The 72,089-nt window shown below is 40.0% G+C and overlaps 1 protein-coding gene across 3 annotated transcripts; it reads left to right on the top strand.

Moving 5' to 3' along the window:
- Window positions 1-12,130: 12,130 nt before the first annotated feature.
- Window positions 12,131-69,887, top strand: glra4a (glycine receptor, alpha 4a). 3 transcript variants are annotated; one of them, XM_014333832.2, is made up of 10 exons: window positions 26,686-27,552; window positions 50,566-50,690; window positions 51,578-51,645; window positions 52,805-53,028; window positions 55,956-56,038; window positions 60,116-60,253; window positions 60,505-60,719; window positions 62,037-62,186; window positions 65,097-65,207; window positions 68,928-69,887. In XM_014333832.2, exons 1-10 carry the CDS (start codon window positions 27,485-27,487, stop codon window positions 69,219-69,221), a joined length of 1,476 nt encoding a protein of 491 aa, XP_014189318.1. In that variant the 5' UTR covers window positions 26,686-27,484; the 3' UTR covers window positions 69,222-69,887. The 3 variants fall into 3 exon arrangements, with proteins under 3 accessions (XP_014189316.1, XP_014189318.1, XP_005913182.1); XM_014333830.2 differs by lacking the exons at window positions 26,686-27,552; window positions 65,097-65,207 and adding an exon at window positions 12,131-12,254; XM_005913120.3 differs by lacking the exon at window positions 65,097-65,207 and having other exon boundaries at window positions 26,689-27,552.
- Window positions 69,888-72,089: the final 2,202 nt, after the last annotated feature.

Raw genomic sequence — 72,089 nt, 5'->3', positions numbered from 1 at the left:
TTGTTGTTTTTCTCAAGTTTAGGATGGAAACAGAATCAAATGAGATGGATTTGTACCCCTCTCAAATTTATGCTTGCCTAATGCCGAGCAGCAGCTGGAGAAACAAGTTTTTTTTTTCTTTCAGCCCAGCGGCTTTCACTGGCATAAGCGTGAGTGCAAAAAAAGAAAAAATACACCACCTTTTCCTTCCCTTTCCGATGTGTCATGAGTCTTCTCTGAGCATATTCTAAAAACTTTGCAGGACTGTGTAACAACATTATTACTGTGCCATTGCCTTTAACTTTAGCTTGATATTTTAACTTCTGCACGAACTCCCTTCCCCGTTCACACCATTTAATTTGCCTGCCTTACCCTGAATATGACATGCCATTACCGCATTAACAAATTCAGATGACGACATTGTTCATACAACTGGTGACAGCACAAGGGTAATTTTTCATTTAAACATATGTCACCCACTTGATTGCATAAGTAGGGGTCTCAGTGACGGAGAGATTCTCTGCTAGTGCTTGTGTTGTTTTTCTCCATATGACAGAGAAACGCGAAGGGATCTGTTTACTGCAGACAAGTCACTGTGATTGCAGAAGCCATTAAATGTTGCTACCCTGACAGCTGTTCAGGGTCATTCGTCAAATGATGGAGTGAGAGAAAGTTGGAAAGATGAGGCGAACAGGAGGGGATGCAAATCTGCTGAGGCAGGGAGCGTACAAGTTGATGAAACATTCCTTGGACGATTACCCCCAGGTTCAGCTGGTCCCCGTCGGCCAGTCAGACACTCTCATTTTTTCACTTTACTGCTCTGCGCTAAACTTCAAAGAGTGCGCTTAGTGATATTATGGCATTACAGAAAGTTTCAAATTTACATTATTTCCGTCTTCGAACCTCCTTCTTGCACCTTTTACTTACGGGGCAGAAAAGGAAAAATCCTAACCAAGTGTTTGCCAAAATCCCCAGTTTCTTCACACAGCCCAAAGACATGCATATTAAACTGATCTGTGATTCAATAATGCCCAGTGGTGTGAGTGTGGTTAGTTGGATGTCTCTACAGGGAGTGCAGAATTATTAGGCAAATGAGTATTTTGTCCACATCATCCTCTTCATGCATGCTGTCTTACTCCAAGCTGTATAGGCTGGAAAGCCTACTACCAATTAAGCATATTAGGTGATGTGCATCTCTGTAATGAGAAGGGGTGTGGTCTAATGACATCAACACCCTATATCAGGTGTGCATAATTATTAGGCAACGTCCTTTCCTTTGGCAAAATGGGTCAAAAGAAGGACTTGACAGGCTCAGAAAAGTCAAAAATAGTGAGATATCTTGCAGAGGGATGCAGCAGTCTCAAAATTGCAAAGCTTCTGAAGCGTGATCATCGAACAATCAAGCGTTTCATTCAAAATAGTCAACAGGGTCGCAAGAAGCGTGTGGAAAAACCAAGGCGCAAAATAACTGCCCATGAACTGAGAAAAGTCAAGCGTGCAGCTGCCAAGATGCCACTTGCCACCAGTTTGGCCATATTTCAGAGCTGCAACATCACTGGAGTGCCCAAAAGCACAAGGTGTGCAATACTCAGAGACATGGCCAAGGTAAGAAAGGCTGAAAGACGACCACCACTGAACAAGACACACAAGCTGAAACGTCAAGACTGGGCCAAGAAATATCTCAAGACTGGTTTTTCTAAGGTTTTATGGACTGATGAAATGAGAGTGAGTCTTGATGGGCCAGATGGATGGGCCCGTGGCTGGATTGGTAAAGGGCAGAGAGCTCCAGTCCGACTCAGACGCCAGCAAGGTGGAGGTGGAGTACTGGTTTGGGCTGGTATCATCAAAGATGAGCTTGTGGGGCCTTTTCGGGTTGAGGATGGAGTCAAGCTCAACTCCCAGTCCTACTGCCAGTTTCTGGAAGACACCTTCTTCAAGCAGTGGTACAGGAAGAAGTCTGCATCCTTCAAGAAAAACATGATTTTCATGCAGGACAATGCTCCATCACACACGTCCAAGTACTCCACAGCGTGGCTGGCAAGAAAGGGTATAAAAGAAGAAAAACTAATGACATGGCCTCCTTGTTCACCTGATCTGAACCCCATTGAGAACCTGTGGTCCATCATCAAATGTGAGATTTACAAGGAGGGAAAACAGTACACCTCTCTGAACAGTGTCTGGGAGGCTGTGGTTGCTGCTGCACGCAATGTTGATGGTGAACAGATCAAAACACTGACAGAATCCATGGATGGCAGGCTTTTGAGTGTCCTTGCAAAGAAAGGTGGCTATATTGGTCGCTGATTTGTTTTTGTTTTGTTTTTGAATGTCAGAAATGTATATTTGTGAATGTGGAGATGTTATATTGGTTTCACTGGTAAAAATAAATCATTGAAATGGGTATATATTTGTTTTTTGTTAAGTTGCCTAATAATTATGCACAGTAATAGTCACCTGCACACACAGATATCCCCCTAAAATAGCTAAAACTAAAAACAAACTAAAAACTACTTCCAAAAACATTCAGCTTTGATATTAATGAGTTTTTTGGGTTCATTGAGAACATGGTTGTTGTTCAATAATAAAATTATTCCTCAAAAATACAACTTGCCTAATAATTCTGCACTCCCTGTATGTGCTAGCCTGGGACAGCTGGGATAGGGTCCAGGCCCGCTTTGAAATTGAACTGGGAAAGCAGTTCAGAAAATGAATGAATGGATGAAAAAAAAAGGGCAGAGAAAGCCAATCCAGTTTCTTTACATGCTAATCATTTTATTAACGTAAGAACACAGGTCAAACTGAGCTTAAGGAGCCACAATATGTAAAAGAGCTAGTCTATTAATGCTAGGAAGCAAGTACAACCACAGCACTTTTCTAGAAATCCTAGTGGCCAAGAACACTTGGTCCGGCGCACAGGACCAGATAAGCAGCCTTGCTAATGATCAGATGACATCCAGAGGTATGGCAGACCTGAAGACATGGAAAAAGGTGTCCATTGAAGTTACACTCCTGAAAATTGCATCCTTGTTAAATAAAAAAATAAATAAGATTAAGAACAATGCAGCAGCTGTGGTTAGTGAAGAAGGAGAGGGGGTCATACACTAATTGGAAGGTCAGGGGTTCAATCCCTGGTTTCCCTAATCTCTATGGGGATTGTGTCTGAATGGATGAATGAGGTTTATATTAAAAAAGCACTGTAAATGCTCAAATTGAGTAGAAAAGCGTTATTAATAGTAATAATGAATTACATTTACAATCTGCAGCAAAGCCTGTGGTTTGCATTGTTTATGGGTAGATTTAGCAATTTGGCTTAAGTAAAAAAAAAAGAAGAAGTTTGAATTAAAATATAATTGTCTCAATAAATGCTTTGGGCTTTCTGTCACGGCAGCCTTGTTCTGCAATAAACCACAGCAAAGCTGATCTCAAAAAGAATATTTGAATTAGTAAACACGACCAGAAAGAAACAGAACGATGCTGTAGTTACTTCAGGCTGTTACTTCATGTTGGGCTGATAAAGATTTTTAGGACACCTTGATCAGACCTACCTGGACTACCCTGAAACGCAACCTCACTACCCCCGATTCTAACTGTCACTCTACAAACACACAGCCAGACACACACCTATATGCACAAATATTCCCATGTCCACATGACAAAGACAGGGATTATCTCATGCTGTTTACTCTTTGGTCACCTCTCAAGGACACAGACCTTTATCAGGGCTGACCAGTGCTGTTTGTCCCACCTTCCTCTCCTCCAATATACCACTGAGTTATGGAGCGCCTGCTGATGCTCCTTAAAGGGCAGCGGGACGAGTGAGAGAAATGCAGCGTATGCTTAACACTAAGCCGATGGCTCCAGACACTCCCCATCCATCACTGTCTGCCCTGAGCAACCTCTTTTTGCCTGCCATTCCAACATTGAATTGCAGGCCCTCCAGGCCATAGTTACATTTAGCAAAATTATGCTAATCATTTCTCTCTCTTTGAGAGGACTTCTGGTAAATATTACATAAAATACATATATTTCATATTTGCAAACAGCAGGTTTTAGGTATGCATAACAAACCAAAATTTACAAATGAACAAAAACATCTCTTTTGCCTTAGGCATGAGCGCCTAATGCCTGAGGGTCTGGGGGAAATTATTAATTTATTATAGTTTAGAGTGATATTGACTTCTTTCGGTGATGCAACAAAGCTTTGTTGTTACTTGCTGTGTGGGCCTTATTTAATAAACACCTTTCTTCTGTTTCATGGTTGTTTGTGGTGGAAATTGGGCTGCTAGTGTAGCCATGAAGCTATGCAATTATACAACATCCTTCAAGTTTCAAAAGGTCTTTTTTGTTTGTTTGTTTGTTTTTTAAAGAAGAATGGTAGTGTATCAATCAAAACAAAGCTACTTATTAACCATTCAAGGTCACAACGCACTTCCAGATAAGGCAAATTTATATTCACTTTGTGAACACAAGGAAGACTTAGCATATCCCAATCTCAATAATGTATGTATCCTGGTGATAGTGTAGGCTTACAAGATTATGATCAGGTTTAATTGGAAGCCTGTGTCATTCTCACTCTGACGGTTTGCCTTTCTTGGTCAAATATAATTTTCCCATCAACACTGCTGGACTTCCAGAAGAGATGGAATTTAAAAATGACTCATTTATTCACAGCTGCACTCTTCCCTGGGAGGCACTTAACCCGTTTAATCCCAGAGCACGATTCATGGGTGCTTGAAACATCTCAGTGTGTTCAGAAAGTTAATAACAAATCACCTGCTAAATGCCAATAAAGATTCAACGAGTTTTTGAGATGATGATACTAAACAATGACTTTAATAATTAGTATTTGAGATCATCCTAATAGGTGGAAAACACATGGTAAGAGGAGTCATATCTTCAGGTCAAAGACTCCCAGCTGTATGGACTTGGACAATGTCACCACCCTTCTCCAAATCCCAGCCTGCACAGTAAGGCTCCTTAAAAAGCCGGAGGAGCTATTTGCATGGGCACGTATGAAAATCAAGCCCACCATCAAGTCTTGCAGCCTTTCAATTCAGAGAGTGACCAGGAATGATAGCGTCGTCTTTACTCTTGGTGGTGAAACAATCTGATTCTTAGGGGGACCCGTGAGAGGCCTTGGTAGACTGGCATGTGGTCTCAAGCATAACAACTCAACTTCTGCACAAGATTGACTGTTGTATCCGGCCAGGACGGTCAATCAGTCTGGAAAGGGTGAGGCTCTTCTAGATCTAAGAGGCTTACAAGACCTGGCTATACAAGCTGCCAATCTCCAAGCACAAACATGATGCAAGTGGAGTGCAACTCAACCAGTAAATCAGGGCTCACACAATCTCAAACAAAGCCACTCGACGATGGGGTGGAGTGCCAAACATATGATCCAAAGCCACCAAAACGGAGAAGAAAGACCTTGTCATCTCTGAAATGGCCAAAATGGATGCGAAAAATACACAATTTTGGCTGTGAGCCAACAACAGGAAGGTAAATGGTCCACCTGGCAGGCCATCATCAACAGTAGTGGAAGAGGTTCTCATCTTATGACACTCTTGGAACCTCCATGTCTGGTACAGTTCACATGAATCCCGCCAGCTGTGTCACTCTTCTAATCCCAACCTGAGACGTATTCTTACTGGCTGCACGACAGCAGTGTCACAAGGGGCTGGTTGCCATGGAGATTGCAGAGGATAACCTTAAAGACAGCGATACTGATGGTGATAATGACAGCTAACAAATATATGAGACCACCACCCAATGAAAGGTTCATGCTACAGCTGACCTAAATTAACAGTGCTTGTAATTTTCTGTAAGGGTTGATCAACAAGTATGCCCACGCTCTTTAATCAACATGATATGTTCAGGGTAACCCATATCTTAAGACTGAAAATAAGAGACGCAATAATAGAACTTAACTGTAGACAAATCTGTCACAGTTTTGACCAGTTTATATTTACTGTTCATAGCAGCAAAGCTGTCTATGTGTTCTACCAGGTGATAATTAATGTGGAGAGCTTGTTGCTCATTCATCTGTGCAAGTAAATACTGAATAAAAAAGACAGAAGAAAATAGGAGCTTTTTTGCCACAGTGTTGTGTCTTATTTGCTGTAGGTCCGTGTTAATTTGGATGTGACTGGGTTCACATTTAATCTGTTTTGTCACCGGTGTCACTTTCAGTTGTGTTTGTTGTTGAAACTTGGTTCACAGTCATGCTAGTGGGCTGAAAATAAACAGGAAAAGTAATGTTAGTTCTTATGGTGTACTGCTGCATCTTTGTGCTGTGTTTTCAGTAATGTCATTTCTCATCCTATCTTGGGCTCTTTACTCACTTACTGGTAACCTACAGCAGCAGTGTTTTGGGGGGGGATTTTCTCTAATCGACACACAGCCAAAAGTATACTTACTGATCCAAACATACATGTACACCTGCACTAATATTTGGTTAAATGTCCCTTAATAAGTTAAAACTCAGCCACACCCTTTAGTAGCCGACAAGTGTCTGATAGTAAATGACCCCTCTCTCAGCACAATTAGTTTGTTTCAATTTGTTCACTTCACTCTGGGCAGTGATGCTGGTAGTCCACTAGTTTCCATTTCATGGCAGACTAGTGGACTACCAGTCAGTGGTTCCTGTGCTGTTCTTGAAATTTTGGGCCTTCTTCTGGACACATCTAAATAACTTGTACTTACATTGTTTTAAAAGTGGCTCGAGGAGATCTTACCAACGTGTAAATCTACAGTTCTCCTTAGATTTTCACCAAGTTCCTTGGATTTTCCCATTTTTCTGAGTATTGGTTACTCCAAAAGTGCTATCAAACAAATCATTTTATTATGGCAAAGAGAAACTACCGGTTAATGATCATGATCACTAAGGAGAAGTTAATAGTTCTTAGATTTGTCAAGTTAAAAGACATTCTGGAAGTTGTAGAACTACTTATTAAAAATTAAAATCAGTTAGTAGATGAGTTTAAGGGATTGTATATATATATATATAAAAACCTGTATTTATACTTTTGACAGAGAGTGGATTAGAGAAAATGCAAAATAAATTTTAAACTTTGAGCTTGCAGCTGATTCTTGTTTTTTAAACTCATTAAAGAACCATGGTGTACAGTCATTTCACTTTGGAAAAAGAACACTTCAGACAAGTCAATAAAAGCCCCAAATTACCATTACCTGCATGCCAATAATAAGTGTATGTAAAGTTCTGACCACAACTACATATTAAATAAATAACATTTTAGCTGTTAAGGTCACTGTAATCGCTGTAATGTTTGAAAGTCCTATCCCAAATTACATTTTACTGTATAAAAACATGACATTAAAAGATAAACAAAAGATTTGCATCAGGAAGCGAGCCTCATCAAACATCCCTGAGGATGTGCAACATGTCACATAACTACATTTACGTCTACCAATGGGTCTCTACGGGTCTTATGGAAGGCAAGAGCTTTATTGCATATCCCTCTTCAGGATGTTTCCTTTATAACTGGAGTAGAACACGAATGAACAAAACTGAATTATTAGAAGATTACATCTCGCCCCTGCTCCTTTCAGTTCCCCCATGTGGCTCTTGATGACATTGGGAACTGCATGATGCTCATATTCCCCTCCATATAAACCCAAATACAAGGTTTTCATTTGAGCTTAACAAACCAAACTTAATCAACAACGCAGTCTTAGCGAGCTCTTGTCAAAGCAGTTATAGGTATGCATCTTACTTTTAGTTTTAGTTCAATATGAATGAAACACATTTTTTAAATAATTGGAGATATTTGTATTTGCTATGAAATATAGACCTGCCACAAAAAGCCAAGGACATTGCTGGACAGTGTAGGATACATCATAAGTTTGCAGGACATTAAATGTGTGTCTGTGTGCGCGTGCGTGTGTGGAGGCTTCAAAAGCCCGTGGTTGCTATAGAGACCAGCAGAGAGAATTATGAGTGGAAAAGGCACAAAGGGAAACATCATCAGTGTTTGTGTGGTTATTGTTTTAATATATTCCCTTACATCTTTAGTCGTCTTCCTGCTACAGCACAGTTGCAGTCAGGTGTCTCTGCAACACCTTCCAGATTAATTTCATTGATCTTTTGTTTTATAGCTTTACACATAGCTTAGTGTTTGGTTGGCGTGCAACCCCTCCATGTGCTCCAGGTTGTGTTCCCATTAACCATATTTATTGGTGTAATTCCTCACTTGTAAGACAGGAGGTGCAATATTGCGTCCCCCAGTGTCATTTGCTATCATTCCATTATTGTCTACTGGTTTTATTGCATTGTAGTAGCAGCAAGAAAACATTAAACCCATTATGTGACCTTCCCCGGCTCCACAACCCCACTCTGTTCCTCAGTGACTTTAAAGTCCTGAGGAAAGCGTGATTTAAGATGAAATATTCTGAGCTTCAGACAGAGTTTGTGGCAGCAGCTTACATTTGTAAAGCCGGAGGGATGCAAAATGAGGTCTAAATTTTTTTTTGCCCTCAAAGTGACAAAAAGAGACAAAGAATAAGCTGTGCTTGTCTTTCTAGGAGTGGTAGCACCATCTAAACAAATCAGACCAGCAAACACTAACACGCCAATTTTATTAATCATTAAAAGAAAACAGCAGGAGTGTCAAAAGACAGCTTCTAAGTAGTTTTCCACAGAGTGGTTTCTCATTTCACAAAAAGGCCTCTTTCTACTATCACTTCAAGCACCAATGTCAGTGCTACTTTATTTTTCTACTTTAATGATTTATTTCACAGGCTCCCACTCTCTCTCTCTTTCTTTTCTACATCTATGCGGCCATCACGAAGGAAAAGAAAAGTGGTCAGTGGGCCTAATTGAGGCATTAGATACACTTTCCTGATTTTGTAGAAAAGCCCCATTTATTTCTTCTTATTGAATTTTTGTTTGTGTTGTTTCTGTGTTATTCAATTTTACGCAGCAGTTTGTATTCATTACGGAGCAACAGAGAGTCAGTGAGCATCCAAAGACAATGCCATGTTAAACTTAAGTGTCTCCATTTGTGCATTGATCTGAAAGTATACGTGCATTACCATCTAAAGGCTCCTGACTCTTCCTCCATCACATAAGGAATCGAAACCTCCTAAAAATATTTGTAGGGTTAATTTTGAAATTTAAATTGGCTGCTGTCTCACAGAGCATCTGAATATTTGTCAATTACATGATAAATCCTGAATATACTATAATTCGCTAATGCTCTTTCAAACACCTGTGTTTCCCTTCGAGAATTTTTTTCCAACTTCATCTTCTGTGTCACGACATCCATTTACGTTCTGCTGACTGTAAAATTAAGATTTGCAGTAATTTTCTTTCCAACATCTGTAAAAAGCAGCTTCTTTCACAACTAGAGATTAGTGAGGAACACCGCAAATTTCACAGCAAGAGAGAGCCAGGATGCCAACTAAGGGGGGACATCAACCTCATACTCCAAGATTGAGTACCATGCCCCAAAAACAACTGGTAGGTTCAATGCCAAAGCAGCTGGCCTGAAAGAGATGATCATAGCTAAGCTGGAAACCTGGACCATCCGTGGCTGAGTCTACTAAATGTAAATGCAGCATTATCGATAATCCCTACTTTGACTATCACTGAAACTGATCAGCTAATCTATACCAAGGTGATCCTCGAGGTGCTTGGCAATAGAATGAACGACAAAGAGGCGTGCCAAGGCAAGATCAAGACAACATGGAGGAAAGTTAGCAAACTATCAGAGCTGCTGAAAGGTGTGATGAAGAATGGGATGCCCAAGAAATACAACAAGCTGCCCATCTCTGAGACCAAGCAAAGACTCACAGCCTTGGCTAACTGCATGAAGACACGAAAACAATAGAAGCCAGGAGCATAAATCGGATGTTCTCCACTGAACTATCCAAGGTGTACTCAAACAATATAACGAGGCTGGAGACTGAGAGCCAAATCCAGCACTAGGGAGAGTGAGAACCACCATCCAGGATGAAACAACAAAGATCATTGAAATGAAATTCATTGTGGTGGTTTTAGTGGCAATTTTTTTTTCTGAGTATCTTACGATGCCCTTCATCTCGTCAGACTATATAGACCTTTTAAAGCGTACTTCTTTATATTCCTGCCACATAGATAAAGGAAAACAGGAAATGCCACACTTTCCTGGTAAGAAAGAGGATACTGTCAGTTAGCTCCCTGGCCTTATTAGTGTATCTCAGCAGGGCATCCAGAACCAATCTACTGGTTGTGTCAGGTTTCATGCGATATTGGGCTTTTGTGTCTTGTGCTTCCCCAGAGAGTTACCCATGTGTCTGAGAGACAGTGAATGTCGGCTTCTCTGAAAAGAATATCCCGCAGGTGTCTCAGCAGGACACTGTTTATAGAAGGCCTCCAAGAGAGTCGAGCACTAACTCCCAAAACCCTGCCTGCAAGTGAGATTGAGGTAGAGCGTCATGCAATTCTATGGCCTGAAAGGAGAGGTTTCTGAGCCATAAAATGAAAATAATACGAGAGCCCATAAAAGTAAAAAGAAGTGAAAATTTTAAAGTAGTTGGGTATTTTTACACCAAATGAGTCTTCACTCACCTTACACGCATTTGAAGTAGAGAAAGACTAAAGATGCAATTTCTTGCAAGCTAGAAAGTGGTAAGTGTTTTGCAAATTTGGAAAAGGCTGGAGTGAGACAAGTCCCTGAGGGTCTGTCATTTATGCAATATAAAAAAAACACGACAGGTACTTTTGAGGCTTGAAAACCACTGTTCTGGGGTTTCAAAGGAGAACAGCAATGGTTGTGACGAGCATGGTCCAAGCATACAGTCTGACAAGAGGCTGTGACTATCATTTACAAAGGCAAGAGGACAAGTTTGGGTACTTTTAAATTTTAACAAACCATAAACAAAATATGAAAAACAGGAGTGACGTGCAAATGCTGGTACAATAGAGACACTTGCTGCAGGGCACAAAAGCTGAGGGTTGACCCAAATGTTCATGTACAGACTTGGTGATTAGAGGAATTCATACATAAGAGTGAGGATCTTAATTTGTCTGCAGAAACCAAACCAAGGGGATTTTTTTTTCATACCAATATAGCACATCTTAGACAACAGGGTGAATAATGAATTGAGAGTGCAACTGAAGTATTTCAAAAAGAGAATTCAAAATGCGAAAGTGAGATAATTTTGAGATCTACAATCAGTTCTCATTAGCAGGCATCGCTCTGCATAGATCACCTCCAGATTCATTTTCAAAATAAGACGTTGTGCCTTTGCATGTCATAAACCTAATTAGCCATGATGGATGCTAGACAAGTTTTTGACAAGAACTAATAAGTTTGTTGATCATTCCCTAAGAGTTTACTGCTTCCTCTTCTTCCACCTCCTCCTCCCACACTGTAACCCTGCCCTTCATCATGTCTGGGGATGCTTTGACAAAATAAACCCACAACATGCTGATGAATTATTCAAATTTGACTCAGTGATGTATGAAGAGTTGCGAGAGAGATGCGGTTATCACTACCGGCAAACCCCCTTCCTCCAGCTGACTGAACCTCCAGTCAAACCAATTACCATCCACACCCCTCCAGCTTTTAAGCACCGTTTGAGAAGGAAAAGAAATAGGAGCAGCTGACTACATTATTCTCAAGTTGCTGCAGTCAAAACTGCTGCAGTGCAAAGATGGAGGTGATGGAATTTATCAATTCATAGTGCAGGAGAAAGTGAATTACTGTTGTTTGTCACTGGCAATCTATTCTGCTGAGAGGAGCAGGGCTACGAATGTGATGCTTTATAAAAAAAAACTTGCAATATCTTGTCATAACAGACAATTTTGATCCCTATCGACCTTTTATTTCAAGACACCGTGTTTTGTCTCCCCCAATGTGTATGTGCAGCGCTCTAAGTATTACAGCATCTGCCACTTTTAGTTTAAAGCTCTTTGGCTCAATCTAAAAGGAGATTTTACACCATTTGTCCCTGATTTTCTCAGGGTTTGGGGCTTTTAGTTGTCATTTCCTGTCTCGTTTTTAATCACTAACCTTATTTTGCATCTCATCAGCATTCTGCCTCACCTGTGTCGAATCAACTAATTACTCATCTGGGTATACTCCACTTTCTTTGTTCTCTGCTTGTCAAGTATTCCACTTAGCCTAGGTTGTTTCCAGTTTAGCGTTTTATTTCCTCATGTTTGTGTCTTATTTTTTGCTGTCTGCCCCTCGCATGCATTGTGCGGTCTGTTGGCTGACCTTGTGTATACGACTGGACCTGGCATAAAATCCCCAACTAGCAACGAGGGTGAAGAGGTGAGTAAACAAGGAAGCAAAATAATAGCATTACAGGCAGCAGTTGGTCAGCAGTACTTAGAGAATCTACATTAGTCTGACCTACTGCACCAGTTTATCCTCTCTTGAGAACATGTCATGTTTCCCTCCCACTGCCAGATCAAAAATATGACCGTCGACCCAAATTGTTCAGCCTTCCGTCTCTTCTTCCTCCCAAATTTGTCCCAGATTTTAAATGCATGTTTCTCTCTGCTTCACTCTCTACTGTGAGCCCTTGGCTGCTGGTCTGAAGCTATCTTAAATATTCACAACCAGCGAGAGGGAGTAACTGAAAGAATAACACAGTCACCAGGACTTTACCTTGTGCAGCACAAGTCTAGAAAATTACAGAACTTTCTTGTGACCTTAAAGAGGTTAAACAAAAACAAATTAAAAATATGCACTATGTGGCATTTTACTTTATATACACATAAATATTGAATAGAAATAATAATTTAGAAAACTATATGGAAGCTACAACTGACCATTTAAATCATGGTAGATGACGGTGTTAAAGCAACCAAACACTGGGGAAATTTCGGGGGTCATACAAATAAGCCCATGTAAAACCGTGAACCTTTCAGAATTGGTGTTGACTTTTCAGTAAACCACCTGATATTAGATAAGGTGGGACTCTCCCCAATAAATAAGAAAATAGTGGAGAAGCTTCTCGTGACCTTTGCTTAAACACCACCAAGTGTTGGTGCTTAAACTTAACCAAACGGGTTTGTAAACAAAAGCATTCAGGAAAATCTAAAAAGTAAATCTGGTTGCACAAGGAAGTAGACCCTTTTTGCTTGGGTGAAAGCATGTCTGCCTCTGCCACTTCCACCTTTTCCTCCAAAAGCAAAGGTTGTCAATCTTTATATTACTCTGGAGACCATTTTCCCATTGAGGCATTCGACCAGCAAATCTACAAACACATTTTTATTTTTGGAGAGTTATTGGCAATTGACCTGTTATGACATTTAGGTAGGAGTTGCTAGAGTCATAAAACACAGATGAAAAGCCTAAAGTACTAATATACAGAGATTTGTACACTTTCAGAGTACCAATCTGCACTCCTGCTGAATCATGACGTTAAAGTGTGCAGAAGTAATTGCCCAGCTCAAGTGCTGTAGAGTGTACTTTCCTCTGCTTTTTCTTTACTTCTGTTGAAATACCAAAGGTCATGACTATAAACGAACACCTGTGTTGTGTACAGTGCTGTTGAATCTCCTGCTGTATTCCAGCTGTGGGCTTATTCTATTGTCAGTGTGAGGACACACGCAGGTAACACAGATGAAGGTCAGGGTGCCAAGTAATTTGAGAATATTTAGCACAGACTTTAGAGAAATTTGTTTCTTATTAGCTCATCGTTGTTTCTTTAGTATGGAAATATTATAATTTCCACTGAATGGATTTTACTATTTCTGTGACAGTCCCTCGAAAACCTTAAGCCAGCATATACTGAAAATATGTTGAGCTTCTTGAATTCACTATCCAATTTAATTTTATTTACTCAGCGCCAAATCACAACAACAGTCACCTCAAGGCACTTTATATCGTAAGGTAGACCCTCAAACAGGGGTAGGGAACTCAAGGTCTCAAGAGCTGGTGTCCTTGATCCAACACAGCTGATTTAAATGGCTAAATTAGCTCCTCAACATGTCTTGAAGTTCTCCAGAGGCCTGATAATGAACTAATGATTTGATTCAGGTGTAGGGACCCAGGGTGAGATCTAAAACCCGCAGGACACCGGCTCTCGAGGACTAACGTTCCCTACCCCCGCCCTACAATAATACACACAGAACAAAAACCAACAATCATATGACCCCTACGAGCAGCACTTTGGTGACAGTGGGAAGGAAAAACTCCCTTTTAACAGGAAGAAACCTTGTTATTGCAAAAAGATGAATTTCTAAAAGATTCTTGTAGAGTGGATACATTTTGTTCTTAGTCAGTCCTAATCATTCTGAAATGTATGTTGAATGTTGCCATGTTAACCTTCTTCAGCAAAGTATTTGGTATTGCCTATGACAAATAATTATTATTTATAAAAGCTAAAATGTACAAAAAAATGTTAAATTTAGTTTTTGTACTTCAGACATGCATATTTGCTTTTGTAAGGCAAATAATGGTATCGAGGTTTATATATTATAATACACGAACATAGAAATGATCAAGTGCTCTTTTTACTGAGCTGCGTTTGTGTTAATGCATCTTGTTTTGTGTTTTTATATTTCTTGTACAGTATTTGAGTGAAGCACCCACAAATTTGTTGTATTTTTTTGTACAATAAAGGGCTTTTCTATTCTATTCTATTCTACTTTGAAAGCAATAAAATGCAGATGGTGACTTGGTAGTTTGACCTCTGGATGTCCAACGTCTGAAGTAGAAAATGAAATAATCCCTTGTGAAATCTCTTCTGTAATAAACTGATCTGGAGTGACCTCACAAATTATCAAATGAAACATACTTGGTCATCTGAAGTGTAAAACCTTTTTTTTTTTTTTTAGCACAGTTACAACCTTTAGTGATGAGCCAGTACATACAGTGCCATTTCACATGAGCACATTCCTGATGCAGCACAGTGAATCACCAGCTCTTTCTTCAGACTGTTCTGAAATCAGTAGCATTAGTTAATGGCATTTTCCCCATGAAACTCTCCTTTAAGCTTGAGCAGCAGCTATATAACATGCAACCCAGGAGATGTCTGTGTATGGTGGCCTTTAAGGTCTGTTACCTGCAAAAGTGGAAGAGTACAATACCAAACTTTTCCATTATAAAAAGATAAGATGCAGTTGCTCCTGGTTTCATCATACATCATGTTGAACTCTGCAGTTTCTACCCTTTTCGTCTGGGTACCTCTGGCAGCTCAGAAAAGCTTCTGCATTGTTTATTTCATGAAACGTGACTCAAATCCCCCTTAGACTCATTACGTTGGTGAAACATTTCCTCATCCTGTTGCATCAATAACAATTGAGAGCAGACAAATGAACCTGCTAAGATTCAAGGATCCTGACCAGAAAGGGGTCAATCAACTGTGTGCTAATTGGCTCTATTTTCACCCTGAGTAATTCTGCAACTAATTTGTATTGCAGCTCAGAGTCACTGATCAATTATGAAAATGTTTTCATAGCGCTTGCACTCAAATGTACCTTCATTTGTAACAGAATCTGAAATAATAAGAGGTTACCCACATGTTAATTTCACATACCCATGTTGGTGTTTTGTACTCTGGGCAGTGTAAAGCTGGCCCCATGAAACACTGCAAAGGTAGATGTTGGTACTTCAACTGGAAACACTGGCATTAAACCGATTTCAGGTGCAATTGCTTTGGTAGTGCTCTCTGTATCTATGACATAGTAGAGCCATTATTCACTCCCCACTTCCTAATAAAGCTACTCAATCAGACTATGTTACGTACAAATGCAACAACTGAGTTTAAAGGAATGTGCCCATTTTTCTCAGTCAGTCATGCAACAATGCTCGCATGCAATATGGACATTGAGTAGTTGCCCTAAAAAGAGATTCTATTGTTAGTAAAGAGGAGAAATCGATACAGTGATTTTATCTTCTTCAAAGTAAATAGGGCTTTTTTATTCCAATAGAGACTTAGTTTTCCTGGCTCATCTTTATTAAAAAGTGAAATAAAAGGACTTTATTTAAAAAAAAAAAAACACACACACACACACACACCTTTTTATGGATTAAGTGATACAGAGAGTTAAAACAGAGTTTATCTATGTGTGATTTTGTTAATAGTAAATCATCTTTAATTCTAATCCAAAATCCTAAAATTAATATGTTCAATGAGAAGATGTTATGTGTGCTGGTATGATTCAGCTTCGATCTTGGCAGATTAGTGTCTGTGACTCTGACCCATCATTATGATTTTGAACAAGACAAATGATGTATAAAGTATGTTGCAACTGATAAACACAGAGTCATAACTTCCAATAATCGTTTAAGCCTACTGAATGAAATAAAGATAAAGACACAAGTCACTAAAGGATGACTGCAGAAAATGAAGCTGTGATTTCTGTCCGTGAGGGAAAAATGACAACTTAATTCACTTCTTCTGTTGGCTAATTATAATTTAACACATTACCATATTGCTTTGGATTCTATTCATTTCCATCACAAACTCACAAGAGCAACATAAAAAGAAGCTGCGGGGCACAGCATTGTTGTTTCTCACCATTTCTACCCCTGCGAGTGTCACAGGCATTACGTGGAAAATAGGACAGCCATTGAACACTCCTTCAAACTCCACTCTAACAGAAATGAGTCACACAAAGGCCGTTTAAAAGTGTTATCTTCAAAAGCGTCCTTTATAAGCCTTCTCGTCTTAAAATATAAGGAAATCTAAATGTTTTCTTCAAGAATTTATTTCGCAGCCGATGAAGTACATTTTGCCTCGGTGAAGTCAAAGAACAAAGACAGCATAAAGCACCTTATTTATAGCTGCTGCGCCTTAAAGCTGCGCTCAGCTGCATGTTCACGTCAGCAAAGGCTGAGCTGCATTTCATGGTCACAACTCATTGACATAGTGACTTGAGTCATAAAAAGACACAGCAGCTAAAACGTACTGCATCACAGTTGTAACACGACTCAGAGCAAACCGATTCCAGTCTGCTCAGTATAAAAATCATTACCATTGATCGGTGGAGAATGGGGCCTGACTTGAGTGTTTGTGTTTGTACAATAAAAATAAGAGTGGGTATCTGATAAAGAACACAAACATATTGTTTATTATTGGCTTCAGCAAACACTGAGTGCACCTGTGTTTAATTTATAGGCAGAATCAGTCTTTTTTTCATGTACATTCAGGATATATTTACATGCTATAGAAAATTTAAGAGATATGAATACAAAACCAGTAAACTTGGATTTTTTTTTTAGGACTTTGATAATTATATCTATTTATTTATTTATTATTTTTAGCTTTAAATCAATTGTGAAAAATGTGGGGTTTTCACTGTATATCAGTCCAGCATTTTGTATCGCAATAAACACTCGGCTATTATTAGAGAATGATTATCGTCCTATTTAGAATTTAAAAAATGCTAATGAACAGCAATATCCTGTATTAGTCACCTTAATTAATCCTTAATTTGCAAACATTCTTTCCATCTTCCAGCAAATCTGCTGTCTGATCTGAAAGTCTCCAAAAGTCTTCTTGCACACATTTGTGTTGTTCAAATATTCTTCCTCCCAGACTCTTTGCCTTTTCTTCATCTCCGCCTCATCCTGGTTGCTCAGAGAGTCTCATCTGAGTCACCATCTGCTTCACTTCTACTACCACCAGTGTTTAGACACCAAGGGTCCTATCCTACTTCCTGATATTGCTGAGACTCAGCTATACTATGTTGCTTCATCAGTTTATTAGTCAAAACTGTGCTTTAGTAAATGCAATGTTCAGTCCTTGTCGAAACTATCACCCAACTTCATTCAATGCTTGCATCATAAAGACTGTGTTTTAGCAAGTTTCTTTGCACTTGAAAAATTAGTGTAGCTATTAGTGTAGTGTAGCACAAAATGTTTGCTATATTCTGAAATGGTGCTACCCAACATGGAAGATACTACAAGCTCATACACTCTACAGCATGAAAGACCGACACTACAGGAATGCAAAAGACCGAAAGGAGATGCACTTTGTTTTTGAACTGGCCTCCAAAACATCCATTACTGACCTTTCTCTTAGTGTCCTCCATAATATGTGGAACCAGATTCACACCAGTCATCAAAATTGGACCCTTTCTTTCCATTTTAGTCTGTTCAGCTAATCATACCACCGTTAAACACACCAGACCCTCGTTAAAGCTTTGACCAGCCTCCTTTTAGCTCTTTGCAGTTGTTTGGTGATGTCAAGAAAATAACGATGATCGCATTCATGTATCTTTGGGGGAGTGTAGAGAAAGTACTGTTGAATTTATCCGACATTATGTATAGGTCAACCTCAAACTTCCTGTATTACTTAAAGGAGCCTTAAGCAGAAATTAAATGCAAATTTTAATGTTTAATGGTTTGTATTTTGGAGACCTTTTTTCATATTTTGGACTATTATTAGCCTCTGAAAGTAACTGTAACAAGTCATGACATTCAGTACTATTAAACACAGCTTTACAAGAAAATGCACAAGGTGTTTTTGAATGGTAGGCTTCCCTGGGTTAGCAGATCAAGCTAGCGTTGAACCCAAACACACAAGACCCGTGTGTTTTGTAGGCTTTCTTTTCATCACAAAAAAGTAAAACCCATGACTTGGTTAAATAATGGGTGGCATGGCGATGCTGTGATTAGCACCATCCTGTCACAGCAAGAAAGTTGTTGGTTCAGATCCAGTATGCATGTTCTCCCTGCGTGGATTCTCGTCAGGTACTCTGGCTTCCTCCAGCACAATGGAGTTAGCTTAATGGGTGTGAATGTGAGAGTGAATGATTGTCTGTCTCTATGTCTTAGCCCTGTGACAGACTGGTGACCTGCCTAGGGTGTACCCTCTCTCTTGCCCTGTGACAGTTAGAATAGGTGACCCAGAATAAGCGAAGAAAATGGACGGATGGTTAAACAATAAGGCTATATGATTACAAACGTGACACTGCCCGTTACATTTTTCTACTTTAACTATATTCCTGTATCTCAAAGATTGCAGCACAGTCATGACCAAAGGTTTTGCAGTGGCACAAATTTTGTTTCATACAGTTTGTTCTAGATTATCGTTACATAAGTCTATGATATAAATGAAGAACAATCACAAGTATTTAATACATCTAAAAGACTTGCATTGGCAAATAAATCAATAGTTGGTTTGGGCAGTGGTGCCACTGGACTGGAATAAGGATTGGAAGTTGGCGCTACAGCCAATCACATATCTTTATACTGTAAAAAATTAAGATTTGCTAGCTAGCAGTCTTTGCTAAACACTGCTATCTGTCTGCTGGCTCCAGTTTCATCCAGTAGCCTAATGTATATTTATTGTTTGCCTCATCCTCATGGTCATTCACTTTGCCAGACATGTGGAGCAATATAAACATAACCATCTTCATTTAACCATGTTGAACAGCTGTTGCAGTGGCTCAGTGCTGCTTAACTCAGACACAAGTTAAACATAAATATGTCTTCAGACTTCATTCTTACAAGCATACAACAGATTTACGTTGTTACTGTCTAAAGCTGTAGCTGAGGTTGATTTGTGATATGTCTGCAAGCTAATTGGAATTTCAAAACAAACGGCTCCTCCTTTTAAATGCGCTTTAAGGGCAACTGCTTTTGAAATGTGGGTTAGGGTGCTGGAGTGAACTACGTGCTTGGGAATCATAAAATAGACTTTGACTACAGCTAATATGAATAAAATGTAGAGCTGATGTTGTATTAGACTGACTTTGACGTTGTATTCTTCCAATATTTTGGCTGACTGGCTCTGACTGACTCTTGTCATTCACATTGTGGCGCACATGTCCATCTGTCAAAGCCTATCAGCTTTCTTTTGGACTGCATGCCCACCGTGGCTGGCAGTATGAAATGAACGGATGCTTTATGCATGCAGACGGATGGTCATGTCTGTCTAAATTATTCGTTTTACTTTATGCATCTGCATCTATTTCTGCACATTTATGTCCCCATGAGAGAATTTGTCCCTTACATTTAATCAAATGATACAAATAATATAACACTTATACATAAAGTTTGCAATCAAGTTTCTGAAGCTGAAAACACGACTGAGCAAACAGCAAATGCCACAAGGATTAGACTGAAATGGGTTTAGGGCCATATTTATGTATGAGGGGGTTAGATATGACCAAGCACGTTCTTCATTGAATGGTAGGTAGTTATTGAATAGGTTCATCCTTGTACCTTTTAGAATACCTGATCAGAAAGTTTCTTCCTCACAAACTCTGTTAGGTGATAATGTACGAAACTTATTTATGAATACTGTTTTGGGAAGAAAACCCAAGACCGCAGTACTCATTTCAAAGAGGTCTGTGCATTGACATAAGAAGAAAACAACACAGATGGTATCAAACCAAAAGTAGGACCTCAATAAATGAAAAGAAACCCAAAAAGAAGATAAAGCAAAACAGCCCAAAGAAAAACAAACAAAGCAAAAGAAATATTGCAAAGGAGTCTGCTCAAATCCCCTCTGAATTTTGAAAAGCTGCTTAGTATGTGTGACACAATTGTTGAATTTTGTGTTTTTTCTGCAATCTGTTCTTAATTCACATTGTCTTCTCATTATCACATACTTATCTACTCATCTACTCACATTACTAAATATGGCATTTTCTCCAGAATGCACAGTAGCGTACAGAAAGGAGAATTTTACATCTAATATTGTGCAACGGCAAGAAATCATGAAAAGTATAAATACAGAGAACATGGATGAAAGAGGACAGACTTTTAGTTGTTACCAAAGTCCTGTCAAATCCGAACAGCTGAGATAAAGCCAATAAAACCAGACAGGATGGCACCTTAACCCTGCCTCTGTGTAAGTTCCTAAACATTATGTGGATAATCACCTCTTTAGGCCATAAACAGCACGGACTGCTGCACAAAGCTTTTTGTATTCACCCAGACCAACAGCCAAGCAGAATGTTATTTACTCTGAAGCAGAGGATAAGGAAGAAGTTAGACCACAAACAGACTACTCCAGCCACAGGTCCAACCCTCTGGGGGAGAGCTCGAGATTGGGATTTTGTGCCAGGCTGTGCAGCCATTTCTCTGCGACTAAAGGAGTGCAGAAACAGCATAGGGAGGAAACAAATCACTTCCCAGGAAACTCACAATTGGCACAAATCCTTGCAGCAACAGGGCTTCGGAGAATTGCATAGAATTTCAGTACAATCTTTACTCACCTGCATAAATGTGTTGCTAACGTAAATATTGATTTCTTAGGAGGTTTCTGCTAAAGACAAGGGGAAATATTAGCCCCAGTCTCTGAGACCAACTTATTAGGTTGCTGTGTTAGAGGTCAAGTTTGGCATGTTACCACACATGCTTCACAGTTATATCAGGATAAAGCTGGTTAAAGAAAACGTCGCCTTTGGTTGTATGGGTGAAAGGGAAAAAAGTCAGAGTGACTGCCACAGCTGCAATCTGACCTTTCACTACTGTGCCTCCTAATAATCTACAAAGCTCAGATGAGGGCAGCACAAGAGGTTAAAGAATAACAGCAAAGATAAGACGCTGACAGCATTCGCCTCAGATGTCACTTAGGTAGCTTATCAGCTGTGTATTTTCTCTTTTTAGGGTTGTGCCTTTTCATTTTACAACATCAAAATAAAAATTGAATCATAATCAAATCATGAAAATCTCTCTGAGCAGCCAGTAGCTTATTGGCCTGTGTCATGGCCCCACATTGTTATCCAAGAACTACAGCACATGCCCTGTCTTTTATTTGTATTGCAGAAGATTTTGGTGATTTGTGGGATTTGATGACAAAACGTTTGACTTGAAGGAATGTGATATTCTTGAAGGTGGTTTGAGGAACCGCAGTGCCTTCATTAAGTATTTTCTCTGTTTTTGGTTTTACTGGCAAAAATCAATCTGCCGTCTATTCTATGTGCTGTTAAGTACAGCATTGTTTCTTTCATCAGTTTATTTTTCACCATTTCAATTTGTTCAGGTAATATCTTGAAAGCTGGGTGCTATTTAGTCTTTGCCTTTTCTGTGATTTCTGTGCAAACATGTAGCTGGTGCAAAGTCAGAGAGTTGAAAGTAAATAATCTTGAATCTAAATCTATGGGAGAAACAGATTTTACTAGATAGGACTGATTCTATATCATCTATGTTCTTTAGTAACCACTATTTCGGTGGTTCATCAGCATCAGTGGACTTCTTTCTTTTGGATGAGTTTTTCTTCATCGTGTTGGCTTTAGAATCCATATTGTGTTGTTTGCTTTACCAGTGGCCAGAAAATGCTTCCAAGTCTGTTATATCCACCACAATGATGATTGTTTTGTTTCCTCTCCAGGTCTATAACTCACACCATGCCTGCACCCTTTTCTATTGGATGCTGTACCTTAACATAAACAGCCATAATCACTTCTGTGAAAAGTGGCACTACTCCAGTCTGCATGTAGAAGTTGCCCGTGATGCAACCGTGTGAGGGTGTGTGAAAATGTTAGACAATGTTCTTAGGAATAGAAAAAAAACAACCAAACAACAAAAAAATTGCACGAATATTTGTGTTAAAGGTTAATGAGGCTCGCAATACAAAGCGGATCTGCATGTGGATGGTCCATTTACCATCCACGTGCACTCCCAAGAATTTTAATTTTATAGCCCATCTCACATGTGATAAGTTCATTTACATGAATCACAGTGTCTAAATGTGGCTTAATTAGGTTTGTTTGAAGGCAAAATACCTGGCTAATCTTTAAATACACCTCTTAATTGTCGCTTTAAAGCCTGAACCACTAAATAATTACCAAAAGTACAACTTTTTGTGTTTTGTGAAATCTCTTACAACATCCCCCCCACACACATACATTAAGTATTAACATTAAATATTAACATTAAATATTAACTCATATATTTGCATATATGAGTTTAAAGTTGTATCATATTTGAAACATAGGGCTTTATTGTAATTTATTCCTTAAAAATGTCTCACAAACCCACAAAAACTCATTTATCTAATATGTTAAACGTGGCTTCAAAGGGTTAAATTGCTGCCTGTTTTCAAACTCATTGCATTCAGTTTAAAAATGTTAATCTAATTCTATAATCATGATTTATACTCCTGTCTCTTGCTTCTCTCTCATACTTCATGTAATGCAATATCGCAGCTTCTCTGGGCCAGTGTTTATTTTCTAAAACTCCCTCTTGCATCATCTACCACAACTGATGTGTGATCTTGTGGTTTGGCCTCTAGTGCCAATAACACATCTATTTAATTTAAGGACCCTACTATATTAAATAGAAAATGGCCAACAATCACACGATCCCTTGTGAGCAAGTGTTTAGCAGTGGTGGAAAGGAAAAACTCAGTTTTAACAGGAAGAAATCTTCAGCTGAACAAAGCTCAGGAACAGGCTGAAGTCTGGCATTAGGGGAAAGAGGTTAAAGAAAAGCAACATCAGAGGGGGACAAGGACAAAAAAAGCTAAGAGAGAGAGAAGACAAAGTCGAATGACATGTAGTAGTGGTATATAAACACCTGAAGAGTGAAATGGCATTTCTTCTCCACTCACCCTAAGTACACCACAGGAAGTCCCCCTTGCAGCCTTTTTAGGTGATGGTTCAGGCTCACCCCGATCCAGATCTAACTATAAGCTTTATCGAAAAGAAAAGTTTTGAGTTTAATCTTAACACTAGAAAGGCTGTTTGTCTCCTAAACCCAAAATGAAAGCTGGTTCCACATGAGAGGGGCATGATGGCTGAAGTCTCTGCCTCCCATTCTACTTTAGCAAGCCTGCAGTCTGAGAGCAAAGAACTCTGTTTGGATAATGTGGTACCACGGGGTCTTTAAGATATGATGGGGCCTGATTACTCAAGTATTTGTATGTGAGGAGGAGGATTTTCAGTTGGAGATTCGGCAGAGTCAATGAAGAGAAGCAGGGATGTAGAAAGGAAATAAAACCTCCCTTTCTAGCCCCTGTCAATACTTTCACAGCAGTCTTTGGAGTTACCTGGGGGGGTTTGTGGAACTTTTAGAACAGCTTGATATTAAGGAACTGCTATAGTCCAGCCAAGAAGTAATAAATGCATTAACTAGCATTTCAGCAGTCTTAAATATTTGTTTAATGTCTACACCGAAGGAAATATCCTGTTCAAAAAGGTCTCCAAGATTCCTCACAGGAATCTCGCTGGAAGCCAAGGTAAAGCCATCCAAGCTAAGCATCAGATTAAACACCATGTTTCTGAGATTTTTGGGGTCAAATATGATAACCTCAGTTCTCTCTGAATTCAGGAGGAAACAGTTCTCCCGTAAATGAAGGGCTAATTGTGTCCTGTAACTTTACTCAAAGAATCTGGTTGGGGCATTTTTCCTTCTGTTCACGGTTTTTGCATTTCCACAGCTCTTGCTTCATCCTGCGTGTATTTATGCTTAGTTAAAATTATAGTGTCTCAGTTCCTGAATGGCTGCCTCAGTTTTTGAGAATTTAAATTCTTCACAGTAACAGCTTCTGTTCTGTTACAGCTAATGTATATCATCTACTAAACACAGTAGATGTTAACTTTTACTTCAACCCCTGGGCTCTGGATTTGCAGAAGACAGGAATGTTAGCATTTAGCATCATTTCCACATTCACTACATTTCCCCTTTGATCTTTCAGCTAGAGGGAGGTTTAAGGCCTTGTCACTTTTATCTTTAAACTTGACAACAAATCTACCTTCCTCTTTAAACTTTACCATTTTTCTTAATTTCCCAAGAACCCCCCACTTTAACTACTATTCTCTGATCTGTCTCTTTTATGTTGTTTTACTAGACTTTTTTTTTTTTTTATACAGCCACCCTTTCCCTCTTTGCTGGAAAGGCCAAAAGAGCTTCTATTAAACGACTTTTAGATGTTACCATATCAGCCAGTGTCTTGTACAAAGACACTAAATATCCAAAGCAACTTCTGCCTTCACATCTCTGACCTCTTTAACTTCAGCCTTCTTTCCCTTCCTTTGTTTTTGTGCCCACACGCTCTTCTCGAATTCTTTCCTCTTGTGCCTCTTTTCCAGTCAGCTCCACTTGTTTTGATAGTGGTGTGACCCATGTTATTTTATTAGTTTATATGTCATTTTCCGAGTCCTTCCTGCGTAATTCCTTGTCTCTGCAATTTGTTACATACCCATAAGTCTGCTAGGGTCCAACTGGGCCAGAAAAATGTTAAGCTTATCAGATGTTGATGGTAAAGTCTCATCTACAGAGCCTTTACATAATAATGTACTAAATACAAATGCACGCTTCAGGTAGGTGAAAGCACTGTTACAAGAATGACGCCTTGGCTGTTGTTTCTACAGCTGTGTGTTTCAGCGTCTGCAGCAGGGTTTAATCGCCGCTTTCCTTTTAGACCACCTTCTGGATAATCCCTTTGTTTTCTTGTTTTTATTTTTCTCAGACTTTACGTGGGCTTGCCTGTTATATCTTTTGACTTCTTTTAAAGTTCTGAATGTGTGACCCGCTCGCTCATAGAAAAAACCAAAGCCAAACTCAAAAACAGAATTTGAATGAGCCGATGTAAATTCATAAGCCCACTGGAATGTGAAGCTAAAGAGGCTTGTGATTTTTCACTCCTTTTTAAGAAAGAGAAACCTAGCGCATCTTTAATACAGTTGTTCATTGAAATGGGACCAAGTAATTGGATATGGCGAAGGTTAATCTGCTGTATTTTCACATATAAAGACAAGTAATGGTTCTGCCTGCTTAGAACATATTAGAGCTGCTGAGTGGAATCAACCGGGAAAGATGACTGACAATAAAACAGACAACTGTGCTGCTGCCCTGTGATTTCTAATATTCAGAGGCGCTAATGGACACTGAGACTGGCTCTGCTTTCTTTCTTTTGCCAGTACATGGGGATGCATTCAATGACCTGATGCAGTAACACTGTCTACCGTAGTAGACAGGGTTCCATCTAGTTCAAGCCACAAATATATTGATCTTTTTCCAAAGAAGATAGGGCACTTGCTAACCACAGCAACATCCCTGCAAAAGCTCCACTTTGGTGATGTTTCCATGTGGAAAATCACTCTTGTTACAATATTGCCAGGATTAAAGGGCGCAAAGGTGGTGGCAGGTTTACCTCGGTCATTTGGTTGATAACAATATTGTATTTTGGTTCAATGAAGCTCCTTAAAAAAAAACTGGTGAACAACATTTGCTTTGCCCACACTGCAGCTTCCAGGGCTTAAAAATGAAGCTAATACTGAAGTGCCAAAAACTGCCGCTCCTCCAATGGCTACTTTATAAATGGGTCCAAAAGCGAGTCACTACCTGTAGACCCCCGTGTTAAAATGCCCATTCCACAGCTTTGTACAAAATGTGGCTTTGTTTTCAAAGAATCATTTACTCAAAAAGCAACAACTATAAATGGCTGTTTTGTTCTTTTTCTTCTTTCAAATTTACCTTTTCATTTGTCCATGTGGTACAAACCCTTAAAGAAGCTTTTTGATCCATTTCATGTGAGTGACATTTTAGTCTGCTAGTAGTAATTAGCAGGTTTATCTGTGGGTATGCATCTCCTGGGTATAATAATAATAATAATAATAATAATAATAATAATAATAATAATAATAATAATAATAATACTTTTTTAAAATAACAGCCCAGATTTTTTTTTTGTTTGAACTGAAATAAATAAAGACTTATGTAATTTAGTTGGTTTTTTTTTTTTTCTAAATTAGTGATTAGAAACCAGCTTTGTCCAGAAGTGCTAACATTCTGCATGCTGATTGGTCGGCTAAGGATTTACAGGTCACGCTCCCTTGACAGCAATAGTTTACCAATGATAACTAGATGTTGTAAGTGTAATTAAACCACGGCACCTAATTAGATTTGTGCATAGAAAGCTGCTGGCTGTGATGGTCAAAGGTGATCGCTATCAGGGGACTGTTGCTGGAAATTACCTGCTGATACTTGCAGGAAAACAAAATGGTGAATGGCATAAAACAGCTTGTGGCGCTGTGGATAATACTCGAAGAAAGCTATTTTATTGCGCTAGAAATCTTAAATAATAACAATTTAAAAATGAACTTTCACATTTTACTTACACGTTTTTGAGTGTTTTAGTCCAAACTGGTCATCAGCTAGCGTCTAATTAGGTCATCATCGGAGGCCTCACTCCCTTCATTCTAATTAAGGATAATTACACCAGAGGCAGCCGTCAAAACAAAAGCTACTGTTCCTTTAAATCTTCACTCCTTTCAAATGTTTTGGAGCGAGGGAGGGAAATACAGTGAAAAGGAGACGAAACCACATTGTTAAGGAAAAGGAGAGAGGAAAAAAGAGACCCACGCGTAAACCGACACTCCCCTTGAACACATGCACCAGCGCACTGACAGTCTGACCAGTGCCGTCCAGCCGCCTGAAGCACAGCGCCCGCTGTTTGCATGTGTTCACCCCCCCTTGGACTTGGTGGGAGGGGGGAGAAGTTTACCCAAAGACCAGCCTGGATCACTGAGAGAGACGATGCCTTTTCCCTCCACACCGGTCTCACGATTCTTCAGTGGATTTGCTGATTCCCACAATTAACCTTGCAAGTTATTCATCGGGAGTGGGGCTAGATTTCGAGCCAGAGGATGCTCCCACAGGTCATTCGGATACTGTATGTCTTGTCTTTCTGCTTTTTCCAAGGAGTCTTTATCAGGTGAGGGAGCAATCTGCTTTTCTCTGTGTTTGTGCGAGTTATTTTCTCTCTCATGAACTGCTTCGCATAAACTTTTTTTTTTTATTTAAACCATTTTAATCGACGCTACTGGCTGTAAGACATCTGTCATTTGTTTACTTATTTAAAAGACTTTATTAGAAATTAACATCTAAACGTTTTAAATGCTGGTTGGAAGGGGGAATGGAAGACTGGTACATACGAGCAAGAAACCAGTCAATTAATTCATTCATTTAATAAAAAAAAACTAGACCTGCTGTTTACGCACAGAACAAAAAGATGCCGCTAACTATGAAGAAACCACGGAGTCACTAAACCCTGTTTGCCCAGAGGTGTCAGACTACCTGTGGAATTCCCGGTTGCATTGAAAGGTTGAGTGATGGCTTTTGTGGGTCGTTTAAATCGCTACATTAATACTCCAGTGTAGGATAATCGTGGTCGTGGTGCTGAACAGTTTAACGGGAGCCAGTGATTACAAAGCTTGCTGGGGTTATAAAAACTAATAAAGCTGCTGCATACTGAACATTTGGATGCATGTTTGAAAATGGGAGCTGGGAGTGGAGTATATTGTTTCTGTGCTTAGTTTATTCACTACTGCAGGAAATATCATTCATTGTGGGTTCTAGAACACGTTTTATTTCCACGCCATCATTCTTTCACTCAGTCCATCTAACAATAACCAAGCTCCTCTGTCTTCTTCTTTCCATGTCACCTTCCTCTCGTCCTCCCTCAACCTCTCTCCCTCCTCTTGGTGGCAAAAAGTTTTATTTGCAGTGAACACTTTTCTTATTTCATGCCCTGCCACCCTCAGGTGTGAGCGGAAGGGAATTAAGATCTGCATAATCCCAGAGCGGAACAGAGCAGTGACTCCGTGAACCCAGGGGCGAGGAGAGCAGCTCTTAGCCTGGAGAGCAGTCAACTGACAGCACCTCCTCTGACAAATTATATGCTCTCCTACCAGTCATTCTGCTAGCCACGTAGGGAGGGAGGCATGAAGGAAAAGGAAGGGATTAAGGTGTAAAAGACAGGCAGAATCAGATGGAGTCAATGGACATGTTGGGGGAATGATGGAAGATGGGAATGGAGCAACCTGGGATGGAGAAATGGGAACAAGAAATTGAAAGGGTGATTCATTTAGCTGGAGGTGGTGTGAAGATTAGCAAAGTGGAGAATGAGGCTGGTAGATGGAGAGAAATGGTTCAGATAGGAGAAACGAGATGAGATGGAGAAAGAGGGGGAGGTGTACGTTAGGTGGGAAGTGCTGTAAGAGATTTGGGGGAAAAATGTCATGTGAAATAGTGCTCATCAAGCAGGATGGACATATGTTTTGGACTGGGTGTTTGTCAACAAGAGGAAATGAGAAACGGGAACGAAGGGTGTAATAACCAAGTTCTTATCATACTCTGAGGGTTGGGAGATGGTTATGTGTTGACGTGTGTATGTAGAAAGAGGCGATGTTGTGTCTCTTTAACTTGAATGACAACCTGGAACAAAACCTGACACGTTCTCTTTTCCTGAAGCTTTTCTGCCATCCACTTCATTTCTTTGTGTGGGATCCCAGACAATTTCTGACCCTGCAAGAGGAAACTTAAAAATGCTAAGTTTTAATTGCAAAGTTGTTGATTTATGTTAATTTAAGCATCTTTAAAACTTGCACTCACAGAACTGAAACATGACAAACATAAAGATAAGCATGGTGCTTTGCTGCAAGTTGTATTTTAAGTCCGCAGCACTTAAACAACTAACTTATACATAACTTCTAAACTTTTGGCTTTTGGATATTTTCTTTTGCATTTTATCACACTACTGCAAGAGAAACACCAGCTGGCTGGATTATATTAGCTGTTTCCCTTGCTATGGTTCGTGCTTGCTCACTGTTACAGTTTACTGGACACTTTAACAGAACAGTGCCACTGTAAATGTTCTTGCTAACACCTTATTGCCGACACCTTTTAAAATATTAGCTGTGAAAAATATTGTGTGCATTTGCAGAACAGGGTTTCCTGAACTTGATTTAAAATAACTGTTTAAATAAAGTAAAGCTGGATCAGAAAATGTGAAAATAGCTAAAGAAATTAGCTTTGGCTTAGTCATGAGTTTTTGTTTTAGTCATACTGCCTCTTTTTTTTTTTTTAGAACGCACATTATAATGGGGAGCTATGAAAGTGGACCAATTATGTTTTCATTTTTTTCTGTTATAGTCTTAAAGTTGATAATATTCACTTAAACACGGCCAAGTGTCAGATAAAATTGAAGCAATCCACGTGAGCCTAAAGCTCAGGCTTCACTTTTTTTTTCTCTATTAATGACTCTATATGATTTTCATAAGAGTGATTGTCTCTAATAAGGTACTCCAGGCACACAGGTCTGCTGTGAGTATGGAAGCCACACCCAACTGCTGTTCAAACTTCCTGTTTATAAGCGGCATCCTATCAGAAGTAAGTTAGGTCAAAGAGAGGCTGGCCTTGAAAGCAAAGGAGCCAAAATGGCTTGTTTCAGACAGCAGATGAATTGAGAGGCTGCAACATGGCTCAGCATGAGGTTTAAAAAAAACTGAGTTATGCGAAGCTACTCTAGCCAAATCCAAGAATTAAAAAAATAATAATTAGCTGCAAATTAGCAAAAGAGGTCCACATTACAACAGAGAACTTCTGCCACCGTCACCTCTGACTAACACCATTTGATGTGTTGTCTGAACGGGACTTTCCACATGGTAGAACTTGAATTTTTCTCTTTGGGGTGTTCAGTGAAAAACGAGTTGGTTGTTGATACTGTAATAAAAAAAAAATAGCCAAACTATCACACATGAAGTCTTCACCATGTGAACATCACATCAGAGGAAATTGTGCAAATATGTCCCTGACCTCTGGTCATCTGACATGTGTACTGGGGAAATTGCAAGAGAAGAGTAGTGGATTGCATGAAGTGAAGGGCAGAGGATTGCACACCAAGGATCTCTGCTGTCCTTGCCTGCAGTCAGCTAGAGATCATGAGTCAGAGCTTAAAAAATATCAGAGAGTAAGTCTTATCAGATGGAGCTGGGCACTTGCGAGCCTGATTAGAGTGTGAGTGAGTGAGTGTGTGTGCACGCACAGGCAGGCATACGTGAGAGCATGGTAGTTCAAGAGGAGGCATGGGATCTTTCCCTCTTAACTGTAATGCATTAATTGGAGTAGATAAAGACTTAACATGACCCCAAACCTCAACTTGAGAAAATAGGTCAGCCATAAACATTAAACATTATATGAGTGACATATTTGGAGATAAACATGATCAAAAATTCTGCAACCCAGTTAGACATAAAAGAAGTTATTTTTACTTTTTAGATTCTTCACTGCATTGCTGGCACGTTCGGTTTCTCATCTTTAGTTTATAATGTGAGGAGTAGTTTTAATGCAGTGTCACTGCATTTGCAAGGAAAGTCTAACTTAAAATTTTGAACGCTTTAAAAAAAGATTTGTGTCTCAGTGACTAACTGGCCTAATTAAAACATTGTATTGAAATGATGTGTACACCACTGAGATACTTCTAGTGTTACTGCAGTTATAATAACAGAATAAGTCTGAACTAGGAGTGATGTCACTGCAGAGTTGAGCATGTTCCAGTAGTGAAGTTGGAAAATCGAGAAAAAACAGGATTTGTTTTGCTCCTTAGCAAGGTTTATGTTCACTGCCGCCATCTTGGATTGTTAATCTGGGGTTGGCCAGCTGGAATGGCTGAACCAGTCGGGTGGGGGGAGCTGACGGAGGAAAACCCTGCTCGGGAGCGAGGCTGGCACTGGCGGTCAGAAAAAGCTGCCCTGTTTAAGAACCCTGTATGGCCCGTCATATGGTGGACGGAGGTAGTGTCAGCATGGGGACCGAAACGCGAAACCCACGTTGACAAAAATACTCTGGCCACTGTCACCGCTGTCGTGGATGCCAGGGGTACCGCCTCTGGCCACCTGGTCGTGCAGTTCACCACAGTCAAAAGGTGCGTGAAACCCTGTGACTGCGGCAAGGGACCAACCAGGTCCACATGAACGTAATCGAAACGCCTACCGGGGACGCGGAAATGTTCGAGGGGTGCCTGCGTGTGCCTGTGGATTTTCGAGCGTTGGCATGGGATACAAGCCGCCGCCCAGTCTTTCACCGTTTTGAGAAGGCCCGGCCAAACGAACCTGGCCCTGACCAGCTTGACCGAGGCCCGGACGCCGGGATGAGAGAGGGCATGCACCGAGTCAAAAACATAACGATGCCATGAAAGGGGAACCACCGGGCGGGGGCGGCCGGTGGAAACATCGCAAAGCAGGCGCGGACTGCCGTCCCACACAGGGGTGTCCTCCAGCATACGGTCCGTTTTCGTTGACTGAAGGGCAAGGACGTCCGGGTCAGCACGTTGCTCAGCGGCCATGGCAGCGTAGTCGACGCTGACATACATTGGAGAAACCAACATGTGATTGGACTTACCAGCCACATGCTGAATGTCTGTGGTAAACTGGCACTGCTGGCGTGCGCTCCATGGGTCAGAGACCTTGGACATGGCAAACTTCAAAGGTTTGTGGTCAACGTACGCAGTAAAGTTGCAACCCTCAAGGAAAAAACGAAAATGTCGTGTCGCGAGGTGCAGGGCCAGCAACTCCCTGTCGAAAACACTGTACTTGCGTTCGGCATCCCGGAGCGTACGACTGAAGAAGGCGAGCGGTTGCCAGAGACCTGAAACCCACTGTTCCAGCACAGCACCCACTGCCGCGTCGGTGGTCAACGCGATCGCCGCTGACGGAAACGGGTGGGCCAGCAGGGCGGCATCAGCCAGCGCAGACTTGGCTGCGGAAAACACCTGGACGCGTTCCGGCAGCCAGTCAACAGGATCTTTGGCTGTTTTACCTTTTAAGGCAGCATAGAGTGGCTGTAGCAGGTGGGCAGCTCTGGGGACAAAGCGGTTGTAAAAATTGATCATCCCCAAGAACTCCTGCAATGCTTCAACCGACATGGGACGCGGAAAAGCCGAAACGGCCGGGACTCTATCGGGCAACGGAACCACACCTTCAGCGGAAATGCGGTGCCCGAGGAAATCCAGAACAGGCAACCCAAACTGGCACTTGGAAGCGTTGATGATCAGGCCGTGCGCTGCCAAACACTGGAAAATCTGGCGCAGATGGGACTCGTGCTGGCTCGCTGAGCAGCTGGCCACCAATATATCATCCAGGTAAACAAAAACGAACGGCAGGCCAAAGTTCCCTGCTAGTCTGTCGGCAGTGGTAGGGGGAAGGTGGGTCTTCTGACGTCTCCCAGAGCGCGAGTCCTCTATGAAGAGCAGCCTTTCTGTATTGCCAGCGGTCGCGGCTGCTACGGTGCACTGGCGGGTCCGTTACCCTGGGCCGTGAAAGCGTAAGGCGGCAGGCAGCGACGCGCTCTGGACTCCACCGTCATCCGGCATGAGCAACGGCAACATGTTCTCCATGAGCTCGAGAGCAGTACCGCCACTCAAGCCTGACAGGGTGAGGAGCTTTTTGGCTCGTTCAGCGTTGGAGAGGGCATAGCGCCGAAGAAGCAGCTCTTTAAGGGCGGCGTATTTCCCTTCGGTGGGTGGGTCCCAGAGGAGAGTCATCGTGCGACGGGTGGCCAGCGGGTCGAGCGAGTCCACCACATGGTGATACTTCGTGTCGTCAGCCGAGATGCTGCAAAGGACAAACTGAGCACGAACCACGACGGGGGATCGTGGAGCTAAAAGTCGGTCAGTTGCAACGTAGCTGCAGCAGGAGGCGGGGGACCGGCGGCCGCTGATGCATCCATAGCGAAGTCTGTGTTATCCTCGGCCCGTAGCATGCTCGAGTCATGGGTCACCAATGTGGAGGTAAGCATGGACAACACAGAGCTCTCCGTTCTCACTCCTTCTTTATTCCTCTCCAACATCAACTGAACACATCGCGCCACAAAACACAGCAACACACTTCCTCAACACGGGTGTGAGTGGAGCCCTCTAGTGGTCCGCCACAACTGTACTATTACAAATTGAAAAGTTGCTGTTCTTAAGGCTTGTGAGACAAGCATTTTAAAGATGTATATCAAAATCTATGCGATATCCAGTCCAAGGGGATCAGTTTTGGCCAGTGAGCTGATCTAATGGCACGTCAGCTTTTTTTTTTAACCTTATGTCAAATTTCATGAAAATGGTTTGTAGAAAAGTTAAGATGCAGGAATCGATGTCTTTTTGGAATAAAATGTCTGCCATAACAGTGCTAATTGACATTTAGCAAGCTTGATGTTTCTTTTGAAGCCCGTTCTAAAACAACTGCTAAAGAACAGAAAAAGGACTTCTTTATAGTAAACTCACTGGAAAGAAGTAAATACGATTTTTAGCCAATACAGACTTCAAAAGCTCTGTTTCTGGGCGAGGACAAAATCTTTCTGTGATAGCTTTTAATTAAATTCTGATGGTCCTCCCAGCTGGCACAGAAGTATCTGCAACAGCAAAGCAATATCTGGAGGCTAGTAAACAGCAGAGAGAAGAGGACTGCAAAGATTGTGTGCCTTCACTTTAAACATTTTGCAGCCCACAAGGAGTTGTCCAAAACACTTGCATGGGGAAAATCCCGGTGAGAAAATGCCTGGCTCTTCCATCAGAGAAAACTTTTCCATGCATTTTTTAAACCCTTTGAAAATTAAACTTCACATGTGACGTGTGTAGCAGGGTTTTAAAAGATGGCTGCACATGGCAAGACAAAGAAACAAATTGGTAGGATCTAACAGTGATTTCACCTTGAGTTAGACTTTAACAAACACTTTTGGGGTTTTCTCATTCTTTCCAAAAACACAGAAAATCCCCACACACTTGGTTGATACACAGATTAGAGCAGCAAGGAGTACTGGCAAAAGGAAGTGTGAAAGGAGAACAGATGGGATGTTTATGTGAGTTAATGACGAAAAAATGAGAGCCAAGCTGGATACAAGAGGCGAGCAGACGGTTTGCTCTCCACAGCCACCACCGCCATGAGCAGTAGAGGCATGCTTATCAATGAAATATTAACCCAATAGACAAAAAAGTCCTCAAAAGATAAACAAAGAGTTCATGTTTTTGCACTTGTAATCTTCAGATTCCAATGAGGATATCATAAAAGTTAAGTATGGCTTGTTAAGGAAAGGGAAAAAACATATTTTTTTCTGCACATTCTCAGTTTTTAATAACTCTGTGCAGCTGGAAAAAGGCAAAATGAACATCTATCTTCTATTTAAGTGCAGCTTTTAATAAAAGGGTAGCACACAGTCACATCCTTGTCAAGGAGGCACTGTCTGACATAGATCTACCCATTTCTTCAGTGGGCATTAGATTTGTATTTGGATGTATGGTGGAGGTGACAGCTCAGTGATGGTCTCTAGCAGCTGGCCTGTTCCTTCACTGGTCAACTGACACCTCAGGCTGAGAGATGTGACTGATTATTTGACATATGTTTCAGTTAAACCACATATAACCTTTCCCTTTTTTAGTTAAATCAAAAGTGTGTAATGGCCTCATTTGACAGATTGGAATAGTTTTCAGGTGCTGGTGGATGAAAACAGTGTTTTTGTCCTCAGGGATTTTATATGGGCAAATATGCCAGTTACAAAATCAACCATGAGTTAAATGGCTACGATCATTCATATCATAAACCAGTTTTGTATTCTGAATGAGAACTGGGTCTCTGCCTGTCTTTTCCTGTCCACACTAAACCATGTATTTTTGACATGCCTCTGCCGCCAGCTGAAATCAAAACCCCAAGCCACTGAATAATAAATGCATCATGAAGCGTAACTGATGCGCATCAGCTCAGGGTAAACTTTTAATCTTTAAAGATATGTAGCCAGCTAATGCTAAGCTGAAAGAGCATTAAATGCAACATTGTCCACTAGTTATGGAGGGAACCTCCAAAAACCTTTCAGACGTGCATCAATATTTTTATGTAGCCTCTGCAGTTTTCCTCAGGTAATGGAGAACTTTTTAGCATCTTTCTTTCTTTTGAGTAAACAAACCAAAACTTCATGTTCATCTCCTGATGCAATCCCTTCATTATTAATTTAAGTAGAGCTGTCCATCAGTCGTGAGCTAAGATGAAAAACTGCACGGTTTAAGTTGAAGTAGTTCCCTTCTCTGCGTTAACCCCTAAAGTAGCCAAGAATTGCAAAAGGTAATTAAGCCAACCTAATCGATAGCCTCATTCCTTATGTGGGTCTTCTCACAAACCCACATAAACAAATGTTTTATTTCCTTTATTTGTTTTATTTTATTTTATTTTATTTATTATTTTAAGTTTCTGCCGATCAGGAAACTCTTCAGATCTACATATACAGTTTCTATCTGGCAATTGTTTTAGTTTATAGAGTAACAGCAGTATTTCATAATCTATTTCATGTTTGTTTTTTTCCTTTTGCTTTTTTTTTTTTAGGTTTAATATGTAATTTTACATACAGCTATGTTTTCGCTGACAGTTGTTTGCCAAAATGTACCGGAGGCCGTGCAATATTCTAGAAATGAGCCTGTTTTTAAAGCAACTACCTGTCCAAAGATGGTATCCGCAAATAATAGTTTTATGGTCGTCTACTTTGTATATAGTTTTTTTCTTTTCTTTTATTCTCTGAATCAATTATTGATATTAAAACCTGTAGATGATGGCATCCTTAAAACTGTATGCTTAACTACTTGCCTTCTATAATTCTTCAACTCACTAATTTACATTCTACGCAGCACCCCGACTCTTTTAGATTATGTTGTGCTTTAAAATGTTGTAAATTGTGCTCCATTCACTGCTTGCTTAAATAATTCAGTGCAAGAACTTGTTTGATTTGTATACCTGAGTAAAGCTCTATACCATAGTCTTTGTGCCAAATCTTACTTGTCCTTGATTCTAACAATGGCCTGGCTTCAGAGTCAAACTGCTAGTGTCGCAGTTCTTTATTTTAGTTTTGGTTGCAGAAGGCAGCCAGCCAGCTGAGGTGGAGGCGCGGTAGGTGTGAAGGTTTCAGGTGGCTTCATCAGGGTTATAAAACCACAGTTGTGTTCTGCAAATACATGTTGCTGCATCTTTCCAGCCAAAACAATCCAGCATACAATCTAACTCTCTCCAGTGTCTGGATAAGAAAATGTGACACAGTGGTAAGGTAATGCAATAAAGGGGAGCTCTCCACTCTTCTTCTCTAGCTCTAGCAAATTAAAAATACCCACTTATTGACTAGGAGAGCACTTTGGCTCTGAGGTTCACCATTGTAGGTCATTATGCTCTCTACAATTAGAATCATGAAGTGGGGAACCATTATGAAACCCTCCATCATGTCTTTACATCTGACCAGATGGGCCTTGCTGATTAAACTTCACTTTGAGAGTGAGGGGGGAAAAGTGTGGTCTCAGAAAGCAAGACCTCATAATACGCTGCTGGCCAAAAGAAGAAGTGGCCAGTGGAGTCAAGCTGAAGAGCTGCTTTGTAATTGAATCCGAAAGTCATTAACCGAGCCATTTAGAGTGACCATGCTATAATCAATCATTAATTACATAGGGCTGTGTCAGCTTTGTCAGCCAAATATTGCAGGCTACAGCTACAGCTAGCTAACAGTCGAACAGCAGCAAACTACACTTTATTAATCATTTTGCTTGTTTCTTTGTTTTTTTTCCCTTTTTTTAACTTGTGCTCTGATTTTATGCACTGATTATGTACAGTAGATCAGCGGTCCCCAACCTTTTTTATGCCCGGTTTATGCCCGACAATATTTTCACGGACCGGCCTTTAAGGTGTCGCGGATAAATACAACAAAATAAAACTGGTACCGGTACCGAAAAAAAGAAGATTTATTCATAACACACGTGAAAAGACCAGGAAAACCGAGTAAACGATAACAAAATAACGCTGAAAACCGATAAAAACCCTGAAAACCAGACATTTCACACCTGAGCCTCAGCTCTCGCGGCCCGGTACCAAATGACTCACGGACCGGTACCGGTCCGAGGCCCGGGGGTTGGGGACCGCTGCTCTACATGATAAGGATCATGTTGTTTGAAGACTTTGGAACTTATTTTTTTGGGAGTGGGGGTTGTTTGGTGTTTTGGTAACTATGAGATGGAGTCTTCTCCCAAAACATGGCACCATAGTTTTCACTAGGTGTGTGTGTGTGTGTGTGTGTGTGTGTGTGTGTGTGTGTGTGTGTGTGTGTGTGTGAGAGAGACTCACTCACTACATTATTTAGGTACATATTGCCAGTACCCGGTTGAAAGCCCCTTTTGCCTTCAGTAGTGCCTTAGTTCTTCAATTGGGTACTGGAAACATTCCTTACAGATTTTGGTCCATACTGACATGATGGCATTTAGTGACTGTTTGCATGTGACTCTCCTGTTCCATCACATCCCAGAGGTGCTCTGAGTTAAGATCTGATGACAGTGGGGCATCTAAAGAGATGCTTTTCTTCATACCTTGGTTGTATTGAGTGGTTATTTGAGTTACTGTTGCCTTCCTCTCAGCTGAAGGCAGTGTGGTCATTCTCCTCTGACAACACGAGGTACTTTGGCACATTTTGGCCTTGTCATTGGCTTAGTGAGAGTAAAAGTTAGGAAGCATAACTGTGCGATGTTGGTAATTAATAAGGTTAAACAAAAACTACACCCGGGTTTCAAGCAGAATTCCTAATGTTGATTTGGGAAGCTGAATACAAGGACTGTGTTTTCTTGCAGCACAAACCAGATTTAATCTTTATTGTGTACAAGAAGAAACTTTTGGCGGATCCCTTATTTCCCAAGGGGATCCACATGCTTGATTTTACACAAATGTTGCAGTGGAGTCCCTTCCTCATGCAACCCGCCCATTCATTCAGACAGGGACCAGCACTAAGAGTAGACTAGATACTGGGTTTGCGTCTCCGCCTGTTTTTGACCAGGAAATGCAAAAACTACCATACCATGGAACCCCCTAATATCCATACCAGCATGCATGTTTACACAATGTTTTAATCGTAGCCTTTCAGTGTAGTTTGTAGCAAACCCAATTTTACCAAATCAAAACAGCATAAGAAGTATTGTCCTCCTACGTTTTACTACACCCTAAGTCACATACAATCAGTAAAGGAGAATCTGTCAGGTGCTAAAGGTGGTTGAGAAAGATTAAAGCTGTATTTGTCAGATAACCCAGGGTAAGGGAGTCTCTCCTCTTCAGCAGCATTAAATAAGGGAAGTTCACTTGCAAAGTCCTATATAAGGACCCTATATAATTCTCCTATACACTCAAAGAATTACTGTGTGTTAAGGCTTACTTTTGCTCTCACATGGTAAGAATCAAATTACAAGAAATGACGGTTTCATCTGGTGAGGAAAAAGCTTCCTGAGGTGCTTTGATGTCAGTAGGTTTTCTGCCTTTGCTGTAACCGATCCAATAGGGTCTTCAACCATCAGTTAAATAGCTCCATATTGATGGTTGGACTTACTGTATGTGTCCATTATGTGACACTTTGTGATGTAAGTGGCCCATTTACCCTACGTGGCCTTCATGTGACTCTCTTCAACAGAGTAGAAAGCTGCTTCAAGGGTAAAGCAACATTGTTCATATACCTCCACAAATCTGCCTTGCTAGCGGACTTTTTTTTTCTCTCTCCACACACACTGATGAGATGACTAGTTGTCCTTGACAGGAGGAGTAGAGTATTAAACTGTAATGGTATCATAGAGTGCTTAAGTTTAAAAAAGAAATCTTTGCTGAGGAGAGCACAACAGTGTGAGCTTTTGGAAGGTGTTTGTGTTAATCCCAAGGATATTCTGTGTTATGTTGGCGTGCTGTTTCATGGTTGCTCCTTGGAAAGAATGAATTTAAAAGAATCTGTTTTCTCAAAGTAATTGTTGTCTGAGGTCTACAGTAAAAGTAAAGAATGGAAAAGTTTAGATTATCTTCTAGGTCTTTAGAATCTTATTTATTTATTGTAATTATTATTGCACTTATTTAATCAGAGGGGAAAAGGTCTGTCTTTATAGATTCAAAGCAAACCTTATTCTGGACGAAGATCATTTAACATGGATCTTATATAAAATACTGTTGAACCAACTTAATAAGCCCAGAGCACTTATTCATTAAAAAGTAGATTTTATTTAATGAAGAATTTGAGGCTTAACATAAATAAAATACTGTTAAGTTACTGGTTCAAATACATTTAGTAATATTATGTACAACCCCCTAATGCAGTACTTTAAAAAGATGGAACAAGGCAACAAAAGAATAGATACGAGCAATTCATGCTGCAATTTATACCATGTCTTTTTCAGTAACTGCTTATTTCTCCAAAAATGATGTGAAACCCAGTTCTTGCAGTTCGGCAGCATGCGTCCTACAGAAAGTCACCTGGCCTACCTGAATTTGAGACATGTCCCCTACTTAAAGAGGCCCTGAATTGCATGTCAGCTGAAATCTGTGGGAGACATTTAGCTTAAATCTAAAGCGAGAGCGTTTAAAAACACAGTCTTAGCCTTTGACATTTTGTGTGCAGTATATTTCAAATGGATGCACAAATTTAGGGCGCAACAGTGGTGTTGATGGTGCATCAAATTCAGTGGCCTCTGAATTGACTCATGCATGGTTATTTTGCCTTTCTTTGCTAACCTCGTTACGGACTAGTGAAGGCAGTAAAGCAGAAACCCTTGTTTAATCTCTAAATCAAAGAAATGTGCAGTGTTACAAAATATTACCAGCATATCACATTTAAGACTGTCAAAAAAGTATACACAGTCTTTGAGTCCATTAGATCCCAGCCTGAGCCTCTAATTCTTCCTCATTTTGTTGATTCAATCGATTGCCTGGCGGACATTTGTCTTCCCCAGAAAGGAGAGACATTTAAGTTTGTGTGCTGCAATCATGTTAGTGGGTCCATAGATGTCCCATGTCTAACACTGAAATGGGACAACTATAATATTCATTGCTTGAATTAGTTAAATTACATTTAAATATTAATTTTTAAGCCCTTGATCATGAATTGGATAAGTGGAAGCGAGGAAGGGTGGATGGGTAAGTTTAGACGTTTCCTATAGTTAAAATGTGTTTTACTACCAACATTTCTGAGATCAGCTTCTTGAAATTTGTTTACGCAGATTGACTATGCCTTATTTTCATAGCCCATGTTGCCATCTTTAAAGTCACTTTTGAAAGTTGGTCTTTATGATTTTCATCATCTCTCTGTTAGTGATGTTCAAACTGTCATTTCAAGGTAAGCCAGCTAATATTTCAAAAGCCTTGGTGATCATAACGGCATACAACTTCCCAGTGAGATTCTGTAAAAAATAACTTTTAACATCACAATGTTAAGGAGAATAGTTTTTGATTATGTTTGTATGGTTCTCTTGGAGGGCACTGCTTAGATGACTGGCTTTATGCTCAAAAGATGTGCTTTTGCCATGATTTTCTTTTTTTTACCTGGTGACACACACTCTTTTTAGTTATGCAGGACCGTGCTTTGTTCATGGTTATCTCAGTCCACACACTCACCTCTGAGCTTGCTAACCATCCATAACGGTGCTGGAGACACATCTCTCTATCATACTGAGCAGACATCATGTGAGCTGAACAGATTCGTTCTCACCTTGCCTCCTGACCACTGAGATTCCTTCCAGTTTTAGTCATTTTTTTAATGTCCCTAAAAGCAACATTGTCTCCTCAAATAGTGTGCTAAATGGTGTGGTTCCCTGTGTATGAGAAGATGCGTCACATAAAGGCTGTTAATTAACATCAAAAGGCTTTCACTTTTCTTACCTTTTTCTTACCTTTGTTGTTTGCTTCTCTCTCACACAGTGGAATAATTAAATCCACCTGATAGGAAGACATAAAAAAGCACAACAGTGTATGTCAAACAGGATTAGTTCATAGTCTGTCTGAACGTGTTTTTCTTTAACAGGCTGAAGGATTACCATAGCCATATGCCTTTGTTCTTTGGAAAAAGCTGCTAGACATGCAGTGCTTGTCCAGCACCCCAAGAGGCTCTTGTGAATAAGACATCACCCCAGAAAAAGTGCACAAAGCAAATGGAGCAGTGCCTGAGTTGTCTCTTGGACTCGAGCCTCTGAGGAAATCTCACAGAGCCAGACTTTGCCTCTCTTGAGGGTTTTACAAATCTGTGAGAAAGAAGACACGAGGACTTTTCTATCTACCCTTGGCTTTGTACCATCTCATGTTTACTGAGGCATAATCAGTGATTTTAAAAATTGCAACATGAAAATTGTAGCCTGCAGTCAAAGTCTCAGCTATAGCTGTGGGAGGGCTGGAGACTATACCAGCTTTTATAGCACCAGAGGCAGGGAACACCCTAGGTGTTGATGAGAGAGAAAAGGAGTTATGTTTGCAAAAAATATATAAGATTACCAGAAAATAGTGTTTCATGAAATAAATATTATCTTGGGGCGGATATCTCATTGTATAGCTAATCTTTGCAGACTGTTATAATCAATTGTACACTTTAATGGGCAAAAATAATTATGGGCTGCTTAAATATTCCAGGCTAAAAAAGTTGGTAAAAAGACTAAAAACTAACTTTTCTTTCATCGATGTGAAATTATACATTAGCAGCACAGGTAAAACGACAAACTGATTTCACAAAGCATTGCAAGGCTGCTCTCTGTACGAGTGTGATTCAGAAAATCCCTGGTAGACCCAGCTCCACGGTGTCTTTGTCATGACGTTGTTGCTTCCAGCCAGCAGCTTGATCAAGCGAAACAGGCCAGCGGCTATGCCGACAACTTCCTTTCTCTTCAGTGTCCTGTCCAATATATGGGTCATGCAGAGTGCAGTTACTGTCTTTGTGTGTTTGTGAAAGTGCTGTGCGTTTCTGTGGGAAGATTTTTCTGTATGACAGTCTGCTCTACCTTCTAAAACCTCACTTTATTATACAGATTGACAGCAAAACCACCAGCTTTTAGGCTTTTCTTTAAAAGCGCAGGTGGACCATGACCAGGGCCAAGTGCACACTGACTCACACACTGTCCCTTAGCTTTCTTATGTCTTTCTTGTTTTTTGCAATAACTGCTCTAGTTCCTAAGGTAAAATAGGAGGGCCACCGCATTGTACTTCCCCCCACAAAGAGTGACCTTTGAGAGATAATAATGAAATGATAATGAAACAGTAGTCAGAACTGTGAAAAAGCTTTAGTGCGCAATGTAGTGTAGGGAGGGAAACGCCATTACATCATCATCTTGATGTGGCTAGCAAATAGCTAATAAAAGAAAAGATCATAACTGGAAAGGAAACAAGGATAACTGGAAAAAGAAGCATCAATGCGCGCTTTCCATATTCATACAGGTGCAGGGAGCAAATGGAAGACATTTATCATAACAGAAGAGTCTACAACGTGTAATTACGTGTTCAGCTTACATAGTTTGACAGTAGTCTACTTCTGTAAGAAATGAACTGGAGAGATTTCTCTGTTGCGTTGAGATCTGAGTTGAGTCGCTGCAGTGATGCAGACACCAGCAGTGAAGAGACGCACTTCAAATTCCTTCATTATGTTATCCAATTACCGTGCCCATTTGGCTACATAGAAAAATGCTTTCCCAACTTGCTAATTATTGCATTTTGTTACCTTGAATGTAAGACATGGTGAAGATGGAGATAAACACAGTGCTTTGATCATGGCTTTTATCCTGCATTTGAACACAATCATTCAACTATAAGAAGTTTCATAATAACAATATGAATTTCAGTGTAACATGTAGCAAATTATGTATATGACTCTGATCCAGTAGCAGTCTGAAAATGAAGCCATGGTACGTTTCAAGTCCCCAGGCACACATCAAGGCAAATCTTTTGCAGTCGGTATCGTCCCTTCTTTGTATCAGAAATCCTGCTAGCTCTGTTTCACAGAGACTGACAGGAGGCGATCCATGCTGATATCAGATTGGAGACGTGAAGAAGGTGGCCTGAATACAAAGTAGCTTGAAGAGACATCTGGGAAGATGGGTAGGTCTGAGGAGGCTTTGTGTTAGATTCGTCTCTCTTGGGTGGGCCAAGTCAGTCCCTGGTTGATCGCAGGAATTGCCATTTTAACTTCTACTGTTGGAGACCTTTAGTTTGTTGATTAGGCTTTGGCCAGAGCCAACAGGAGGTACACAATCAGCAAGTTCAATGCCTTTGGTAAATTTGAAAGATGCCTTATGGAGTACCTTATATAAAGGTTCTGGGTTCCCAAGTTTTTAATAGCAAGACTATATTCTGAAATCTACTCAAAAAAGAAAGAGAAACTTTTGCTAGATAATGTATGTGGGAGGAACAATTCATTCTGCCATGACATTTTGACAGCAGATGTTGCAATTAGGAGTTGGAGAGAGAGTAGATTCAAATTCAACGCAGCGTTATTCTCACAGATAAACGCATTATGTCATGAAGAATAGGATAATATATTTCCCACAGCTATAAATTTAAAGTCACTAGACAAGAATACATTAGAGAACTGAAGATTAGTAAAGGGTGTATGAGAACAGCCTGGCTGTTAGTTAGAGTTCACTGTAGTAGCAACGTGAATCTGTCATCAAGCCACAGCTCATTGTGTCCTCGTCATTACTGTGGCAAAAGCAAGTGTGTAAACATGTATTTATTGGTAATGACCCTGTCTGCTCTTGATGCACTATATCTATGTCGTTGCGTTTAAAACTGGTGTTTATCACTTTCTAATCCAGTAAAATAATAGAGTACATTGTATTATCAAAATGTAAAAATACATGGATTAGTATTGTTCTTTTGTCCAGACCCGCTCCATACACACTGAAGATTATTTCAACCAAAAATTACAGTGTGAAATGTCCACAAATTCGTAGTTCAGGCCTTTTGGAGTGAAACATACTTCATCCCTTTCTCTCTTTGATGACATCCACCCTTCCATTGAGACCATTTCTGATGAGCAGTAGATGGATCCACCGGAGAGCCAGATGCATCTCTCGGGTCCTGAGTCAAGTCTTTGCTGGGTTTCTGTGTTTTGTTTTTTTAACCTATTTCCTAAAGGCATCTTGCATTAAAACACAAGTGTGAGATCCCGGTGATGGCCCGATTAAGTGACAAATCATCTGCTGTAGGATGCTCTGTCCGTACGTGTTTTCATACTCAAGGTGTTATAGGATGGCAGTGGTCATGTCATTGAAGATAAATGTGCAAGGTTAAATTACAGTGTGCTCCAAATCCCATTCCCCAATGTGCCTATTGATCAAAAAGCAACAGCATAGGCCATAGGCCATCTCATACAGTGGTGTAAAGACAAGGGCTACACAGGCCATTAAAAACAAAAAATGGCATGTCATTGTATTTCCATGAAGCACACCATTTTGATAAGATGCCTGTCACAAGCTTGAATGATTTCTGTGGTTTGGTTGGCCTGATAGAAAGTTCTGTCAATTATCTAAGAGGTATTAGATCAATACATGAGGCTCAAGTAAATGTCAAGGACAAGTTGGCAAGTAGGAAATTAGAGCAATGTGGCAACAGGCAGAGAAAGCAATTTTCTTCTGTTTCCCATTATGCTAATGGGACTAGAAACTTAGTATTTCCATGTACTATATGAATATCTAATGGCCTTGATATCCCCCAGTGCTTCCTGGTTGGAAACCAGTGAACATCCATACTGTGAAAAGATGTGCTTTTCTGCGTCTTTCTAATGAAAAAGTAATTAACAAAATATGTTTGAACTCCATTGGAAGACCCTCATCCCATCTGATTTGGTGCAATTTGTATCTGTTATATGAAATATAAACTGATTGTTATTAAGTTAAATAAAAATTGAACAAATATGTTCAAAGTAGTATTTTTATGTGATAATTAGCTGCTTCGTTATCTGTCCTTGAAATTAGTGGGCAGCTTTCTATATCTCCTGAGGCATGGAGGCTATACGTCGTGAGAAAAAGAGGAATCAGTGAATTTTGCAGCTGTTGGTCTCTTGCTGACCTAGCCTCCCTTCCCCCTCACCCTACCCAGTCCAGTTATGTCCTTATAGATTTGAACTCTATGTAATATATAGAGAACGACAGCTCAAGCCTCTTTTATTTTACTGGATGTGCTGATGTCCGTTATAACTAAAGGATACACCGCACTATAAATGCCTAGCATTTGTCAAGTTATGTAGCTAATCTTTTTGCTTGACCTGCTTGACCTGCAACAGCAGCATATTCCTATAAATTATATTTGCACTTTATAAACATCTTATGGATTAAATCCAGTTCCAACATTCAAAGCTAGGGCAGCAATGATTGTGCTTTTAATGCTGAGAGCTGAAATGTTAAGAGTGCAAGAGTGTGATTATCACAATAAGCTCTTCAAATTGAAAAAGCTTATACAATAATACAAAAGATCAATTTCTGATCCAAAGCCGTTAAACAAACAGCATTGTCCTGTTGTATCTAAACCAAATTAAACACTCATAAAAATTTGTTTAGCAACCACTATTGTGGAAACTAATGGGGTTCCTTATATAGAAATAAATCAATTAATATAAAATGTTTTCTTGTATAGCTTGTTTAATTGTTTTGTTTGTTGTTGTTTTTTAAAAAGATAATAATTTGGATTAAAATAAGTTTTCACGTTTGTTTTTTTTCCACCAATTTTTAATTAGTAATTAGGTGGCGAGTATCATCATATTCCAAAAACACAACATGACAGTGGTGAAGCTAAACCAGAGCAAGTTGTGAGGAATTGGCCATACAGCTCTGGTAAGCGAAGAGAAGCTGATGCCAGTTTCGCTGTAGCTTAATTAGTTTGCACTGTTCTCTGCTGGGATTTTTTTTTTAAAATATATACTTAAAACTAGTAAATGAATCTCTATTCATACAACATTTCTCAAAATCCGTCTGTTTTGTGTGAGGAAGAACTGTAAAACAAAGCAGCCCTGACTAACACTGGCCCCTGCGTTGTTATCCGTAGACTTTGTTTGTTTGTTTGTTTTTTCCTGGACTGAGGGTCGTGTGTACACAAGATAGCAGGATAATGCTTCTGTTACATTGACCAAAATTAACGGCAACCTGAAGGTTTATTTGTTTATTCAATTTATTTATTTTGGTTGAAAGCCTGGTGGAGTGGAAAGGTAATCAAATGCTTGCTAGCTCTTCACCCCAGTTGTACTTACTTTGGGTACACATGGTTGATCTGATAAGACGCTCCTGGCAGGTTTGCCAAAACAGCTTTTTCCTCTTGTAGCTGCCCCACTGATGTGAATTTGTGAGTTCAGGAAGATGCAGAGAGGCCTTTCAAACTGAAAACCACCCTATGATAGATTCAAACAGTAAAGTCGGGGTGGGGGGGGGGGAAATGTTTATAAAAGCAATAAAGCAAATTACCACTTCAAAGACATTGAAACATTTCTTACTGGCTACACTGTTATAACAAATTTTTCCCTGCATCTAAATATGTGTGTATACAATCACCTTTTGGCTTTGACTTTAGCTTTGTTTTCAATAAAAAGTCACTTGCTAACGAGAGTGTTACAGCCAAAACTTGCTTTATAATGGAAGGAATGACTTGTTATTCTCAACAGCAGCCTGGCACCGATCCTCAAATGAAAGGGATGCAGGGGAAGCAAAAGGTCAGGCTAATTAAATGTCAGCAAAGAGCATCTTAATAATTGAATCATTCAAACAAAGAACCACATAATTTAGTTTTTAAGGGTTCTGATGAGCCACTTGCAGCCTCTCTTGTAGTTTTATGGTCAATAGATTATTATATTGTTCCATCTTAACAGTGATTCCTGTACACTACATAAACCTCGATAGACTTCACATCCAAAAGCAATTGACTAAGACATAGTTTCCTGATAAAGATGTAAATTTTTGGAAGGAGTTCAGTCTTTCCCAAAACCTCCAGCACTACATCTTAAACATCTGTCAGGACTCATTAGTCGGAATGCAAGTGAGTAAATTTTCAAACAGTTGTATTTGTGCCAGAAACCTAAAGATAAAATTGTTTTGACACGCTTGTAAATGGCTTAGGCTGTTTCTTCTTTCACCCTCTCAGTTATATAAGATCCTATTGTGACACCATAAACAATAGCAAGAAATCCAGTTGGATATGCGTGAGGGTTGATAGAGAGGTGATGTTGGTCCCCGAGGGAAAACAAACCCACACATCCTCCTATAGCAGCGGGTAAGAAGTTCCTCCATTGACCTCAAGAGTTTATTTATCCTATTACTCTTTAAATATTCTTTACTTGTGTGCTTTAAATGCACTTAAACTCTGTGTTCTCTGCATACTGTATTTTCATTATGTTTGATCACCATCAGGAAACATCGTAAAACTACCAGCACCTTATTAACTGAGAAATCTCATACTGCCATTTCCCCAACCATAAGCAGAAATTACTCTCAGTCAGCTCTATAACGTGGGGCTGTATTTCACTAGAAGTTTCTGTCTTAATAGTTGGCTCGGAGCACTGACGCATGCATAGTACAGTATAGAAATGGTGAACCTTGTCCTGTGAGCTAGGCTGACAGCGTTGTGGGGCAGACTGAGTGTCTTGACTGCAGTTAACCTCTCCATGATCTTTTATTTCCCAAAATGTCATGTAACAGCATCTTTTCTTTGATCATGAGCCATCCACATCAAAAGCATTCACACTGCCAACACATGCTTGTTGTAGGGTCTTATTCTTTGTCTGTCAATATTTCTTCAAGATTAAAGAGTTTACTGTCACAGTCATTTGTCTTTGAATTCTTGTGACCACCTGTGAGAGAAAAATCACACTTTAGGCCAAACAGGATGCTTTATTGTTCTGTGTTGGTTTGTGAAAGGGACGCAACCCAAGACAGATTGTTTGTTGTTATCAGTGGCTTACTGCAAGTAAGAGGCTGACCATCCATCCATCCCCTTGTGCACCTGTTTGTGTTTGTAGCCAAGTGCTTGTGAGAGGGGGAAAAAGATAAGAGAGGTGCGCGTGTTACTAGAGGGGAAGAAGTGCGTGGAGTGAGGGCAGTTATGGGACCAGTGAGAGTCGAGCTTTCACAAAAGACTGATATGTGCGCGGCTCTATGATGAAAGCAAAAGAAGGGCTCCAGTGATAAGGCTTGTATGTTCATGGGCATGTTGTTTTGGTTGTCAGTGAATCCATCTAACCTCACTATGTATGCAAGGCAACAAGCTCGCATTACTTGTGGTACAGACACTGGTAAAATCAATGAGCACAGTAACAGTGAAACTAGAGTTCCAGAGGTATAGATGAGCTGTCAGATTAGTTGCACTGTACCAGAAGTACCGCGGGCAAGCACAACACAATATTCAGTCTAAAAAGTTTAAAAAATATATACAAAGCTTGCTAGTAAAACTATCACAGAAGTGATAATCAAATTGTAAGTGTTGGTCTTTGAATAACAACAGCAAGTTGAGTACATTTGAATGAATTCATTAAAAAATAAAGCTGAAGATGCTTGCTTGGAAACTCGGACTTTCTAACATTCACACACAAAATCACACTCCGATAGATGCATCGGAGCTGCTTTGTCCAGCGATACTTCACCACATTGCATGGAGGAATCGGGGGTCGGTAGGCAATACGCTTTAGTATCGGAGCCATAGTCACAGGTTTTGGAACAACAAGGAGTTCTTCTTTCAGTAACTAAATCTACACACAGTGATACATAAACATGTCTGTGTTGTCACAGTAATAGATGGCAGAGCTAGATTATACGTTTAGCTCAAATCAGCGTCCTTATTTAAATCAAAGGGGACTGATGACAAAAAGCTTTTCCACCAGAAGTGAATGTTTGCCCCATTAATGACTCTGATCATCTAAAACTGAATGAGAGGATGTAAAATTAAAGCAGTTCAAAGAACAAAACAAACGTGATGCATTCTTTTACCCCTACACACACTGCAACAGGAATAAGAGGAAGTGACTGTAGCAATTACCGTGCAGGCTATTTTCAGGTACAGTTGGTGTCCATCAGAACTGAGAATTACAGAGGCAAAATGTCACCATATGGAAATGAATATATCAGTCTGCGAAGGAATTTCAATTTTTAAAAAAAATCTGTAGAGTAATATAAAATAAGTAATGGCACAAGTGGATAAATTGAGTCACAAATTGGACTTCTTGCATGCAGTAAACGCTAAACTGGCCACAGTGATCCGTCACTAGAGCCCCCTTTTTTTAAATTCCTAATTGTAGTCTGTGCTATTGCAAATAATGCATATCTTAGGACCAACTCAGCTTCACACATGTTTAAAACATATTGTCCCCAAAGTCACCCTGTAAACTATAAACTGCCCATGCAGTTTTTGTGACTCTAAAGCAAAGAGCAGAAGATTGGTAAATCAGACTGGTTCCAGACTTAATCAGGAAAACACAGGGTATCAGCAATACTGTGCCTTCCCAGGGACTGAACCTGCCATCTGTACGTAGCTTTAGATCTTGACAGAATCATGAACTGTTAACAGTTGTATCAAATTCATGGGGTGCAATATGCTGTGCTGCAGCCAGAGCCAAACAGAAGTCAAATCCAATGTGTACTGTTCTTTGTGTGTTCCTTAAGATATCCCTCTTTGTTACCCTTCTTCTTTTTCCTTTCACTCCAGGCTGTTGGTTATTCTTGTCAGTGGCTGCCCGAGCCTTACTGGAGCTCGTATCAACTCCTTCCTCTCCCCAGTGTGACATTCATAGCATTACAATTGAGCCATCAATCTGTCAAGCTTTACCCCTGCTAAGCCGCAAGCAGTGGGAGGCACAGAGGAGGGACAAGTTTACCTCTGCTTCTGTTTTGCTTCTCAGTAGTTAGGGTCTAACAACTTCAATAAGTCTTAGTCATGATGGGAAATAGATAAGCTTTTAGTTGCCAGCTGAGGCAAGCCATTCAGTTATCATTTTTCACCCTCATTTCGCATCTACTGCTGTGTTTTGTGCTGATGACTGACTTGCTGGCTTCATTTATTTTTTTTCTTTGCCCACAACCCCCACTGCTACCTCTCAGACATGAATGCACTCCTTCACTACCGTTGTTCATATCCTCTCTCTTCTCTTTCTCTTTGTATTTGTTGCTCCCGTCTTTGCCTCTCCTCCTGGGTAATGTCAGACTGAGCTCCTGTAAGGAGGAGATAAAGCACCCCAGCAGACAAGAGCTTTCACCTTCTGACTTCCTGGACAAACTCATGGGGAAAACATCAGGATATGATGCACGGATCAGACCCAACTTCAAAGGTACAGCGTACGCCATGGCAGACCGTCGCAGTAGCCCTCAAGAAAATCCTAGAGAAAGTACAAGCATTAGAAAACAAAGCAAACAGTAGTGAGTCTGTGCTGTGAAAGCTAAACAACTCGCCAAACTCATGTGCATTTGCCGTGTATGTGTCTTCACCAAAACTGTAGGAGAATTCTAACATTTAAAGCTGTTCGTATGCTTTATGCTATGAGATACCCAACCGCTGTAATTTTGTCTCAGTACGACCTTACTTCCAAAAACCAAAGTTCTGTTACATACAAAATATTTGTGCAAAACTGCTACCTGGATTTTCTAGAGAAGAAACAGTTTGAACCACCCACAAGTCACCAGGAGAGGATATGGGTAGATGGTGTGCATACAAAGCACCTGAGAGTAAGGTTCTCATGTGTGTCCTCCACACATTGAACACAGCTCCGCAGTGTCAGGGTTTAAGCAACAAAATATTTTTCTTAATGTTGTACCTCTGTGGTGTACTTGTTAGTGGAGTGTGTGACTCTATAAAACATCCTCCCTGAGTTATGTAATGTAGACAGGCCTGAGCACTATTTTGTTTTCTCAGACGCCTGACTATATTTGTTCCTCCTGTCATTATCTTTGTGCCCAGACTTTTACATGAAGCTTTTAAGCTGTCGTTACACTGACAGTGAGAGGAATAGCAGGAACTCCAACTTCAGAACTGGAATTAGCATTGCATGCATTGCAATAACATTTTTAAGTCACAGTCACTGTAAGCAGATGAAAAGTAGTGGTACAATGGATACATTTTCTATAGCCTTAGAAGGTGCAAAGACAAATATTCACAGTGGTGCTTTTTCATAAATCGCAGGGACAAGTGTGCATCTATGTTCTTATCTCTTTTCCCCAGGTCCGCCTGTGAACGTCACCTGTAATATTTTTATCAACAGCTTTGGTTCAATCACAGAAACGACCATGGTAAGAAGAGCATGTACAAATATTACACATTTCTTAAAAATGTAAGTTTTGCTTTTTCTTCGTAGCCCAGAAAATTAAATATTGTAAATACTCTTTGACATGATTATAGCAGCAGATTATGGTACAGTTGTATCTCTCTGCATGATTAATAATAAAAAATACTTTTCATTTTCCTTTTCTAACTTATTGGTTTCTAATCCTTTAAGTGCTGAAGCAATTTCTGTTTCCTGGAGCATAACAGTGCAACCTTCAGAGACCATTGGGGTCACTGACATGCTGATAATGAACTGTCCACTCTGCAATTAAAATGAAAAATTGAGAAAATGAAAGAAAAGGGAGAAGGGTGAAAGGACAGGAAAAATGGCTCCCCTTACATCTGCATTAACACTACAGTAAAGCAGTGAAGTGTTTAAGGGTATCCGGGGGACTTCCAGAGCTCCAAAGCTACAGTCAGGTTAACCCAGAAAACATTAATATTTTAACTGCAGGACTTTTCTTATTTTTTTTAAAAGAAATAAAAGAAAAAACCTTAATAACTGCAATTGGCCACAGAGAAATTATGAATTAATTGTACTGATTAGATTTCTAATTTAATTACTTATGTCTTCTGGCTGCAGGCCAGGCTGTGTTTGGTGTATTTCCTTAGCCTGGCCTTCATTATCAGCTCTCAGCGCAGTCTTTTCTTTTCTTTTTTTACTAAACCTGACAAATATAATGCAGCAAACAAAGATGAATTATCTGCAGTGACCTTAGCGCGTGCTCTTTCTCGTTAGGTGTGATATGAATATTTTTCAGATTTTCCATTTATTTGCTCAGTCTCCAGGGTTTTCACACATTTCACATTTCTCAAATGAAATGACGTTCATTAAAGTGTGTTATTCTCATCATGAGGAAATATAAAGTAGAAAAATTATATAGCTCGAATTAATGTTGTATAAAGTCGTACTCCATCCCAAGAGAATAACTTTCATGATATTTCTGTCTGGCTTTGAGAAGTTTAGCTTCAATTCAAAATAAGAACGGACAAACAGTGACCCGTATCAGAATGGTCCCAGAACTTCTCAAACTACAGCAGAACAATCCACTTCTGAGTTTTCCATCTAACTGCAACCTCCACTGATGGTATATTTTCCATTAACTACCCTGCGTTCTTCCACAGGACTACAGGCTCAATGTATTTCTACGGCAAAAATGGAATGACCCTCGTCTGGCATACAGCGAATACCCCGATGACTCCCTTGATCTGGATCCATCCATGTTGGACTCTATCTGGAAACCTGATTTATTCTTCGCAAACGAGAAAGGAGCCAATTTCCATGAGGTCACTACTGATAACAAGCTGCTACGGATTTTCCAAGATGGCAGCGTTCTTTACAGTATCAGGTAATCAAAGATTATATTTCTAGAACAGCAGGACCACTGGTACTGGGTTATCTAGTTATATGTTTAGAAAACACTTTAATTTATTTTTTAACAACATGAATTTATTAAATTTCAGTCTCTAGTAGGTTTGGATTTGTGAGTGAGAGTCTGACCTGTAGAATTTTTTTTTTTGCCCATTTCTAACCATAAACCCCCTAAAGAGGGAATTATTCATGTGTGAAGTCGATTTATTTCTATTCAGTTTGAGACTTTCTATTTTACTTCAGATTTTGTTCTGTCCTCTTTAGGCTTTATATACAACATTACTGTACATACAATATATTCCAAACCAAATTCAGAAAGTGTTGAAATGCTGTGTAAAATGTAAATGAAAAGAAAATGTATTGATTTGCAAATCTCATAAACCCATATTTTATTCACAATAAAGAACATGGTAAACATATCAAATGTTTAAAGTGAGAAAATGTACTATTTAGAGAAAAGTGTAGCTCATTTTACATTTTTTGGCAGCAGCACATCTCAGAGGTGAGACAGGGTCATGCCATGCAGATTCTTGGACTCTTTTTCTTGATATTATGTGCTGTAGATGATTAGATATTTGCAGCCTTCACAATTTTACGCAGAGAAACATTATTCTGAAATTGTAGAGAATTTGTAGACTCAGTTTTTTGCAGATTGGTGGACTGAAACTGTTTGTTAGATTCAGTTCAAACACTGAATAGGTTTTCTTTGCGCTGCTGTGACAAAGATCTGGGATTATGAGTTTGGAAAATTGTTGTATTTTCTTCTGGTTTACATTTTAAACAGCGTCTTTTTTTTTTTTTTAATCGAGGCATTAAACTCAAACTATATATGCATCAGTAGGGCTGTTCGATATAACGATATATATCGGATGACGATATAAAAACGTCTATCGTTTCATTTTACGCTATCGTTTGTTTCGTGGTGTCGCAAAATAAACTGTTTACAACAATATTTTCTCATCGTTTCGATGGTCACTGTAGTGGATATATTACTTTCTCAAAGTTCTCTCTTTCTCTTATATTTAATAGAACCACACTACAGACGGACAAGCGCTTGTTTTTATGCGTTGTCGTTAGCAACAACGACGGTAAAACCATCGCGTGTCCGCTTGTTTATGTTCCACATAAACCTTTTCACAATAAAGCTCAAGATCCTGTTGAGACTTTTCAAAATAAACTGAATCACATAAAAGAGTATGCAGAGTATTTACAGATGAGAAGTAAAAAAGAGCCGCCAGGTGCTAAAAAATAAACCTTAGACTCAAAGGTTAGAGCAGGCTTTTCCCCGCAGCACGCCGTGTAATAAACACTCACAAAGAAAACGGCGCCGTTACAACTTATGTCTAAAAATGTATCGTTTCATGCATCGGTTAAAACACTCGACTCCAGCTACATGACGCCCAGCTGAGAACACTTCAGGCAGGTCGAGCTGCCCGAGATTCACAGAATTTACAGAGATTGTTACATTTTTGTGATTTATATCGTTATTGGATGATGGAATTCTTATATCGGGATATGAGATTTTGGTCATATCGCACAGCCCTATGCATCAGCAAATCGTTACTCAACTTGGGCACTCCATTTCTGCTAAATTCAGTGAAGATGCCCCCCCCCAAAAAAAGAAAGAATTGCTCCCCAGTCTGGTGCTAGCAGAGAAATGGAAAATAAATCCCACTCAAACATGACTTCTTAACTAAAATATAGCAGATTGCTGAAATGCCAGTTACACTCATCTTACTGCATCTTTCCACCCAACCAGTGCATGTCTATGCGCACTGGAGGTCACCAAACTATTAATAGGGTGCAAACATGTCAAGTGGCAAGTGTGTGACAGAGTCTTTGATGCGATTTTGTTTAATGACGCTCTGCGCCAGATGGGAAATTTGCAGCCGACTTAATAAACGATTGCACGGGAGGAGTAGATGTAGTTTTACTCCGTGCTCGTGTGTCCCGAGTTCCCATTTTAAAGCTTTAAACATGTTTGTAATTAAAACGCTGATAAAATGTACACAATAGAAAAGATTTAATCACAAAAGTCTGTTTGCGTTAAGTTATTATGTTGTGCAGTGATATTTATAATGTTTATGTTTTGTTGTTGATTTTCCCATCATGAAATTACTATTTTACTGAGAAGAAAAACTTCTTTAGGAAGAGGGAGAGGCATAAACATTGACATCATCCATTGAAAACAGACTCACAGTATTGCAAATACAGATGATCACCTCCTCATTCCACTGATTTACTGCATCTCTTAGGTTTGCTTGCAAACTATGTTCAGTAATTATGCATCAAACATCTTTGTTCCCTCTAAGTGCATGACACAATTTAGGCAGCGAGTCAACCAGTGGAGTATTTGTAGTTTGTTCTTCTGCTGGTGAAAGAGATATTGTCATCATAACACAGTTGCAAATGGGTGCCTGAGTGTATATTGCTGCCGGCTCTTGTCTCGCCTCTGGGCAATGCATTACAGCAGGTAATTACAGAGCTTTCCTCCAGACAGACTCCCAAATAGCTCTCTCTCTCTTCTCTAAGAATCCTTGAAGGCTTAATGCATCAAAACAACAAATAAAAGTCGGGATGCCTGCACCAATTACTTCTCTATTACTGTGGTGAGTGAGTGAGCGATCAAATGGCAGACAAATCCAAGCTGTTTTCCAATCTACTCTTTTTGGAAAAAAGATCCCTGTTTATTATTTTTATTTATTCGATTACTTTTTATTGAACATTTTCATACAGACTCATAAATTGCAAAACAAAGCAGCCGACGCTGATAAAGCCACTTTTTAAAAATGTTGTAATCGATCGTTTCTTCTTATGCTTCGTGTCTTTTCCTCGAGCTCTGTCGTGCCCTCTGACATCTTCTACGTCCTATTTCTCTTTTCCAATCTGTTTTTTCTATCTCAGGCTGACTCTTACCCTGTCTTGCCCTATGGACTTGAAGAATTTCCCAATGGACATTCAGACCTGTACCATGCAGCTTGAAAGCTGTGAGTTTTCATTTCCTCCTCTTCCTTTTGTTTCACTTCTCTTTTATCCTCCTTTGGTTTCTTATTTTCTGCATTTTGCCCTTTTCTACATTTGCCTTGCTGTATGCCAAACCTACAGGTTTGTGTGAGCATGACGTTTTGTAATTGCTTCATACGTTTGTCCATGTTTCTAATCGATATTGCTAATATGATTGTTACTCAAGCTGGTGTTGACCATTGTCTGTACTATTTCACAGAAGGAGCAATTGTCCACATATTGCTTAACAGCAGTAACTTTCTAGAAGTTTATCTTAAGGGTTTTCAGATAGCAAAACATCTAACGCACTGTTAGGGTCTATATTAACCCAAACCATAACCAGCATTTGTAGAATTAGTATAAGAACCACTGTCTCGTGGGTAAAAACCCGGTGACAGTGATCAAAAGTCACGCTATGTCGTATAGACCGTTGTTTGCTTTTTTTGTCCTGTAGATTAGGATGTGGGGAACTTTACACTATCAGGTAAAGCTTTTCTATGAAATACAATTGCTTTTACCGAAAACAGCCTCATTCTTGTTCCCGTTTTAAGAGCAAACATGCCATTTCAAAACCTTTTAAGCTGTGGAAGTTAGGCAACTATAGAGGCAGATGTTGACTGACATTACGTCAACAACAGTAGTATTTTTATCCACTTGGTGAAACTAACTATATTAGTCAGTTACTGACTTTCTACTGATAGCAGCTGTCATTTTATACCACAATTGCCAAAAGGTGTCAATTAAGTTGGTTTGGGCATCTAGTTAGGATCCCTCCTAGGCATCTTTTTTTTTGGGGGGGGGGGGCGATTTTTCTGCTTACATCTGCTGAGTGAAGACCCCTGTGTAAGGCCTGAAACTCAAAGGAGTATGTCGTATCTGGCCTGGGAATATCTGAGGATCCCCCGGGAGGAACTGAAAGCTTTGCTGGGCAAAGGGACGAGTGGAAAACCCCAGCTATGTTGCTGCTGCAATGTGACCTCAGACAAGGGAAAAATAAAATGAACTTTTCCCCCCTTGAATCATTCACATTTTCTTACATGAAACATGGCAGAATTGTCAGGTTCTTACACTTTGTTTCTGTCTTTAGTCTGACACTGTCTCCACTCCTGAACATTTCAGTGGGAGAGAGGATTTGATTTTCCCCTAATCACTCTTTAGAGACTAACCTCTTTGTCTGAAGCTATCACAATTTTAGGTTGACACTGAAGTGCAGTCGTGCAAACATATTGGTTTTGCAGAGCAGACCAAAGCAAAATCAAACTGCGATGTTACCCCTTGTATAGAATGCATACCATCTATGTAAAATACTCTTGAGGGGATCATGTCAATTTCAGCAGCACAAATGCAAAACAGACTGATTCCTCATTTGCACAGCTTGACAACTGCTTGGCATCAGCATTGATGCTGCCAGTGACACTGGCTAATCTTTAGTCCTGTTTTTTGGTGCTCATTGGACTGAATGTTTGAAAGAGAAGCTACTTTTTCACGTCACAGTGCCAGACAAATCAGTCAGCTCAGTGGAGTGGACAGTTTCAAAGGTTTGGACCAAGGCACCACATTTTCTCCGCATTTATTAAAACCAGAGAGTTTGGAAAAAACATAGAAAACATATTTGAAACCTATTAAAATGTTATGCACTGATAAAACAGAGTAGGAAGAGTATTCTCCTCTCTCAGACTTCCTTTGCCTTTAGCAGAGATAGTATCTGCCCTCATGAAACCAATTTCCAGGATATAAATAATAAAACTTTAATTTTGTGTCCCTTTTATTATATGTGACCCACCCTCTGTGCCTAGGGGTGACCCAATTTCCCTTCACAGGGACAAAAGAATTCAACTTTGGCAAAGGGTGAAATAGACAGAGCCTTCCAAAAATTCAGCTTTTATCCAAATAAGTTTAGTTTAAAGTTTTAACCGCTATCTGGATTTGTACCTGACTCGGTAATAATCAAGAAGCAGAGGGACAAGCTGAGTTTTTTTTTTTTTAATCTAATAAAATATAAAGACATTTCACCCTTCAGAAGTGCAAGAAGAGGAGACGCTCGGGTAAACAGATGTGTGCCTGATGTGGCAGCGTCTGTCTATATGTGCGTGTATGTGTGTTAGGTCTGGGGGTTACTGTATCACATCACACTGCCATTAGAGGAGAGGTAATCATTTATGATTAAAGGCCTACTGAGGATGCTGCTAGTGTACACCACCCAAGGGTGCGATCACCTTGGCTTGAGCTTAATGTTAAGAGGACATTATGGGTTTTGCTGTCACTACTAGAGCTCTCGCAACACCATCTGCTCAGCATGAGAGCGTGAGAGAGGAGAATAATGGGGGAGGAGTTTATCTTCTGAGGTTTAGAGAGCCAAGGCCACAGGCTTATACAGATATATAAACAGAGCCAACCATAGGATTCTGCCTTATTCTGACACTTCAAAGCCTCGTATATGCAGCTTATACTAGTTTGCTTTGCCACGAGCCATTAATGTTCAGTAACCCCAAATCTACTTGGAAGTTAGTCTATTAGTGAAAGCCAAGACTAAAACAGGAAGTGTGAAGCATAACTGTAACTTTCATTAGGTGAAAGACTTTATAATATGAAAAAAGAGATGGCATGTGACTAATGCTCATTACTCTACCTTGCTGAGATATTCCAGACATGCTGGCTCATGAATTCCATTTTTATTGCACCTTGAAAGCTGTGTCAGTTGCGTTTTGACGTCTGTTAGCTCCGTCTGGCAGAGGAACAGAACAGAAAAGCATCTCATTATCTCAGGAAAGCATTGGTATTCCCCTTGGTTGTTGTAGCAGGATGTCTGAATGACAGTGACTTCTCCTTGTGAACGACAGAAGCGTGTTTTAGTGGTGGTGTTTTTCAGACTGGTGGTGTGGGATTGGATGTAACATCGTGAATAATTGATGTCTTTTGTAATTCAGGCCCTAAAGGGTCCCAGTAGACATCAGTATTATTTAGATGTGCGAGGAACTCCTTGCTGTTGTTGCATGCAGCATGCATTTTTAATACACCTGTAATCACGCAGCTGTGAGGAGTGTAACGGTTTAAAAAATGATGCAAATCAACATGTGAATGTATTTGTGTTTCAAGAAAAACAGTTGTTGACTTATCCCAAGTGTTTACATCTCAGTGCTTCTCTAAACTGCGTGGCAGTCGTATTCTATGTTGTAGTTTGTGCGTTAACGGTGTGTTGGCACCAGTTTCTCGGAGTTTCTCAGGCAGATATGCTCCTCGTGTCGCCTCCTTAGTCTGTAACCTTCAAACAACCACAACAACACAACTGTTGCTGTGCAGTATGATGTGACCTTTACTGTGACAAACAGGATGGCAGAGGGTAGCTGGTAGCTGGACAGATGGGGAGAGGAGCATTACATCACCACAGCCTTGCAAGTTTCATTCTGCCTCTCTCAAAGTCTCATTAGCCAAGGTTTCTAATGTTTTCTCATGCATGGATTTTATACCGTGGTAGCACGATCCCCTTGAAAAATTGTGTTAAGGAGGAGGAATAACGGCAGTGATAACAAGAATATTCAATAGCTGCTGAAGCAGGCTATCTGAGTTAAACAACACAGACTTTTTTTTGTAAACTTCTGCACTTCTCGTCTCCGAACGACTAAATAATGTGCAGCCTTGTTTTTCACTACATCTTGTATTTTGTGAAGAGTGCTATCCATAACTCTGTAAAGTGCTGTTGTACTGGTGCAGTTTGGCAGATAGTCAGTGGTAACTTGGTATTTTTGTTATAGTTTTATGGAACTTTGTCTCTTTTTAGGTATTGCATGTTCAATACTGAGTGTGCGAAGTGACGTACATTAGCAGCTGCATGCATTTTTTTCAAAATATGCAGTAGTGTAGGAAAATGCATGATGTGAAAATAGTGGGGTATATATCAGCTAAATGCTTCAAATATCAGGGAGGGTGCAAGGGAAAAACACAGAAACGAGGAGGGATTTGTTTAGAACGAGTAGAAGAGACTAAGTTGTAATTGGAAGAGCACGTTTCTCACCATTTGTGTCTGTTCTCTCCTTTTTGTGCCCCTTGGTTTCCTTTCACAGTTGGTTACACGATGAATGACTTAATCTTTGAGTGGCTGTCTGAGAACCCCGTTCAGGTGGCCGATGATCTCACCCTCCCTCAGTTTGTGCTAAAAGAAGAGAAGGATTTGGGCTACTGCACTAAGCACTACAACACAGGTGCAATAAGTGTAACCACCAAGTTACCCATGTTATAAGACTTTTTTTTGCATGTCGCAGTAAGCCACATCTTATTCCTGTACACCCTGCAGAATTCTGATTGCATGAAGTCTAGTAGCCTTCAAGAAAAATGTCATTTTAAAAGACAAATTTGTTTCTTACTGTATTTATATTTCAGGTCATGACACAAAAACATGAAAAACAAGTAAAGCAAAACAGGCAGTCTTTTGTCTTATGCCATCTTTCTGCAGGTCAGTTCACCTGCATTGAGGTGAAGTTCCACCTGGAACGTCAGATGGGTTACTACTTAATCCAGATGTACATCCCTTCCCTTCTCATTGTTATCCTCTCATGGGTCTCTTTCTGGATAAACATGGACGCTGCACCAGCCAGAGTTGGTCTGGGCATCACCACAGTACTTACAATGACCACACAGAGCTCCGGCTCAAGAGCCTCTTTGCCCAAGGTGAGTCCTACACTACCATTTAGAAACCTACAGCCCTGGAAAATTGTTAAAATTCAGGTGAAGTTTAAAATAAACATCAGTCTGCTGGATTTAGCATGTTGCTTTTAAAATTAGAAGATCTGAGATGGAATAAATCACATCTAAAATGTCAGCAGAGTGCAAAGAAGTAACTTTTCTGCCACAGGACCTGAAATATTATCCTCGGAAACAAATGAACAGATTTTGAAACTAATAATATTCCCAGATTTGTCCAAAAACTTAAAGTATGAGAAGAAATAGGATTACATAACGCCATCAGCTCCAGAAAAAGGTCATTGACCAAGTGAAACATATGTAATAAATGGCATTGTGAACTGAGTTTGAAAATTGTACACTCATCTGACATTTTCAGACATAAAAGTGATGCAGGATTTACAAAAACCATTAACTTTGCTGATATTACCTGACAAGACAAATCAAATGTTTCTTGAGATAGCAGCAGAGAATCAATGTCTGTAAAAGACGTTTTACGTGTAATTGGTTCTGTATGAGTATAGATTTAATGCGAAGACCTTGTGACTATCACAAGACAAGCATCAGACACACAATGTCAGCCATTTCAGATCTATACACAACCTTAATCGGCACTTATCTATTTGATGACTGCAGTTTGTCCCCGATTTGAGCTGAATTAAACTGTGCATGTACTGAATTCCTGAGACACTTCAGTGAGAGTTTGACGGAAATCAGAATTTGTCGCATGCTGTTATTACTCCTACAAAGTTGTACTGGCTGTGCCCACCAAAGTGAAGTCAATGGAAATGAAAAAAAATCTTTATTTTGTCTTTATGTGGTAAATGGACTGACATCTATACCGCACATTTTTAGTCTTTTGACTATTCAAGCCACATTTAGCTATTCACAATAACATTACAGCAGCTTATTCTGTGACGACCCGCTCCACCTCCTGAGCCACAGGGAGTCATTTAAAAGAAACTGTTTGTCAATCCCTCTCTGTTTTTCCTTGCTTCTCTGTATGTATCTGTAACAGTCAGTTAAATGCTGCTCAGTTGAGTGAGTGCCTGCTCGGTTGGTGCTGCTGATGTGGTGTGACATATCTTCTCTCATGAATGACACGGCCAGGGGACTCCCCAAGCCTTAGCTGTGACCTGCCTCATGGCTATGTGTCAACAGCCCACAACCCACTGACTCATTTGAATTCTAGGCCATCCCAAAGATGTATGTCATTAAAGCCCGGAGCTTGTGAACAACCCACGAAATTATCCATCAGCCTTATTGATTGGCTATTGATTACACTGTGACCTTGTCCTTTTCCAGGTGTCTTATGTGAAGGCCATTGACATCTGGATGGCAGTGTGCCTTTTGTTTGTGTTTGCTGCCCTTCTGGAGTATGCAGCAGTTAACTTCGTCTCAAGGCAACACAAGGAGTTCATCAGGCTGAGGAAAAAGCAGCGGCAGCAGAGAATAGTAAGTGTAAATGATGCAAACACACACTGCTACCAGAAAGAAAAACATACACACTTGTATTCAGTGTCACAATCTAGTACAGGGGTGTCAAACTCAAATACACAGTGGGCCAAAATTCAAAACTGGAACAAAGTCGCGGGCTAACGTTAATATTTATTGAAATATATTTATTCCTCCAGATATAAGAATGAATCTTTTCTTATGGACTCAAACAACGTTTTGCTGAAAAACTGAATATGGAACAAGCAAAGCTTAATACTAAACAATATATATATTAGCTGTATAATACCAGTAGGCCAGCTCTGATAGTAATTTGGTATGGCTTTGCGGGCCAAATGTAATTAGGCTGCGGGCCAAATTTGGCCCGCGGGCCAGAGTTTGACACCTATGATCTAGTAGATTCTGAAAAGCATGGATGAAGAAAGAAGACTCTCGAGTCCTCGTCATCCTATTTAGCAATGAATTTTGCCTCTTGTTGTGCGATGCTGTAGATCCAGGAGCTGACAGCGTCAACACGCTACAGCTGGCTGTCACATTAAATAAGGAAGATCCAGTCTCTTCAGTTCAGCTCGTGAGCAGTGACCTGTTAGAAGATCTTGTGATCTTTTACCTCTGCCACTACTTTTGATGCAAAGCAACAGGCTTCTTACCAACCTTGTGGCACTGAATTACTCTAAATTTGGCTGTTATGACAGATATGAAAAGGCTATACCGATTAGTGTTGCCATCCAGTAACTACTGCAATTTCACAGAAATTCAGGTTCTTTCTTCGTCCTTGCTCTATTTTTTCATCAAATTTTGTGAAACTGGTCTCGGTAGTTTTTGAGTAATTTTACTGAGCACAGCTAAGAGTTGACTTTTATCAAATCAAATCACTTTTATTGTCACATCACATGTGCAGGCACACTGGCACAGCACATGCGAGTGAAATTCTTGTGTGCGAGCCCCACAAGCAACAGAGATGTGCAAACACAACAACACAAACGAGCAAAATACAAGAATGGCCAACCTGAAACTAATAAATATATGTACAATATATAATAGTGTATGCATTTCTGGATGTGTATACTAAATATTTTCCTACGTGTGTGTGTGTGTGTGTGTGTGTATACACATTTTTACAAATTAAATAGTAAAAAAAATAAATAAATAATAATAATAATAATAAAATATATAAAATATACAGAGTTGAATATGTGTATATGTATGTATATTTACCAACAATGTACAATATAAGAATATCATCTATTTTTTTTTAACACTAAAACAAACCTATTCCAACAGGTAGACATGTAAATGACCTATGGGCACTTTCCAATAAGCCAACCAGCCTGCAGGTACACTCTAAATGTCAGTGAAACACTGAACTCCATGTATTTATAATTTTCTATCACACAATAAAGTTTGCAGCTATAGTTGGTAAGTTGCTATTAAAGGGGCACAAGCATGTTCACATTGTATGTGCAGAAGATAAATAGGCATAACTCCCATTATTAGGCTGTCCATTTGAATTAAAAGGGTAAAACTGTGATAGAGCATCTTAGCAACAACTTAGCAGTTTGGTTTGTTCTTATTAATAGTTTCTTATTTACCTGGAACGCTTGACTTTGTGTTTATTAATAGTGATCAGTCTAAAAGTTGCAACACCAACCCTCTGGAAAGTACGCCTCAGTAAGTGGTATCTTTTGGTTTTTTGCTCCTGGCATATTCTTTCATCCAAAAATATATCTCCTAAACTGAATCCATATCCTGAATAGCAGTTGTTAGAGACGACAGCTTGTAAGTTGACAAATAAAAGTCTTTAAAGAGTGGTAAGACAGAGATGTTTGTCTCAAGAGAAACAAACAGGACATTTTGAAAATCCCATTAAACACCTCCAAGTCTAGGCAGCCTCCTAGACCTGTGGCAGTGTTCCCTGTAAATGCAGGAGAGTCCAGCAGATTTGCAGGACAGCTTGCTTCCTGCACAGCAGAGAGAAAAGAGGAGAGATGGAGAATAATGGTCTGTAGAGAAAAGGACTTCCCCTGTTCACATCAGTTGGACAATTGCTCCCACAGAGGAGTTGGAGGGCACAAACTATACATCTGAGGGATATTGACGCCCGGCCCTGTAAATGGTAAATGGCCTGTATTTATATAGCGCTTTACTCGTCCCTAAGGACCCCAAAGCGCTTTACATATCCAGTCATCCACCCATTCACGCACACATTCACACACTGGTGATGGCAGCTACATTGTAGCCACAGCCACCCTGGGGCGCACTGACAGAGGCGAGGCTCCCGACACTGGCGCCACCGGGCCCTCTGACCACCACCAGTAGGCAACGGGTGAAGTGTCTTGCCCAAGGACACAACGACCGAGACTGTCCAAGCCGGGGCTCGAACCGGCAACCTTCCGATTACAAGGCGAACTCCCAACTCTTGAGCCACGATCGCCACGTAGTTGTAGCAGAGAGATGTTGCGAGTCTAAGGCAAACAAATCCCAGACTGACTGAGGCTTAATCAATGAGAGGCGAGATTTCAACCAGCTACTGTATACTGTGCATACCCACAGCGATCAAATGTGTAAAAATAAATACATGGATTTGTACTTCCATTTATAGTCTTTACAAAAATAACTTGAACCGGCTCCCTGAGGATTCTTTTTTTGTCTTCAAAGCCGTTTCTTTTCACTAACATCTACACTCACAGTATCTCTTTAATTAAAAGCTAAGAACATCTACTTGAGTTTGTTATTTGGACCTAAAGTTTGTGTATATAATATGAACATGATTTTTTTAAAATTTATCTCTAATACTCAAAACAAATCAAAAATATAAGGTAAATGCCTTCAAATCTAATTTTTTAATCATAAAAAATGAAATGGTCAGTAACTGCTATCTCTGTTTGTCTACCATCCTTTCCAATGGAGGTATCTGCTAGTCAGCCTGGGAGCGTTGAGTCGTTGCGAAAAGCCAGTGACATCCCTGGTAACAACTCAACCTACAGGAGTCTCAATCAGCACTGCAGCGCTTGCGCCAGGGTAAAAGGAGTAAAAAATCTAACCCTGTGTCAACCCTGACCTTCCCAACCCTATTTTTGTCCATGCATCCACTTTTTCAAATTGTTTAGAGCAACTTTCACCTTAAACGTGAATTCCTGACCTCTTTTCCTGAATTAAACCCAACTTGTGCTGATCTCATCTTGTTTCTATAGGCATGTCCCTTTGACCTTTAGCTGTGGAAATCTTTGCACTTTGCCCTTTATTCTTCCCCGGTGTGTAACCTGTTTTCAGGCTCCAGGTATTCTTTCCTTGTCGAGGGAGAAACCATGCTGTTGTATTATATGTGGAATGTGGTTTAATAATGTCTTGCTGAACAAACTTCAACTACTTTCTGGATAAATATATCATCTGGGTGGTAGTACATGTTCTCTAAAACTTGAAATGTGTCATTCAATATGATTCAGCATTAATAGTGCCTTCACAGAGGAGGAAGCTATTAGATATGGACTCCAGTACAGTCACAGATGTAAACCTTTGAATTGTGTATTGATAACAAGCTGAAACCACGGCTTCATGATGTCCAGAGAATATTAGACTTTATTTGTCAGACCATCACCTGACCAGACTTGGTCTTGGTCTGGTCTTGGTCAGGTGATGGTCTGTCTGGGGCTAAAGCAACAGGTGCCGACATAATCCTAACCATGTAGAAATCTTGGCCAATCAGAAGTCTAGAAGCCTGGACGGGAAAGAGTGAACGCATGAAGCATAGAAGCAGTCTTTGGTCTTTTCTAAATGGAGAGACAGTAACTGCGTGTGTATATGTAAGCGTGTAAAAGCTGCATATAGTAAGATAAACAGCAACAGTATGTAGTCTATTGTAGAAATTTATCTCGTGTACACAATTACGTGGCGCACAGCATGACGTCAAAAAAGGCGCACACCTTTGACGTTGCGTGAGTTTTCGAAACTCTCCGTCCTGGCAGGAGTTTTTAAAAATCTCAAAACGCCATTTACGTGTGGACGAAAGGCCCAAACGCATGGAAAAAAGCTTCATTTTCAAAAGTACCCGTGTACATTTGGACATACCCTGGATTTTGTTTTTAAACGTTGTTTCTTCTCATGTTTTATTTGGTTCCCTGATAGTGGTTTTCAAAAATTCTGAACCCCCCCAGTGATTTTTATTTTTATTGTTTGTTTACTACAGAATCATCTGTTTCTGGTGCAGTGGCAGAACAATCACTGCCAGTCATTGTAACCTTTCAGCTCTGTCCTACATATTTTCTGGACACTCTTCTTTCAGTGATACAGTCCATCCATTGACTCGTCCATTTTCTTTCGCTTGTCCAATCCCAGCTCAGTGATGACATATAACACTGAAAATGTATTTCCATTGTAATAGTTTGAAAGATTAGTCCTTACTCAGATGCACATTTTATATTCAATGATGTTAATGATCTAACTAATTCTGTACCAGTGAGTAAGCATAGTTATTCACGGGTAAAATGACTAACCGATGTAATTAAAGATCATGAAACACATGAAATTTTACTAAAGCAGGAAAACAATAGCTCGCCTGTTCTGATCATTTGTGTTTTTAGACAATAACTTTACTCTCCACAGAGCACAATGTGGTAATCAGAGCGGGTTCAGTTGAAGTTATGCCAGTATAGCTGCTGCGGAGAGTACAGATCAGAGATGAGCGCCTATTATCTTTAGAGAAATGCACCATTAGACTTTAGCACATGATGTTCTGTATCGTTTAAGGTGGCAGAGGGATAATTAAGCTGTGCTAGAAGAGCAGTGTATTCCCTATCCACCTGTTGCATAGTGCAGTTTACCAGTGCAGTAGCAGAAAGTTGGTCACAAGGTGTAAGTTTACAGTAAGTTAGTATACTTAGATGTGCACTCTTAGTATCTTTCTGCCAAGTCTGTACAGTACTGAGAAACGACAATCAGCAGAGAACCAGAGAGCTGCCGGGGTCAGTGAGAGAGAAACAGAGAGAGGCGGGACACGGGGATCAGAGCTTTCAGGGCCCTTCACACTGACTACTAATCATCCAATTTAGATCTCACATCTTCACTTTCCCCTGCTAAAGTGAATCTCTCAAAGTGTCAGAGGGCTGTCAGAGTTAAGCTGCATGTCTATTAATATTCTCTTCAAAGGGCGGGAACAGTGTCTCAATAACTGTTTAAAAAAAAAAGTGCATAGCCATTCATCAAAGCATAATGCCAGATCATGACTTTATTAATATTTTGAGCCATTTTATTAACATTCTGAAAGGTCTGTCATTCTGTAACTTTGAAAAGGGGATAGATGGGGGTTATTATTTTCAGAGTGACAAAAAGAAGATGCCCTCATTTTCACTTCTTTGGTTGTTTGAATGAAGTAGATTGTTATAGATACTTTTAATCTACTTTAAACTCAACATCTTCAGGGATAAGCCAGAAGCTCTTAGGATAATCTGGAAGAAGTCACATTTTTGATAGTCAGCCTATGGACCCAAGCTCTTCTCTCTGTTCCCAGTATCATCATCAAATCCAAATGCATGATTTAATATGAAAATATCATATTTCTGGCAGTATTGTGGGCTCAGTCTATCACCCTAGAGTGGACTAACTGTGCAAGTGGTCACATGTTACAGCTCTCGCACACCAGATGCATAATTTCACTGGACAAATTTGCAACATTTATTTTTTCAGATCAAGCTTGATTTTTTGTTTTTCTTTTCATTTCATGAAAATAAACCGATCTGACCAGTTTAACCACTGCATTTGGCAGCAATTGCACTTGGAGCTTAAAACATGCACTGATATTGAATATATGATGATACGGAAATACTGAAATAATACTGGTTTACCTCCAACGCACAGCCAGACGCTGATCCGGGTCAATTGGCTCTTTGGTGTCGTTTCTCTGCCTCCTCAGATGTTCCCAATTCTGCCAACAAGAGCTCAAACTGCCCCACTGACTTCCTGAAATATGTATGAAACATGATACAGCTTCAACTCTGGATCAAACCCTTCTCTTGAGATTGGGATGAACCCAGAATCTCTATTTCTTCCTTTCGTTGTTTTAAAAAAACCCAGCAGTTATCTCTACTGACTGTCTGCTACCTATGCTGATGCTGATATAACTGTGGCAGCAGAAGCATGCAGCACTACAAAGTAAACTGCTACAGTTTACTTGTGCTTTCAGATGATTTTCAACCCTCAAAACTGACCTTTTTTCTTTTCTTTTTTTCCCCTGTCTGCTGAATTTTTCTAGTTTTTGAAAAATCGCTACTTATTTAGTTTTAAGAGAAGCAGATGTTGATGTTTTTTCAGCTCTGAATCTAATGTAACAATGTTGCTTTTCAATACAGTTTTATGTATGTATTATAAGTTTGCTTGAGTTTTGACTTCTGTTTCTCTTAAATGTAGTTCTCCTAAACTTAGGCTGGTGTTATACACTTGGTGACAAATCATCACCGTTTTCCATCTCAAGGTTTTCAATCCTTTTTTTTCTTCTGTTTAAGCTATTTTATTAAACAAAACAAATGTCAGGAATTTGACAGAACATTTTAGAAAACACAACTTTTTCTTTTTTTCTTTTTGCTGTTGTTGTTTGGGTGATCTCATTCTTACACTGCGCCGCCCTTTTGTGCTACTACACCACAGACGTATTTAAGAATAAGCCACTGAGCGGAAATGTGGAAAGCTGTATGCTAATCCATGTTGACAGCGAGAGGCCAATCTGTTTTTCCCTGCTTGACTCCACAGGAGGAGGAACTGGTGAGGGAGAGCCGCGGTTTTTACTTCCGGGGTTATGGCCTGGGTCACTGCCTGCAGACCAAGGATGGCACTGCTGTGGAAGGAGCCAGCGTGTTCACCCCACCACCACCTCCAATTACCATGTTTGATGGAGAAGTGCTTCACAAGCGTTTCGTGGACCGAGCCAAACGAATTGACACCATATCCAGAGCCGTTTTCCCCCTGAGCTTTCTCATATTTAACATCTTCTACTGGGTCACCTATAAAGTGCTGCGACATGAAGACATCCATGCAAATTTGTAAAACACTCTGCCAGTCTGGGATGTTGTTGTTTGTTTGTTTGTTTTCTCGAAACCAAAACTGCCTGTCAATCTACATTACAGTGAGGAACCGTGTCAAAAGGCACATCTGCTTCTCAGAACCACTGCTAAAAATAAAAATGTTGTGCTCAGGTGCGTCTTCAGGATCTTGGACATAGAGCAGTCAAGAGAAACTAGATTATGCTGCGTGGTTTCTGGCTGTTGTGTGCATTTCTGTCTTGGATTGATTTGCCTGGATTACAGCAGAGACGAGACACTAACAGTACTTTTGGGTTCATGACCTTTGCTTCAAAAGATGGATAAATGATTTCAGCGAAGTTGAACAAGACATTCTGACTTGAATTTTGACACTACCCAGCTTTGAATGAATGTTTTTGAAAATATTTTTTTTAAACAACTTTAACAAATGGGTGCAAACAGTACGGGCGGGGAGGGGAAGGGGGTCTTTGATATTTCTGACTATTCAGTACGTGATGATCATTCAGTTTAAGTATCTGTAACAAGAGATTATATATAATGGTGTATAAAAGTGTATATAACAAAGCTGTTCATTATACTGCACAAAGCACAAATATGTATTTCCTTTTGTCTAAATTTAAATAAATTAAATAAATTGTTATTCTGCCAGGAAAACAGAAATGATTCTGCTTCTCTTTAACCTTGGTATTCAAATGATTCGTTTTGGGGGGTGGAGGGACAATGTAGTCAAAGAAATCAGTCACAGAATAGCTGAATCACACACAATTACTTTTCTGTTGCATTCATTTAATAGCAGCCATCAGCTCTGAAACCCCAAGTGGAAAGAAATTTAAATAATAAAGAATTATTACAAATGTTACAGATGCAAAATCTTAAATTGACATTAAGATTGTTGGAGTTTGATTTGTGATAACATGTCACTTGCATACTAAATCTAGCAGGAACTCACTGAAAGTTTGCATAAGGGCTGCTATCCTCAGAAGTGGTTTGGAAGGTGTGGAAATTCAGGGATGCAGTAGAGGGAGAGCATCGCCAGTGAGGGAGGACGAATGGGTTTTTTAATGGGAAATCAGAGGGTTGTTTTATCAACTAATGAGTTTGAAAAGGGCTTGGTGTTCCACTGCTAATGACAATGAATTCAGAGAGGCAGCCAGAGCCTACTGTCCTTTTGTTGGCAATCCTAATCAACTCCTCTGTATTGTATGGTTCCCCTGGTAATGAAAATGCGTGTGTGAGAATCCTTTAGTGTATGTGTGTGTTTCATCTGCCTGCTCTTATATCAATAGGGTTCTGGGGGGGTTGTGCTTTAAACTTTACTGGGTTAAATATTATCCTATATGTTGCCATTTTTGGAATCAAAATCTAACGTACTGGATGAAAGATTTAAATAATGAGCGACTGTTATATAAATGTAAAAAGCATTTACACGTTGGACTCTTTGCCTCAGCTTGAAGGACACGTACCTTGAAGTCCTTCATACTTGCTTGTGACAGCTTAAATTTCTAAAACAGTCTGCAAGGGCATGCAAATGTCAAAAGTGTTGACTGTTGCATGCCATGGCTAATGCATTTCCCTTTAATCTGAAGCCTTTAGGACATTAGTTTGAGGAAATTTGGGGAAATAAGCTGATTTGCTTTTTTGCCTCTAGTTAATTGAGATTAGAATCCTTCCCATGTCTAACTCTATTTAAACAAAAGTCACAAATTGACACTTTACATCTCATCGGTTTAATCCATGGTGGTTGTGGGTGTTTGTAGTGGATCCCTTGGGTAAGCTAGGAGGGTTTGGACTGTGGGAGTTTACTATGGCTCATTCAATCAGACTGGCATCTGGGGAGTTTGTAATTTCTACGGTTCGGCCCATCTTCTTGTAACTTTAGGCACTCTTGAGAAGTTTTTTGTGTGATGTAAGGTGTGTTTTCCTCCTAGTTAGAGACTGTTGCCATTGATGAGTGCAGTTGCCATGCAGGGCTATGCTCGTAGAAGAAAGCTCCAACAGCAGAACATTGCATTTAAACAAAGTATGAACACCAAGGATTGAGGTAGAGAAAAGTGTCTATTCTGTGGCTGGTTAGTGAGCAGTTGTTGACAGTGGCTAACCTGAAATAGAATATCCTGAGGTATACTGAGCTGCACTTAAAACCACCTTGCAACTGCAGGTTGCAGGTTGCTGTCATTGCCTGTAGTTTCCACTGTGTGTGCTGTGCTGTTGATTCCTTTTGGACCATTTTAATGAGGTTTTCTGACAAATAATAATATGGTAGGAAATTTGTGCTGTACTTTTGGTGAGTAAAAATCCAGTGTTTTAACAGTCTAAGGAAACAAAACTAATAAATAAGGAAGACTGAAGAAAGTTTGTGCATTGTACCCATATGGCTGTTCTTTCCTTTTGCAATTTCCAGTCCAAATATGCTCTGTTTCGTCTCGTCAAAAACCAGATCTAGTTGCATTCTAATGTAGATCTGTGTAAATTTCAGTGTTCCTGGCTGCAAAAACAACAAACATAGCCAGTTTGCAGAACCGAAAACCAATTTCTCAATACAGACATTCAGATTTTACATTGTTGATACCCACACAACAAAAGGTCAAATTACATTTTGAAACTCAAAACACTAACCAAACTTTCTCACATCCGAAACAAATAGTATCGCACAGCGTAGCCTCCTTTCATTGTAAGTCAGAGATGGAATCGTTTTGACTCTGAGGGGGGGAAACAGCATATTTGTTACAAAATAAGAAGCTTTTCTAAATCTTCAATTGACTGACACACGCAAAATAGGCCCAGTGATTTCTGGCACATTATGCTCTATTGCCTCTTCGGGAAAACAGCATGTCCGCTCAAAATGTGCATTATTTTGAGGACAGAGGAAGAC

The sequence above is a fragment of the Haplochromis burtoni genome, unplaced genomic scaffold, assembly GCF_018398535.1.
Source record: "Haplochromis burtoni strain Fernald_Lab_line unplaced genomic scaffold, NCSU_Asbu1 Contig_4, whole genome shotgun sequence".
In the NCBI taxonomy this organism is placed as follows: Eukaryota; Metazoa; Chordata; class Actinopteri; order Cichliformes; family Cichlidae; genus Haplochromis; species Haplochromis burtoni.
The sequence above is the reverse complement of the archived record's forward strand: the minus strand, read 5'-3'. Positions and strand labels throughout refer to the sequence as shown.

Excerpts from the sequence above, each read along its gene's own strand:
- glra4a (XM_014333832.2), top strand. The coding sequence starts at position 27,485 with ATGCTCCCACAGGTCATTCGGATACTGTATGTCTTGTCTTTCTGCTTT. Across the intron at positions 50,691-51,577 it reads GATCAGACCCAACTTCAAAG|GTCCGCCTGTGAACGTCACC; the intron begins GTACAGCGTACG and ends TCTTTTCCCCAG. Across the intron at positions 53,029-55,955 it reads AGCGTTCTTTACAGTATCAG|GCTGACTCTTACCCTGTCTT; the intron begins GTAATCAAAGAT and ends TTTCTATCTCAG.